Below are 72,089 nucleotides of genomic sequence, written 5' to 3' on the forward strand. Positions count from 1 at the left end.
ATGCAGGTTAGACCCTGGGTCCAGAAGATACCCTGGAGTAAGAAATGGCAACCCACTCCAGTATTTTTGCCTGGAAAATTTCATGGACAGAGGAGCTTGGCAGGGTATAGTCTATGGGGCCACAAAGAGTCCGACACAACTGAACACATGCATACACACACACACACACACACATACACACACGTAGGGCTTGCTTTTCATGTTCCAGGAAACATAAGATCATTGGCTCGTTTCACATTACACTTTACCCCTTTTAATTTGCTCCAAGTTTATTCAGATTATTGACTCACCTCAAGGTTTATTTTGGTAAACCTTTAAGTGTTAATCTTCACTTATAACATCCATGAGTAATTAAAATATAAGAGTTGATGAAAATATATCCAACTCTTTTTAACCTACTGGAGCTTCCTGGGTAATGGTAAGAATAGGTGGAAGAGACATTTCAGATTTTATTTTTAACCATAAAGTTATAATATTAACATTTATCTTCATTACATAGGTTTGCCAATCAGAATGCCTCATCAATATGAAATAAAGATATTACCTTACTGGGCTAATATTTTATATGCAAAGCATTCAAATTTCTTTGTTTTACATAGGATGTATCAACACGAGATTCAACTTAATTCCGTTTTTGAAATGTGTAATATAGCTCTGGATGACTCTATTACTACCTTCCTACATCCTTAACATTCTATGTCATGCCAGGTAAACCAGTTATTTGATCCATCTCTATTACACATTGAAACCCTAGAGGAAATTTAGCTTGTCCAGGGCCGCCATATTAGTGACAAAGACCAACATTTGAACACTGGTCTCCTGAATCCCAATTTAATTTTTTTTTACTTCTGAGTTCTTATGTGCTATGTTACTTCAGTTGTGTTTTACTCTATGCAACCCTATGGACTGCAACTTGCCAGGCTCCTCTGTCCATGGAATTCTCCAGGCAAGAATACTGGAGTGGGCTGCCATCCCCTCCTCCAAGAGATCATCCTGACCCAAGTGTCGAACCCACGTCTCTTATATCTACCTGCATTGGCAGATGCATTCTTTTCCATTTAGGCCACCTGGGAAGTATGTGTGTGTGCATGTGTGTATGCTTGTGTGCATGTGTGTATGCTCAGTCGTGTCCAACTCTTTGTGACCCCACAGACTGTAGCCCACCAGGCTCCCCTTTCCATGGGATTTTTCAGGCAAGAATACTAGAGTGGGTTTCCACTTCCTTCTCCAGGGGCTTCCAAGTATACCTCTTCAAAAAAATTTCATCTTCATCACCAGGGTCACCTGGAGACCAGTGCAAAGTGAAAGTGCAGCATAGTCATAAATTCTGACTCAAAATAAATGGCCAGCTTGGTCGCATAAATAGTAGATAACAGAACCTATGTTGACAAAACTTGAACATTTCAGTCTCAGTTTTTAAGTGACTCAGACTTTAATGATGAAAGAAAGCAACTGACAGAGCCAACATTTCCTTACATAATAATAATTTAAATTGTAGCATTTATTTTTTCATTCAATAAAAAACTTTGCATGCCATCACTGTGCTAAGCACTGGGGATATATAAGTAAATCAAATAGACAAAAAAATCATTGTCTTCATGGACCTTATATTCTAGTAGTTGGAGATTAAAAATAAATAAGTTATAAAGAAGTTAATAAGTGCTATGGGAAAAAAAAAATAATGAAACAGGGTGACAGGGAGGGTCAGAATAGAGGAGAAGGTAGATGAGATCTTTAGGTTCAATTGAAGACATGATCTCCTGACAGTCTGCCTGTGAATGTTGTTAAAGAGAGAAACTGATAACTGAAAAGAGAAAATGTTTGTTTCTTCTTCAAAGCTCGAGATCATCCTTGGAGAAGCTCAGAAACCAGGCCAAAACTCATTGTGTACAGTGCACATATATCCTTTTACTCTTCCTGCTTTACTTCCAGGTATTGAGTCTGAGAAAGGCTTGAGGTGGAAAATAGATGTCACAAAAGATAAAGAGAAAGAGATCATCAGCTTCAGTTATGCTTCGATATTGCCTCAATGATTGGGCCCCATATCTTTTCTAGTGTTTACTTCTGTGGTTCTTTTAGGTTCTTTTAGGTTCTTCTAGGTTCTTCTGTGGTCCTTTTCCCACTCATTTTCTTCCCTAAGGATATGTACACAATGAAACTTCAAACTTCAATAAAGATATGTACACAATGAAAAATTATAAGTTTGAGCATAATCTCCATAAGACTTAGAATAAGCCATTTACAGGTTTATGTTTTCATAGATATTACCTAGTTATTACTCCTTAATTAACTAGGAGTTAATCCTTGGAAATTTTGACAACACTTTTTTTGGTCCATTAATGCTGAATTTATATGTATTTGACTATTTTCATTGACTTAATAAGTACGTTTTAAAAATAAAGTAGGGGGAGGAGCTAAGATGGTGTAGGAGTAGGACAGGGAGAACACTTTCTCCCCCACAAATTCATCAAAAGAACATTTAAACGCCGAATAAATTCCACAAAACAACTTCTGAAAGCCAGCAGAGGACATCAGGCACCCAGAAAAGCAACCCAAGTCTTCGAAAGGAGGTAGGGAAAAATATAAAAGACAAAAAAAGGGACAAAAGAGGGAGGGACGGAGTTCCGTCCTGGGAAGGGAGTCTTAAAAAGAGAGAAGTTTCCAAACACCAGGAAACCTTCTCACTGCCGAATCTGTGCTGAGCCTTGGAAGCACAGAGGGCAACATAACAGGGAGGAAAAATAAATAATTAAAACCTGCACATTGCGAGCCCTACGGTAACTCCCCCAGTGGAGAAGCAGCACAGACGCCTGCATACGCCATTAGCAAGCGGGGGCTGGGCAGGGAGGCGCGGCACAGGCTGCATTGCAAGAATCTGGCCTGAATACCCCGAGCACCATCTGAGCGAAATAATTTGGGCTAGCAAACCAGACTGTGGGATATCTACCACGCGAAAAGCCAGCCCTAACCTATGACACCGCCAGGCCCGCGCACGGAATAAAGGACTGAACAGAGATAGCCGGAGGCAGACCATCCCCCTCCGGTGATAGGCAGCCAGAGCCGGAAGAGGACAATCGCAGCCCCAGAGAGACATTATCTATAAAACTGTAAGCAGGCTTCTTTGCTAACTAAAACTTCTTGGGGGTCTGGATGGTCAACATCTGCCTAAGAAAGTGTGCCGGTGCACAACTAGATAACCGAGCGGCAGGGAGGCGATAAGTCGCAGCAATCGCACGCACAAAACACCTCATCACCTGAGCTGCTCCGATCTGGGAAGGGCACAAAACGCAGGCGCAACTGAGAGTCTGCGCCTCTGAGGACTACCCGAGTGCCTGAACCTGAGTGGCTTGGACCTGGGAAGTACAGGCAGCCCAGGGCGGGCCGCAGATGATTCGCAGCGGAGCAACCTAGAGCCTGAGCAGCGTGGGCAGAGAGGCTACACGCGCCGTGAACTGGGGGCAGACCCAGTGTGGCTGAGGCACTGCGAGCACACGCCAGTGTTATTTGTTTGCAGCATCCCTCCCTACCTCCCCTCAGTGCAACTGAACAAGTGAGCCTATAAAAAAAAAAAAAATAATAAGTCCTCTATTATTCCTTTAATTTCCACTTTTATAACCGATTACTTTGCAAAAAAAAAAAAAAAAAAGACCCTATTTTTTTTAAAGCAAACTTCGCATATATATATTTTTAATAATATTTGACTTTTTTTTCTTTTTCCTTCTTTTCTTTAACATTGTATTTTTGAAATTCCAAACTCTACTCTAGATTTTTAATTTTAGCTTTTTAGTATTTGTTATCAATTTTGTAGCTATAGTTTTTTTTGTTTTTGTTTTTGTTTTTATATAATTTCTGTGACCCTTTTTTCTTTTTTCTTTTCCGTTTTCTCTGTTTCTTTCTCTTCTTCTTTTAAATAACATTGTATATCTGAAATTCCAAACTCTATTCTAGATTTTTAATTTATGGTTTTTGGTATTTGTTATCAATTTTGTACCTGTATTTTTTTATATATATAATTTATGCGACCTTGTTTGTTTTTGTTTGTTTTTTTCCCTCTCTCTCTTTCTTTTTCTTCTTCTTTTTTTAACATTGTATTTTTGAAATTCCAAACTCTACTCTAGATTTTTAACTTTTGCTTTTTGGTATTAGTTATCAATTTTGTACCTATATTTTCTTTATAATTTTTGCGACCTTGTTTGTTTTTGTTTGTTCGTTTTTTCTCTCTTTCTTTTCCTTCTTCTTTTCTTTAACATCGTATTTTTGAAATTCCAAACTCTACTCTAGATTTTAAATTCTTGCTTTTATGTATTTGTTACCAATTTAGTACCTTTAAGAACCCAATCTTCAGTACCCATTTTTCACTAGGGAGCGAGATTACTGGCTTAACTGCTCTCTCTCCCTTTGGACTCTCCTTTTTCTCCACTAGGTCGCCTGTGTCTCCTCCCTAACCCCTCTCTACTCTACCCAACTCTGTGAATTTCTGTGTGTTCCAGACGGTGGAGAACACTTAGGGAACTGATTACTGGCTGGATCTGTCTCCTTCCTTTTCATTCCCCCCATTTATCCTACTGTCCACCTCTGCCAACTTATTCCTTCTTCTCTTCTCTGTATAACTCTGTGAACAACTCTGAGTGGTCCAGTTGTGGAGTGCACATAAGGAAGAGATTACTGAATAGCCCACTGTCTCCTCTGTTGACTCCACCTCATCTCATTCGGGTCACCTCTAACTCCCTCCTCACTCTTCTCTTCTCCATATAATGCTGTAAACCTCTCTGGGTGAAACAAGTTTCAGGGCAAGACATACCAAGCAAATTCCCCAGCAGCAAGGAAAACAGCCCTGAGCTCCAAGATACAGGCAGCCCAAAGTCACCCCAAAACCATAGACATCCCATAACTCATTACTGGGCATTTCATTGCACACCAGAGAGAAGAAATACAGCTCCACTCACCAGAACACGACACAAGTTTCCCTAACCAAGAAACCTTGACAAGCCACCTGTACAAACCCACACAGAGCGAGGAAACGCCACAATAAAGAGAGCTCCACAAACTGCCAGAATACAGAAAGGACACCCCAAACTCAGCAATTTAAACAAGATGAAGAGACATAGGAATACCCAGCAGATAAAGGAACAGGATAAAAGCCCACCAAAACAAACAAAAGAGGAAGAGATAGGGAATCTACCGGATAAAGAATTCTGAATAATGATAGAGAAATTGATCCAAAATCTTGAAATCAAAATGGAATCACAGATAAATAGCTTGGAGACAAAGATTGAGAAGATGCAAGAAAGGTTTAACAAGGACCTAGAAGAAATAAAAGAGAGTCAATATAAAATGAATAATGCAATAAATGAAATTAAAAACACTCTGGAGGCAACAAATAGTAGAATAACAGAGACAGAAGATAGGATTAGTGAATTAGAAGATAGAATGGTAGAAATAAATGAATCAGAGAGGAAAAAAGGAAAACGAATTAAAAGAAATGAGGACAATCTCAGAGACCTCCAGGACAATATTAAACACTACAACATTCGAATCATAGGGGTCCCAGAAGAAGAAGACAAAAAGAAAGACCATGAGAAAATACTTGAGGAGATAATAGTTGAAAACTTCCCTAAAATGGGGAAGGAAATAATCACCCAAGTCCAAGAAACCCAGAGAGTCCCAAACAGGATAAACCCAAGGCGAAACACCCCAAGACACATATTAATCAAATTAACAAAGATCAAACACAAAGAAAAAATATTAAAAGCAGCAAGGGAAAAACAACAAATAACACACAAGGGAATTCCCATTAGGATAACAGCTGATCTTTCAATAGAAACTCTTCAAGCCAGGAGGGAATGGCAAGACATACTTAAAGTGATGAAAGAAAATAACCTACAGCCCAGATTATTGTATCCAGCAAGGATGTCATTCAAATATGAAGGAGAAATCAAAAGCTTCTCAGACAAGCAAAAGCTGAGAGAATTCAGCACCACCAAACCAGCTCTCCAACAAATACTAAAGGATATTCTCTAGACAGGAAACACAAAAACAGTGTATAAGCTCGAACCCAAAACAATAAAGTAAATGGGAATGGGATCATACTTATCAGTAATTACCTTAAATGTAAATCGGTTGAATGCCCCAACCAAAAGACAAAGACTGGCTGAATGGATACAAAAACAAGACCGCTATATATGTTGTCTACAAGAGACCCAACTCAAAACAGGGGACACATACAGACTGAAAGTGAAGGGCTGGAAAAAGATTTTCCATGCAAATAGGGACCAAAAGAAAGCAGGGGTAGCAATACTTATATCAGATAAAATAGACTTTAAAACAAAGGCTGTGAAAAGAGACAAAGAAGGTCACTACATAATGATCAAAGGATCAATCCAAGAAGAAGATATAACAATTATAAATATATATGCACCCAACACGGGACCGCCGCAATATGTAAGACAAATGCTAACAAGTATGAAAGGAGAAATTAACAATAACACAATAATAGTGGGAGACTTTAATACCCCACTCACACCTATGGATAGATCAACTAAACAGAAAATTAACAAGGAAACATAAACATTAAATGATACAATAGACCAGTTAGAACTAATTGATATCTATAGGACATTTCATCCCAAAACAATGAATTTCACCTTTTTCTCAAGCGCACATGGAACCTTCTCCAGGATAGATCACATCCTGAGCCATAAATCTAGCCTTGGTAAATTCAAAAAAATATAAATCATTCCAAGCATCTTTTCTGACCACAATGCAATAAGATTAGATCTCAATTACAGGAGAAAAACTATTAAAAATTCCAACATATGGAGGATGAACAACACCCTGCTGAATAACCAACAAATCACAGAAGAAATCAAAAAAGAAATCAAAATTTGCATAGAAACTAATGAAAATGAAAACACAACAACTCAAAACCTGTGGGACACTTTAAAAGCAGTCCTAAGGGGAAAGTTCATAGCGATACAGGCATACCTCAAGAAACAAGAAAAAAGTCAGATAAATAACCTAACCCTACATCTAAAGCAACTAGAAAAGGAAGAAATGAAGAACCCCAGGGTTAGTAGAAGGAAAGAAATCTTAAAAATTAGGGCAGAAATAAATGCAAAAGAAACAAAAGAGACCATAGCAAAAATCAACAAAGCCAAAAGCTGGTTCTTTGAAAGGAAAAATAAAATTGACAAACCATTAGCCATACTCATCAAGAAACAAAGGGAGAAAAATCAAATCAATAAAATTAGAAATGAAAATGGAGAGATCACAACAGACAACACAGAAATACAAAGGATCATAAGAGACTACTATCAACAATTATATGCCAATAAAATGGACAACGTGGAAGAAATGGACAAATTCTTAGAAAAGTACAACTTTCCAAAACCGACCAGGAAGAAATAGAAAATCTTAACAGACTCATCATAAGCACGGAAATTGAAACTGTAATCAAAAATCTTCCAGCAAACAAAAGCCCGGGTCCAGACGGCTTGAAAGCTGAATTCTACCAAAAATTTAGAGAAGAGCTAACACCTATCCTGCTCAAACTCTTCCAGAAAATTGCAGAGGAGGGTAAACTTCCAAACTCATTCTATGAGGCCACCATTACCCTAATACCAAAACCTGACAAAGATCCCACAAAAAAAGAAAACTACAGGCCAATATCACTGATGAACATAGATGCAAAAATCCTTAACAAAATCCTAGCAATCAGAATCCAACAACACATTAAAAAGATCATACACCATGACCAAGTGGGCTTTATCCCAGAGATGCAAGGATTCTTCAATATCTGCAAATCAATCAATGTTATACACCACATTAACAAATTGAAAAACAAAAACCGTATGATTATCTCAATAGATGCAGAGAAAGCCTTTAACAAAATTCAACATCCATTTATGATAAGAACTCTCCAGAAAGCAGGAATAGAAGGAACATACCTCAACATAATAAAAGCTTTATATGACAAACCCACAGCAAACATTATCCTCAATGGTGAAAACTTGAAAGCATTTTCTCTAAAGTCAGGAACAAGACAAGGGTGCCCACTTTCACCATTACTATGCAACATAGTTTTGGAAGTTTTGGCCACAGCAATAAGAGCAGAAAAAGAAATAAAAGGAATCCAAATTGGAAAAGAAGAAGTAAAACTCTCAGTGTTTGCAGATGACATGATCCTTTACATAGAAAACCCTAAAGACTCCACCAGAAAATTACTAGAACTAATCAATGACTATAGTAAAGTTGCAGGATATAAAATCAACACACAGAAATCCCTTGCATTTCTATACACTAATAATGAGAAAACTGAAAGAGAAATTAAGGAAACAATTCCATTCACCATTGCAACAGAAAGAATAAAATACTTAGAAATATATCTACCTAAAGAAACTAAAGACCTATATATAGAAAACTATAAAACACTGGTGAAAGAAATCAAAGAGGACACTAATAGATGGAGAAATATACCATGTTCATTGACTGGAAGAATCAATATAGTGAAAATGAGTATACTACCCAAAGCAATTTATAGATTCAATGCAATCCCTATCAAGCTACCAATGGTATTCTTCACAGAGCTAGAACAAATAATTTCACAATTTGTATGGAAATACAAAAAACCTCAAATAGCCAACGCTATCTTGAGAAAGAAGAATGGAACTGGAGGAATCAACCTACCTGACTTCAGGCTCTACTACAAAGCCACAGTTATCAAGACAGTATGGTACGCGCACAAAGACAGAAATATTGATCAATGGAACAAAATAGAAAGCCCAGAGATAAATCCATGCACATATGGACACCTTATCTTTGACAAAGGAGGCAAGAATATACAATGGATTAAAGACAATCTCTTTAGCAAGTGGTGCTGGGAAAACTGGTCAACCACTTGTAAAAGAATGAAACTAGAACACTTTCTAACACCATACACAAAAATAAACTCAAAATTGATTAAAGATCTAAACGTAAGACCAGAAACTATAAAACTCCTAAAGGAGAACATAGGCAAAACTCTCCGACATACATCACAGCAGGATCTGCTATGACCCACCTCTCAGAATATTGGAAATAAAAGCAAAAATAAACAAATGGGACCTAATTAACCTTAAAAGCTTCTGCACAACAAAGGAAACTATTAGCAAGGTGAAAAGGCAGCCTTCAGAATGGGAGAATATAATAGCAAATGAAGCAATGAACAAACAACTAATCTCAAAAATATACAAGCAACTCCTACAGCTCAACTCCAGAAAAATAAATGACCCAATCAAAAAATGGGCCAAAGAACTAAATAGACATTTCTCCAATGAAGACATACAGATGGCTAACAGACACATGAAAAGATGCTCAACATCACTCATTATCAGAGAAATGCAAATCAAAACCACTATGAGGTACCATTTCACGCCAGTCAGAATGGCTGCAATCCATAAGTCTACAAGCAATAAATGCTGGAGAGGGTGTGGAGAAAAGGGAACTCTCTTACACTGTTGGTGGGAATGCAAACTAGTACAGCTACTATGGAGAACAAGTGTGGAGATTCCTTAAAAAACTGGAAATAGAACTGCCTTATGATCCAGCAATCCCACTGCTGGGCATACACACTGAGGAAACCAGAAGGGAAAGAGACACATGTACCCCAATGTTCATCACAGCACTGTTTATAATAGCCAGGACATGGAAGCAACCTAGACGCCCATCAGCAGATGAATGGATAAGAAAGCAGTGGTACATATACACAATGGAGTATTACTCAGCCATTAAAAAGAATACATTTGAATCAGTTCTAATGAGATGGATGAAACTGGATCCTATTATACAGAGTGAAGTAAGCCAGAAAGAAAAACACCAATACAGTATACTAATGCATATATATGGAATTTAGAAAGATGGTAACAATAACCCTGTGTACGTGATAGCAAAAGAGATACCGATATATAGATCAGTCTTATGGACTCTGTGGGAGAGGGAGAGGGTGGGGAGATTTGGGAGAATGGCATTGAAACATGTATAATATCATGTATGAAACGAGTCGCCAGTCCCGGTTCGATGCACGGTACTGGATGCTTGGGGCTGGTGCACTGGGATGACCCAGAGGGATGGTAGGGGAGGGAGGAGGGAGGAGGGTTCAGGATGGGGAATGCGGGTATACCTGTGGCGGATTCATTTCGATATTTGGCAAAACTAATACAATATTGTAAAGTTTAAAAATAAAATAAAATTTTAAAAAAATAAAAATAAAGTAGTCCTTTATCAAGACTATTTTTTTTGTTGTTGAAAAGATTTTTATTTTCCCATTGAATTGCTTTGACATCTGGGTCAGAAATCAAATGACTATATAAATGTGGGTCTGTTCGTAGGTTCTTTATCACAGCAAGTATTGCATTAATAATAGTACCAAAACACTCTGATTTTTTTAAACAGGCACAATATTTGAGGAGTATTACTCAGCCATTAAAAAGAATACATTTGAATCAGTTCTAATGAGGTGGATGAAACTGGAGCCTATCAAGACTATTTTTAATTGATTTTTACCTCAACAGTTTTCCTAAAGTAATGCTTATTTTTTTATTGACACCAATAATCCAAAAACATAAATGTTCCACATATAATTCCTATTTTCTTTTGCCACACTTTACATATATTTCTATTACTATATTTTTAGCTTTTCAATATGGGCATACTTTGTAGGAATTTTTAAATGCAAAAGATTATATTCATAAATCAAATTACCCATAATCTCACTATTAGCATTTTGATGTGTTTACTTCCTTTCTTTTCACAATAAATGTATTGGTTTTATGTAGTAGATAGCAAACTATATGTACAGCTTTATGTTCTTGGTTTTTTCATATGAATGGTAATGCTACAATGATGAATAAAACAAACAAGATTCCTGTGGAATAAAATTCATAGTCGAATTTTAATCTTGTGATTTACTGAAACCACTCCCTAATTTGTACACTTAGAGTGTTTTCAAATTTTAATATTTTATGTAAAACTATAATGAATGTCTTTGTGTGACAATAATGTTACTTAGGATGCATCTCTAGGAGTGAAATTGGTGGACCTGAGGGTAGGAACATTTTTAAAGGCTCTTTATACATAGTTGGTATTCTTTTTATTCCTTTATATGATTATGGTCCATTTCTTACTTAGAAATTGAGTGGCTTTGCAATACTTTCCTTCAGAAGGCAATACCTTTTGACAGATTTGTGGAATTTGGCTAACAGAAGGATTCTGGGATATACTGCATACCATTGCTCAAGTAGAAACTAATTTGATGCCTTGAATCATACTTCCTTCCATTTTCTAAAATAAAATGGGCCAGTTTTATATAAGAAACATAAATTTTTAAAAATAAAGAAAAAATTGGAGATACGTTAAGATGGCTGAGGAATAGGATGGGAAGAACATTTTCTCCCCAAAAAATTCAACAAAAGAGCATTTAAGTGCTAAGCAACTTCCCCAAAACCACTTCTGAACACTGGCGGAGGACACCAGGCACCCAGAAAGGCAGCCCATTCTCTTCAAAAGGAGGTAGGGCAAAATATAAAACACAAAAATACAGACAAGAGTTAGGGATGGAGACCCATCCTGAGGAAGGAGTCGTGAAGGAGGAGCAGTTGTTTCCAAACAGCAGGAAAACCTCTCACTGGTGGGTCTGTGGGGAGTTTTGGAATCTCAAAGGGCAACATAACCCGGAGGAAAAAAAAAACAACAAAACAAACAAACAAACAAAAAAACCCACAGATTACACGTCTAACTGTAACTCACAGCGGAGATGTAGCCCAGATGCTCACATCTGCTACCAGTGGCAGGAGCTGTACAGGGAGGCATGGGTTGCATGCTTAGGGTAAGGACTGGGCCTGAATGCCCTGAGGACAATCTGAAGGAGCTAACCTGAGATAGCAACCCAAACTGTGGGATAGCCAAAGAGAGAAAACAAAGAGAGAGAGAACTTTCCCATGAAAAGCTCTAACCTAAGGCACAGCCTGGCCCACTTACAGAACAAAGGATTAAGCGAATACCAAAGGAGAGCTAGCCGGCTGCAGACCAGCCCCTCTCCCTGCTGGAGGTAGAGAGGCAGATGTGTGACAGCCAGAGCCAGAAGGCAAGGGGCAATCTCAGCCCCAGAGACTGCATCCTCCACCAAAAAGTAAGTAGGCTCCCAGTTGCTAACCAAGTCTTCCTGGGATCCTGGATGTTTAACATCTACCAGGAGGGTTGCAGCCATAGATCAGCTCCCCAGAGGAGACACATGGCACACCTGAGATGGTGCTCTTGCAGCACACCCAGGAAACCGAGTGGCTGGGACCAGGGAGGTAATTAAGATACACAGCCCACCTGGGAGTGTGCTTGCGAAGCACCTGGTCACCTGAGCTCCTCAGGCCTGGGGAGGGCAGAAAACGCACGCCCAACCGAGTGCCTTTGTGAAGTACCCAAGAACCTGAACCTGAGTAGCTTAGACCTTGAAAAGAAGTATAAGCTGGAACAAGGAACTCTCTAAAACTGAACTGACCCCACACTACACTCAAAATCTCCTGAAAAATTCCTAGATATATTTTTAGTATTATCATTTTATTTTTTTTCTTTTTAAGTTCTTATTATTCCTTTAATTTTCATTTTTATAACCCGCTATTACCTTGCAATTAAAATTTTTGTGATTCATTTTGTTTTGTATTTTTAATGTATTTTTGAGAGTTTAACCTCTACTCTAGATTTTTAATCTTTGCTTTTTGATAGTTGTTATCAATTTTGTACCTTTAAGAATAAAATCCTCAGTACCCATTTTCACTCAGGAATGTGATTACTGTCTTGATTGCTCTCTCCCCTTTTGACTCTTCCTTTTCTCCCAAAGGTCACCTCTATATCCTCCCTCGCCCTTCTCTTATCTACTTAACTCTGTGAATCTCTTTGGGTGTTCCAGTCTGAAGAGAGCACACAGGGAATTGATTACTGGCTAGATGGCTTTCTGACCTTTTGTCTCTCCCTCTTCAACACCTAGTCACCTCTATCTCCCTTCTCACTCTTCTTTTCTCCATGTAAGTCTGTGAACCTCTCTGGGTGTTCCTCACTGTGGAGAATCTTTTACCCATTAACCTAGATGTTCTATCACCTGTGCTGTATGGATGGAGAATTCTTGAGGCTACTGTAAGAATAACACTGAAAGCCACAAGCAGGAGGCTTAAATCCAAAACTTGAGAACACCAGAAAACTCCTGACTCCAGGGAACATTAATTGACAAGATCTCATCCAAAAGCCTCCATACCTACACTGAAACCAAGTTCCACCCAGGAGGGAACAAGTTCCAGAGCAAGACATACCACACTAATTCTCCAACAACACAGGAACACAGCCATGAGCATTAAAACACAGGCTTCCCAAAGTCACACCAAATCCATAGAAACCCTAAAACTCACTAATGGACACTTCATTGCACTCCAGAGAAAAGAGGTCCAGCTCCACCCACCAGAACACTGAAGCAAGCTTCCCTAAGCAGGAAACCTTGACAAGCCATTAGTCCAACCCCACCCACAGGGAGGAACCTACACCAAAAAGAGGAACCACAAACTGCCATAATACAGAAAGGCCACCACATACACAACAATCTAAACAAGATGAAAAGGCAGAGAAATATTTAGGTGGTAAAAGAACATGATAAATGCTCACCAAACCAAACCAAAGAGGAGGAGATAGGGAGTCTACCTGAAAAAAAGTGCAGAATAATGATAGTAAAGATGATTCAAAATCTTGAAAACAAAATGGACTTACAGATAAATAGACTAGAGACAAGGATTGAGAAGATGCAAGAAATGTTTAACAAGCATAGAAAAAATAATAAAGAGTCATCAATAATGAATAATGCAATAACCAAGATCAAAAACACTCTGGAGGGAAGCAACAGTAGAATAACTGAGGCAGAATACAGCATAAGTGAGGTGGAAGATGGAATGGCAGAAATGAATGAAGCAGAGAGGAAAAAAGAATTTAAAGAAATAAGAACAGCCTCAGATACCTCTGGGACAGTGTTAAATGCCCCAACATTCAAGTCATAGGAGTCCCAGAAGAAGAATACAAAAAGAAAGACCGTGAAAAAATACCTGAGGAGATAATCATTGAAAACTTCCTTAAAATGGGGAAAGAAATAGCCACCCAAGTCCAAGAAACCCAGAGATTTCCAAACAGGATAAACCCAAGGTGAAACATCCCAGACACATATTAATCAAATTAACGAAGGTCAAACACAAAGAGCAAATATAAAAAGCAAAAAGGGAAATTAAACAAATAACACACAAGGGAATCCCCATGAGGATAACAGCTGATCAATCAGTTGAAACTCTTCAGGCCAAAGGGGACTGGCAGGACATAAAGTGATGAAAGAGAAAAACCTACAAAACAGATTACTGTACCCAGCAAGGATATCATTCAAATATGAAGTAGAAATCAAAAGCTTTATAGGCAAGCAAAAACTGAGAGAATTCAACACCACAAAACCAGCTCTTCAACAAATACTAAAGGATCTTCTCTAGACAGGAAACACAGAAAATGTGTATAAACTCGAACCCAAAACAACAAAGTAAATGGCAATGGGACCATACTTATCAATAATTACCTTAAATGTAAGTGGGTTGAATGCCCCAACCATAAGACAAAGACTGGATGAATGGATACAAAAACAAAACCCCTATATATGCTGTCTACAAGAGACCCACTTCAAAACAAGGTAGACATACAGACTGAAAGTGAAGAGCTGGAAAGAGACATTTCACACAAATGGGTACTAAAGTAAAGCAGGAGTAGTGATACTCATATCAAATAAAATAGACTTTGAAATAAAGGCCATGAAAAGAGACAAAGACGGACCCTACATATGACCAAAGGATCAATCCAAGAAGATATAACAATTATAAATATATATGCATCCAACATAGGAGTACTGCCATATGTAAGGCAAATGCTAACAAGTATGAAAGGGGAAATTAACAGTAACATAATAATAGTGGGAGACTTTAATACCCCACTCACACCTATGGATAGATCAACTAAACAGAAAATTAGCTAGGAAACACAAACTTTAAATGATACAATGGACCAGTTAGACCTAACTGATACCTATAGGACATTTCATCCCCAAAAAATGAATTTCAACTTTTTCTCAAGTGCACACGGAACATTCTCCAGGATAGAGCATATCCTGGGCCATAACTCTAGTGCAACTTTTCTTATCACAATGTGATTAAGATTAGGTGTCAACTATTAAAAACTATTAAAAATGCAAGCATACAGAGGCTAAACAACACACTTTTGAATAACCAATAAATCACAGAAGAAATAAAAAAAGAGTTAAAAATATGCATAGAAACAAATGAAAATGAAAACACAACAACCCAAAACCTGTGGGATTCAGTAAGAGCAGTGCTAAGGGGAAGATTCATAGCAATACAAGCTTACCTCAAGAAAACAAGAGAAAAATCAAATAAATAATGTAACTTTACACATAAAGCAACTAGAAAAAGAAGAAATGAAGAAACTCAGGGTTAGTTGAAGGAAAGAAATCAAAAAAATTAGGGCAGAAATAAATGAAAAAGAAATAAAGGAGACTGTAGCAAAACTCAACAAAATTAAAGCTGGTTCTTTGAGAAGATAAATAAAATTCATCCATAGAAAAGGATGAATTTCTAAGAAAATGAACTCAGAAAAGCATAACTTTCCAAAACTGAACCAGGAAGAAATAGAAAAACTTAACAGACCTATCACAAGCACAAAAATGGAAACTGTAATCAGAAATCTTCCAAGAAACAAAATCCCAGGAACAGATGGCTTCACAGCAGAATTCTACCAAAAATTTAGAGAAGAGCTAACATCTATCCTGCTCAAACTCTTCCAGAAAGTTGCATAGAAAGGTAAACTGTCAAACTCATTCTATGAGACCATCACCCTAATACCAAAACCAGACAAAGATGTCAAAAAATAAAAAAACTACACGCCAATATCACTGATGAAGAAAGATGCAAAAATCTTCACCAAAATTCGAACAACCACAATCCAACAAGATATTTTAAAGATCATTCATCATAACCAAGTGAGCTTTATCCCAGGGATGCAAGGATTCTAAAATATTTACAAATCAATAAATGTGATATGCCATATTAACAAATAATTGAAAGATAAAAACCATATACCTGTGGCGGATTCATTTTGATATTTGGCAAAACTAAAACAATTATGTAAAGTTTAAAAATAAAATAAAATAAAAATTAAAAAAAAAACATATGATTATCTCAATAGATGCTGAGAAAGCCTTTGAAAAAATTCGACATCTATTTATGATAAAAAAAAAAAAAAACTTCCAGAAATCAGGCATAGAAGGAACATACCTCAACATAATAAAAGCCATATATGATAAACCCACAGCAAGCATTATCCTCAATGATGAAAAATTGAAAGCATTTCCCCTAAAGGTAGGAACAAGAAAAGGGTGCCCACTCTCACCACTACTATTCAGCATAGTTTTGGACGTTTTAGCAACAGCAATCAGAGAAGAAAAAGAAATAAAAGGAATGCAGATTGAAAAAAGGAGAAAAAACTCTCACTGTTTGCAGATGACATGATCCTCTACATAGAAAACCCTAAAGACTCCACAAGAAAATTACTAGAGCTAATCAATGAATATAGTAAAGTGGCAGGGCATAAAATTAACACAGAGAAATCCTTGCATTCCTATACACTAACAATGAGAAAACAGAAAGAGAAATTAAGGAAACAATTACATTCACCATTGCAACGAAAAGAATAAAATACTTAGGAATAAATTTACCTAAAGAAACAAAAGGCCTGTATATAGAAAACTGTAAAACACTAATGAAAGGAATCAAAGATGGCATAAATAAATGGAGAAATATACCATGTTCATGGATCGGAGGAATCAATATAATGAAAATGAGTATACTACCCAAAGAAACGGAGAAGGCAATGGAACCCCACTCCAGTACTCTTGCCTGGAAAATCCCATGGATGGAGGAGCCTGATAGGCTGCAGTCCATGGGGTCGCTAGGAGTCGAACACAACTGAGCGACTTCACTTTCACTTTTCACTTTCATGCATTGGAGAAGGCAATGGCAACCCACTCCAGTGTTCTTGCCTGGAGAATCCCAGGGACGGCGGGGCCTGGTGGGCTGCCATCTCTGGGGTCACACAGAGTCAGACACGACTGAAGCGACTTAGCAGCAGCAGCAACCCAAAGTAATCTATATATTCAATGCAAACCTTATCAAGCCACCAATGGTATTTTTCACAGAACTAGAACAAATAATTTCACAATTTGTATGGAAATACAAAGAACCTCGAATAGCCAAAGCAATCTTGAGAAAGAAGAATGAAACTGGAGGAATCAACCTGACTGACTTCAGACTATACTGCAAGGCTACAGTCATCAAGACAGTATGGTACTGGCATAAAGACAGAAATATAGATCAATGAAACAAAATAGAAAGCCCAGAGATAAATCCATGCACTTATGAACACCTTATCTTTGACAAAGTAGGCACAAATACACACTAAGAGAAGACGATCTCTTCAACAAGTGGTTCAAGGAAAAATGGTCAAGCATCTGTAAAAGAATGAAACTAGAACACTTTCTAACACCATACACAAAAATAAACTCAAAATGGATTAAAGATCTAAAGGTAAGACCAGAAACTATAAAACTCCTAGAGGAGAACATAGGCAAAACATTCTCTGACATTAATCACAGCAGGATCCTCTATGACCCTCCTACCAGAGTAATGAAAATAAAAGCAAAAATAAACAAAAGGGACCTAATTAAATTTAAAACTTTTGTATAATGAAGGAAACTCTAAGCAGGGTGAAAAGACAGCCTTCAGAATGAAAGAAAATAGTAGCCAATGAAGCAAATGACAAAGAATTAATCTCAAAAATATACAAGTAACTCCTGTAGCTCAATACGAGAAAAATAAACAACCCAAGAAAAAATTGGGCCAAAGATCTAAACAGACATTTCTCCAAAAAAAGACATATAGATGTCTAACAAACACATGAAAAGATGCTCAACATCACTCATTTTCAGATAAATGCAAATCAGAAACACAATGAGGTACCATCTCATGCCAGTCAGAATGGCTGCCATCAAAAAGTCTACAAGCAATACATTTTATAGAGGGTGTGGAGAAAAGGGAACCCTCTTACACTGTTGGTGGGAGCGCAAACTAGTACAGCCACTATGGAGAACAGTGTGGAGATTTTTAAAAACCTGGAAATAGAACTGCCATACGACCCAGCAATCCCACTGCTGGGCATACACACTGAGGAAATCAAAATTGAAAGAGACATGTGCATCCCAATGTTCACTGCAACACAGTTTAAAATAGCTAGGACAAGGAAGCAACCTAGATGTCGATCAGCAGATGAATGGATAAGAAAGCTGAGGTATATATACACAATGGAATATTACTCAGTTATTAAAAAGAATGCATTTGAATCAGTTCTAATGAGGTGAATGAAACTGGAGTCTATTATACAGAGTGAAGTAAGCCAGAAAGAAAAACACCACTACAGTATATTAACGCATGTATATGGAATTTAGAAAGATGGTGATGATGACCCTATATTCAAGACAGCAAAAGAGACACAGATGTAAAGAACAGAATGTTGGACTCTGTTGGAAAAGGTGAGGGTGGGATGATTTGAAAGAATAGCATTGAAACATGTATATTACCATATGTGAACTAGATCACCAGTCCAGGTTTGATGCATGAGACAGGGTGCTCAGGACTGGTGCATTGGGATAACCCTGAGGGATGGGATGGGGAGGGAGGTTGGAGGGGGTTTCGGGACGGGCGATACATGTACTCTCATGGCTGATTCATGTCAATGTTTGGCAAAAACCACTATAGTATTATAAAATAATTAGCCTCCAATTAAAATAAGTAAATTAATTAAAAAATAATGACAAATTCAATGACAAATTAGTTAAAAAAAAAAAAAAAACTAATGAGAATAGCTAATGAATTACTCTTCCTCCCAGGGTCAAAACAATGCTCACTTATGTTCATCTAGGACAGATAAGAGACAATTATACCTGTACACATCATTACCTACTGCACAAGTTTTCATTTCGTATGATGAAAAGTTCACATTTGTAAATTTCCTACCAAGTACAATTTGATAAGTTGTTCTAACGTAACTCTGTACACAACCAACAGTTATGTTCAGATTTGGAGATGGAAAAAAAAACATTTTTCATACTCTTTGGTACTATTTTAATAGGCATTTTACCTTTGCTTAATTTATATATCTAAGAATAAACTATATTTAAGTTTTTTTTTTTTTTGAGGAACGTATCTTCAAGCATATATATAGTTTTGTAGGAAAAGGAGCCTGAATGTGAAGAAAATGTACACACTACAGTTGCTCTTTAGAGAGGAATATTCTTGTATTTTCCTTTTGGCCCATATATCTCTCATGCACACATACACAGGTGCATGTGTACACAGTTACACAGATTTGTGTGGACATATACATGTCCAAAACTCATGTTAAACTGATATCAAGCAATTAGATGTGTCTTAAGCAATTAGATTCATTTCTAGTTTAAGTAATCACCGTACTATACTCCATAATGGCTCTATCAGTTTACATTCTCACCAAATATGTAGGAAGGTTCCCTTTTCTGCATATCCTCTCCAGCATTTATTGTTTGTAGATTTTTTTGATGATGGCCATTCTGACTGGTGGACTTCCCTGGTAGCTCAGACAGTAAAGCGTCTGCCTACAATGCGGGAGACCTGGGTTCAATCCCTGGGTCGGGAAGATCCCCTGGAGAAGGAAATGGCAATCCACTCCAGTATTCTTGCCTGGAAAATCCCATGGACTGAAGAGCCTGGTAAGCTACGGTCCATGGAGTCACAAAGAGTCGGACACGACTGAGCAACTTCACTTTCATTTCACTTTCATTCTGACTGGTGTGAGGTGATACCTCACTGTAATTTTGATTTGCATTTCTCTAATAATTAATGAGATTTAGCATCTTTTCATGTGTTTATTGGTCATCTGTCTTCTTTGCAGAAATTTCTGCCCAGATCTTTTGCCCATTTTTTGATTGAGCTGGGTTTTTTTCTTTCTGATTTTGAGCTGCTTATATATTATGGAGATTAATCACTTGTCAGTTGTTCCATTTGCAATTATTTTCTCCTATTCTGAGGATTGTCTTTTAATCTTGTTTATCATTTCCTTTGCCTTTCAAAAACCTTTCAGTTTAATTAGATTCCATTTGTTTGTTTTATTTTCATTTCCGTTACTCTATGAGATGGGTCAAAGAATAAATCTGCCATATAACCCAGCAGTCCCACTTACAGGGACTATACCCTGAGAAAGCCACAACTCTAAAAGACACAAGTACCCCAATATTCATTGCATCACCATTTACAGTAGCCAGGACATGAAAACAACCTAGATATCCATCTACAGATGAATGGATAAAGCAGAAGTGGTACATATATACAATGGAGTATTATTAAACCATAAAAAATAATGAATTTGAGTCAGTTCCAGTGAGGTGGATGAACCTAGAGCCTGTTATACAGAGCGAAGTAAGTCAGAAAGAGAAAAACAAATATTGTATATTAACACATATGTATGAAATCTCAGAAAATGTTATTGATGAATTTATTTGCAGGGAAGGAATGGAGACATAGATTTAGAGACTGCATCTGTGGATACAGTCAGGCAAGGAGAGAGTGGAATGAATGGAGAAAGTAACATTGACATATATACACTACCATATGTAAAACAGATAACTGGTAAGAAGTTGCTGTGTAACACATAGAGCCCAGACTGGAGCTCCGTGATGACTTAGAGAGGTGGGATAGGGAGAAGGTTGGGAGGTTCAAGACGGGGGTGATATATGTATAATTATGGCTGATTTGTGTTGTTGTAGGGCAGAAATCAACACAGCATTGTAAAGCAATTTTACTCTAATTTAAAAAAATAATAAAAATAGATTCAATCAATGAAAACCTGATTCTCTCAGTTCAAACTGTGAAATATTGTGTGTGAACACATCTAAAGTTATTGAATAGATTTCAGAAGCACTTATGCACTGCAAAATGTAATTACTGTGTCTTATCCCTTTAAGTTCCTGCTGTTTACAGTCTCTTTATGATGTCATCACTCAGCGTTACCAGTTTGAACTTACAGTGTTAAAGTCCTGGCAACCTATAGGCAGGGGAAATGTCTCTTCCAAGATTGTAAGTCCTCTTTTCAATAATTTTTAGTGTTTTTAACGGTTAGTATGCTCAATTTAGCTTCATATTTATATTTTAATATAATGTTCCTCTAATAGTAGCTACTTATAGATTAAAATTTGTATTTTACTAGCATCATGCTCTACCCAACTGAGCTACCTGGCCATGAATGAAAGTTGTATTTTAAACAGAGGTACAAAATTTCCATAACATCTTAAGTGTTTTACTTTGAAATTTAACTAGTTCAGGCTCTTTCACAAAATAGCTGCATGGCCTTGAATATTTTAATCACTCTGAATGTGTGTATATGTGTACTTATAACCACATCTTATTTTAGGGAGAAGGGAAGTAATTACTGTGTGTGAAGGCACTTCAAAATGAAAAGCATAATGAAACATAGTAAGACTTTATTATGGTACTCTGGTATACTTAATTTTCTATGTAAAGAACATTAGGCCATCCTGTTTTTCTGATAAAAAGGAAGACTTTATATTATTGCCAATTAAGACATTATAGTTAGTTGATTTTTCAAGGTATCATTAAGTGGATGATAAAATTTTATTCATAGGAATTAAACAAAAGTATTTCTTCAGGATTTAGTGGCTACATCATTCAGTGTTAGTCTCTATTTTAAAAGCCAATCTCCTTTAAAAGAGTATTACTGACAGTAATACAAAAAATTATGATGATGTAAGTGATATTGACTTAGAGCTAACAGCTAATATCCATATATATTAAGTTGAACCATATAAAACTATCAATATTCAGCCATTTTAACTCACAAAAATGGAAAATTCTTATGACACAACCTATTTTTAAAAGCATGTAAAAACCAGTAAGAAAGCTATAGTTAAGATGGAAGAGGTAATTTGCAGAAAAAAAGTCAAAGATCAGTAAAAATATGAAAAACTGCACAACTTCAACAGTGAAAATAAAGTTTAGAAAACCTTTGTCTCAGAAATTAAAATTCTAAAGAATTATAGAGATCTATTCCCTTTTAAAATGATATATTTCTATAATGTTTGGATTTTTTTTTCCAAAAAGTATGTATTATTTTTAGAATCAGAAAATGCAACATAGTTTGAAAAAAAAAACAAAGGAAAGAATTATTTTATCTAGAAATTAATGATTTAGTTCCCTAGTGCTTTTAAAATGTATTTCTAGTTTGATGTTGCCTATGTCTATTCTTGCCTCTTACATCACAAAGGGCTCAGATTATGTCACTACTGGACATTATTATCTCTTTTAAACACAGTGTTATAAGTAAATCCTTCTCTAGTGAGAAGTATTTTCTCCCATATCCCTTCATAAAACAGAACTCAGAGGTACTGTAGATTTGTTTCCTCAATGGCATTTCCAAATCTTTTCTCTTCTCTATTCCTTAAAAAGAGCTTGCTTGGAATCTCGTGCCATCAGATTATGTCACCTGATAGCTTTCTCTACTATATCCATTTGCTGATTCCATTGTTGCTCCACTTCATTTTGCCATGATTTTCTTATGCGGCCTACTACCATGCTGTACAGTACTATCAACTGTACTCTTGTCAATTCCTTGTGATTTTTCTGTTGTTGTTCAGCCTCTCAGTCATCACCAACTGTTTGTTACACCATGGACTGCAGCACACCAGGCTTCCCTTTCCTTCAACATATCCCAGAGCTTGCTCAAACTCATGTCCATTGAGTCGGTGATGTCATACAATGATTTCTACCTCTGTTGTCCCCTTCTACTTCTGCCTTCAGTCTTTCCCAGCATCAGGATCTTTTCCAATGAGTCAGTTCTTCAAATAAGGTGGCCAAAGTATTAGTGTTTTGGCTTCAGTATCAGTCCTTCCAATGAATATTCAGGATTGATTTCCTTTAGAATTAAGTGATTTGATGTCCTTGCAGTCTAAGGGACTCTCAAGAGTCTTCTACAACACCACAGTTCATAGGCATAAATTCTTCCATGCTCAGCCTTCTTTATGGTCCAACTCTCACATATGTACATTACTACTGGAAACACCATAGCTTTGACTAGATGGATTTTTGTCCACAAAGTAATGCCCCTGCTTTTTAATTTGCTGTCTAGGGTTTCAATGATTTTTTTCTCCAAGGAGCAAGTGTCTTTTAATTTCATGGCTACAGTCACCATCTGCAGTTATTTTGGAGCCCAAGAAAATAAAGTCCGGCACTGTTTCCATTGCTTCTCCATTTATTTGTCATGAAGTGATGAAACTGGATGCCATTATCTTCATTTTTTTGAATGTTGAGTTTTAAGCCAGCTTTTGCACTCTCCATTTTCACTTTCATTAAGAGACCCTTTAGTTCCTCTTCACTTTCTGCCATAAGGGTGGCGACATCTGCATATCTGAGGTTACTGAAATTTCTCCCAGCAATCTTGATTCCAGCTTGTGCTTCATTTAACCTGACATTTCACTTGATGTACTTTGCATATAAATTAAATGAACAGGGTGACAATATACAGTTTTGACGTGCTCCTTTCCCAATTTGGAACTAGTCCATGGTTTCATTTCCTGTTCTGTTGCCTCTTGACCTGCATACAGGTTTCTCAGGAGGCAGGTAAGGTGGTCTGGTATTCCTATCTGCTTAGGAATTTTCCACAGTTTGTTGTGATTCACACAGCCACAGGCTTTAGCATAGTCAATGAATCAGAAATAGATGTCTTTCTGGAACTCTCTTGCTTTTTCTATGATCCAACAGATGTTGGCAATTTGATCTCTGGTTCCTCTGCCTTTTCTAAATCCAACTTAAACATCTGGAAGTTCTTGGCTTACATACTGTTGGAGCCTAGCTTGGTGAATTTTGGGCATTACTTTGCTAGTGTGTGAAAGAGTGATTGTGGGGTAGCTTGAACATTCTTTGTCATTGCCTTTGTTTGGGACTGGAGTAAAAACTGACCTTTTCCAGTCTTGTGGCCACTGCGGAGTTTTCCATATTTGCTGGCATATTGAGTGCAGAACTTTCACAGCATTGTCTTTGAGGATTTCAAATAGATCAGCTGGCATTTCACCAACTCCACTAGCTTTGTTCGTAGTGATGCTTCTTAAGGCCCACTTGACTGTGGACTCCAGGATATCTGGCTCTAAGTGAGTGATCACACCATCATGGCCATCTAGGTCATGAAGATCTTTTTTCGTATAGTTCTTCTGTCTATTCTTGCTGCCTCTTCTTGATATCTTCTCCTTCTGTTAGGTCCATACAGTTTCTGTCCTTTATTGTTCCTATCTTTGTATTAAATGTTTCCTTATTATCTCTAGTTTTCTTGAAGACATCTCTAGTCTTTCCACTCTTGTTTTCCTCTATTTCTTTCCATTGTTCACTTAAAAAGGCTTTTTACAACCCCCCATGTATATGTGTCCTTTTCTACTTTGCCTTTTGCTTCTTTTCTTTTCTCAGCTATTTGTAAGGGCACCCTAAGGCAACCATTTTGCCTTTTTGCATTTCTTTCTTGGTGATGGTTTTGATCACTGCCTCCTGTACAATGTCACAAACTTTCATCTGTAGTTTTTCAAGCTCTCTGTCTATCAGATCTAATCTCTTGAATCTATATGTTACTTCCATTGTTTAATCGTAAGGGACTTGTTTTAGGTCATACCTGAGTGACCTATTGTTTTTGCCTACTTTCTTCAAATGAAGTCTAAATTTGACACTAAGGAGTTCATGATCTGAGCCACAGTCAGCTCCCAATTTTCTTTCAGACTGTATAAAACTTCTCCATCTTAAGCTGCAAAGAACAATCAGTCTGATTTTGGTATTGACCATCTGTTGATGTTCATGTGTAAAGTCGTCTGTTGTGTTATTGGAAGAGGATGTTTGCTATGATCAGTGTGTTCTCTTGGCAAAACTCTGTTAGCCTTTGCCCTGCTTCATTTTGTACTCCAAGGCCAAGCTTGCTCATTACTCCAGGTATCTCTTGACTTCCTACTTTTGCATTCCAGTCAGCTATGATGAAAACGACATCTCTTTTTTTGGTATTAGTTCTAGAAGGTCTTGTAGGTCTTCATAGAACCATTCAATTTGAGCTTCTTTGGCATTAGTGGTCAGGGCACAGATTTGGATTACTATGATATTGAATGGTTTGTCTTAGAAACAGAGATCATTCTGTCGTTTTTGAGATTGCACCCAAGTCCATTCTAAAGGAGATCAGTCCTGGGTGTTCTTTGGAAGGAATGATGTTAAAGCTGAAACTCCAGTACTTTGGCCACCTCATGAGAAGAGTTGACTCATTGGAAAAGACTCTGATGCTGGGAGGGGTTGGGGACAGGAGGAAAAGGGGACAACAAAGGATGAGGTGGCTGGATGGCATCACCGACTCGATGGACGTGAGTTTGAGTGAACACCAGGAGTTGGTATTGGACAGGGAGGCCTAGCGTGCTGAAATTCATGGGGTCACAAAGAGTCGGACACAACTGAGTGAACTAAACTGAACTGATTACAATTTTTACTCTCTTATTAACTATGAGGTCTACTCCATTTCTTCTAAGGGATTCTTGCCCACAGTAGTAGATGTAAAGGTCATCTGAATTAAATTCATGCATCCCAGCCCACTTTAGTTCACTGATTCCTAAAATGTCAATGTTCACTTTTGCCATCTCCTGTTTGACCACTTCCAATTTACTTTGACTCATGGACTTAACATTCCAGGTTTCTATGCATTATTGTTCTTACAGCATTGGACTTTACTTTAACTACCAGACACATCCAGAACTCGGCATTGTTTCCACTTTGGCTCAACTTATTCATTCCTTCTGGAGATATTTCTCCACTCTTCTCCAGTAGCATATTGGGCACATACTGATCTGAGGAGTTCATCTTTCAGTTTCGTATCCCTTTGCTTTTCCATACTGTCCATGGGGTTCTCAAGGCAAGAATGTTGAAGTGGCTTGTCATTCCTTTCTTCAGTGAACCATTTTTATCAGAATCTCCATCATGACTCATCTGTCTTGGGTATCCCTACACGCCATGGCTCATAGTTTCACTGTGTCACATAAGGCTGTGATGTATGTGATCAGTTTGTTTAGTTTTCTGTAATTGTCCTATTCATTCTGTTTGCCTTATGATGGATAAGGATAAGAAGCTTGTGGAAGCTTCCTGATGCTAGGTACTGAAAGTGAAAGTGAAGTCGCTCAGTCGTGTCTGACTCTGCAACCACATGGACTGTAGCCTATCAGGCTCCTCCATCCATGGGATTTTCCAGGCAAGAGTTCTGGAATGGATTGCCATTTCCTTCTCCAGGGGATCTGCCTGACCCAGAAATTGAACCCAGGTCCCTCGCATTGCAGGCAGATGCTTTACTGTCTGAGCCACCAGGGAAGCCCTGCTTGGTACTGGCTGTGGGCAAACTGGGTTTTGCTCTGATAGGTGGGGCCTTGCTTAGTAGAATTGTAATCCAATTTTCTGCTGATGTGGTGCTGTGTCCCCTCCCTGTACTTTGGCCTGAGGCAAAACTATGGTAAGAGTAATGGCAGTAATGGTGACCTCTTTCAAAAGACTTATGCCAGCACCATGTGGATCCCAGGACTGTTGAAGTCAGTGCCCCTTACCCTGCAGCATGCCACTGTTGAGCCATGCCTTCACCAGAGACTCCTGGACACTCACAGGCAACTCTGGCTCCGTCTATTGCGGGGTCACTGCTCCTTTCTCCTGGGTCCTGGTGTGCACAAGATTTTGTTTATGCCATCCAAAAGTTTGATTCCCCAGTCCTGTGGGTGTTCTGTAGTCAAATCCCACTGGCGTTCAAATTCCCTGGGGGTTCACAGTCCCTTTGCCAGATCCCCAGGTTGGGAAATCTGTTGTGGGCCATAGAACTTTTGTAACACTACAAGAACTTCTTTGGTATTACTTTTCTCCAGTTTGTTAGTCCTCTGCTCTGTGGCTTTATGATGGGGCTAATGTCAATCTCCTCCAAAAGGTCTGATGCCACATATCGTGCCTCCCAGGCCTTCTGCAGTCAGAGATCCTGTCACTGAGGCAGGCCACTTACTGACCTGTGCCTCTGCAGGAAACGCTCAGACACTCAAAGGCAGGTATGGCTCAGTCTCCTGTGCGGTCCCTAGGTCCTGTGAACACAAGACTTTGTTTGCACCCTTCAAGCATCTCTGGCCTGTGTAAGGTTTGAATCTAAATGAAATTTTGCCCCTCCTGCCATCTTGTTGGGACTTCTTCTTTGCCCTTGGATGTGGGGTATCATATTTTGGTTGGATCCAACTTTTTCCTGTGGATGGTTGTTCAGCAGCTAATTTCAATTTTGGAGTTCTCACAGGAAAAGGTGAGTGCACATCCTTCTTCTCCGCCATCTTTAATGTCCAATTATCTTGCCTTTCATCTAATTTCAATGGCTCACTTCCATACATAGCCCTCCAAAACCTCACTTTATAGCATTTCACTCTGCAACCACTGCCTCAGGTAACTTTAATAACCCCACTCCAACAATGTTTCCACCCCTCCAAAACTTACCATTGATTTACAATCATTGAACTCATCAATCCCTTCTCCATGGCTTTACTAATATTCTTACCCATTATAAATTCTTACCTATCTTAGATTCTTACACTCTCATGGTGAATCAGCACAAGTGTTTCCCTTCATAAAGCCTCAATTCCATCTCCCCACTCTCCTTTTGACATTTCTGCTAACAAAAACCCTAATTTTAGTTAAATCCGATTCTCCTATTACTCCACAGTGGTTGGTGGCACTTTTGCAACTGAACATGACTAAGGAAAGACATGTAACCATGATGATTGGCTTCAATTCATATTTATGATGACAAACTGCAAGTGTACTGTTAATGGTACCTGGCAATAATATTAAACTTCTATCATCTATTTATAGCTCTCCTATTCTTGAAGATGAGTGTTCCTCACTTTTTCCTCTCTTCTCAAATCTATAATAGCTACACTCTATCCTACTCTCAGCTAGGGGAAAATTTCATCATCATCACTACTGAATATATACTAATCTACAGGCATATTACAACCCTATTTTCTGCCTTCTCTTTTATTATAGATGCCCTTTTCCTGCTCATGCCTGAGTATAATTTGAAGTGTGACAATTTCTTAAGGCAGTCAAAACAAATTACCATAAACTGAGTGGCTTAATTGTCTCATACTTCAGGAAGCTTTAAGTCCAAAGTTAAGGTGTCAGCAGATTTGGCTCCTTGAGGCTCTGAGGGAGGCCTATGCCTCTACCCTAGGTTACAGCAGTTGCTGGCAATCATTGGTATTCTTTGGTTTATAGATGCATCACTTCAATCTCTGCCTCCAACATCACAAAATTCACTCTCCCTGTGTGTGTGCCAAGTTTCCCCTTTTCATAATGACACCAGTCATTGTAGTCGGCCCCACTTTAATCCAGAATTATCTCATCTTAACTTGATTACATCTGTAAAAGACACTATTCCCAAATAAGGTCAAATTCACAAGTACCAACTGGTAAGACTTGTGTTTATCTTTATAAGGGACACAAATAAACTCACAACACTGGGTGCTGGATTTTCTCCACCAAAAGTATAGCTCCTATACTGGTAAGACTTGTGTTTATTTTTATAAGGGGCACAAATCAACTCACAACACTGGGTGCTGGATTTTCTCCACCAAAAGTATAGCTCCTATTCTGTTCTTCTCTATTCTCATTGTCTTTCCTTTTATTACAGAATTTTGCTGATACAGTTAACATGTAATATTGTTTAAGTTTAAGGTGTACAATGTGATGATTTTTTATGCATGCATATTGCAAAATAATTACCACAGTAGGATTACTTAACACTTCCATTACATCACAAAAATACTATTTCTTTTTGTGGTGAGAACATTTATGGTCTACTCTCATACCAAATTTCAAGTATATAATATAGTGTTGTTAACTATAGTCAACACAATAAATACCAGAAATTATCCATATTTTAACTGAACGTTTGTACACTTTGAATGATACCTCTGAATTTTCCCCCACCTCTCAGTTTGTTCTTTAAGTATGGCTTCTTTAGAATCCATTTATAAGTGAGATTGTACTGTATATGTCTTTCACTAACTTACTTCACTTATCATAATGCCTCAAGGTCCTTCCATGTTGTCATAAATGCCAGAACTCCCTTCTTTATCATGGCTAAATTAGATAAATGATTGATAGATGATAGATAAGTCTCATATCTCTTCAAGTGTGATTTCTTTTCCTTTAGATATATGTCCAGTAGTAGAGTTGCTATAAAAATATGGTAGTTTTGTTTTTAATTTTTGAAGAACCTCCCTCTTGTTGCCCACAGTGGCTATACCAATTGACATCTGTACCAAAGTGCCCAAATTTCCTTTTATCCACAGCTTCACCAATACTTGTCTCTACTATTTTTGATAAGAGCCATTCTAACATATATGAGATGATATCACACTCTAGTTTTGATATTAGTTACCCTGATTATTATGTTGGGCATCTTTTCATATACTTGTTGGCCATTTTTATAAATACTCTGGCAAAGTATCTCCAGTTTCTTTGCTCACTTTAAAAAAAAAATAGGGTTGTTTGGATTATTTCTGCTGATGAGCTGTATCAGTGTCTCATATATTTTGAATATTAACCCTTTATCAGATAGACAATTTGAAAACATGTTGTCTCATTCCATAGGCTGTTGTTGTTGTTTTTTGGTATTGTTTCTTTTGCTGTAAAAAAGCTTTTCAGCTTATTCATTTCTCTTTTTGTTAGCCTGTACTTTCTTGCTGTCATATCAAAAAAAAAAAAAAAATCAGTGACAAGAGAATATCAAAAAGCTTTTTTCCTGTTTTCTTCTAGGAGCTGAACAGTTTCAGCTTCATTGAAGAGCTATCTTTTCCCCATTTTTTTATCTTGGTATTTCTGGGTTGTCGATTCTGTTATAACAGTCTGTATAATTTTTTTATGCAAGTACATTCTAGTTTTTAAGAGTAGTTTACAATCAGGAACTGTGAGTCTTCAACATTTGTTCTTTCTCAAGAATGCTTTGGATATTCATAGTCTTTTGTGGTTTTGTACAAATTTTAGATTTGTGTTTTCAATTTTTGTGAAAAACGCCATTGACATTTTCATAAGGATTGCATTTAAACTATAAATGGCTTTTGGTTGGTAGTCTGGACATTTTAACAACATTATTCTTCTGATTCATGAACTTGAAATGCCTTTCCATTTATTTGTATCTTATATATTTTCTTTCATCAAAATCTTATAGCTTTTAGTGTGTAGCTATTTAACTTCTTTGGCTAAATATATTTATAAGGATTGTGTTACTTTAAACTTTTGTAAATCAGATAGTTTTCTTTAGTTTTCAGATATTTTGGTTTTAGTGTATTAAAGTGCAACTGATTTCTATATGTTTTGTATCCTGCAAATGTACTGAACTTGCTGATTAGTTCTAATAGTTTTTGGTAGAATCTTCAAGACTTTCTATATTCAAGACCACATATTTGCAAACAAAAATAATTTGACTTATTCCTAATTTGGATGCTGTGTATTTATTTTCTTGCCTAATTGCTCTGGCTAAGGTTTCCTCTACTATGTTGACTAAGAGTGGCAAGAGTGGTTGTACTTGTTCCTGATCACAGAGGAAAAGCTTTCAACATTTAAACATTTAGTGTAATGTAAAATGAGAGTTTGCCATTGATGGCCTTTATTACATTAAGGTACATTTCTTCTATAGCCAATTTGTTGAGAGTATTTTTTCTATATGGAAGAATGTTATATTTTGTCAATGCTTTTTCTGTGCCTATTGAAATTATTATGTGATTTTCAGTTTTCATTCTATTAATATAGAGTCACATTTACAGATTTGTAATCATACTGTATAATATTTGTAATATCATGGTGATTGGAAAAGATGTCTGATATTATTTCAATCTTCTTAAACTTTCTAAAACATGTTCTTTGACATATGATCTTTTGTGGAGACTGTTCTGTGTGCTCTTCAGAGGCATATGTATCCTGATGTTATTGGATGGACTGTTAGGCCCTTTTGGTATAAAATATATTCCAAATTTAATTGTTCCTTATTGATTTTTATATCTGTAGAATCTATCTATTGTTGCAAGTTGGTATTGAAGTCCCACACTATTATTGTATTAGTGCATATTTTTGCCTAAAGACCTGTTAGTATCTACTTAATATATTTAGGTATTCTAATCTTTGCTGAATATATATTTATCATTGTTATATCTTCTTATGAATTGATCTCTTTATAATCATAAAAGGACCTTCTTTTTCTCTGATTATGGTTTTTTACTTAATGTCTATTTTTTCTGATGAAAGCTCTCTTTTGATTTCCACTTGTATGGAATATATTTTTCCATCACTTCATTTTGAATCTATATGTGATCTTAAAACTGAAGTGACTCTCTTGTGAGTATCATATAGTTATGTCTTGTTTTTACATTCATTCAGCTACTCTATGTATTTTATTTGGAGAATTTAATCCATTTACTTTTAGAGTAATTACTAATAAATAAAAACTTACTAATGTCATGTTATTCTTTCTTATTGTTTTATAGTTCTCTTGTTTCTTTCTTCCTTCATCTCTTGCTGCCTTCCTTTTTAAATTGATTAATATCATAGTAAGTTGTTTTTATTCCCCTTTTCCTTTATCTTTTGTGTATCTACTAAAAGTTTTTGCCTTGCAGTTCCATCAGTTTAAAAAAACTCTTAATGTTATAGTTTATTTTTCACTGATAAATACTTAACTTCGATTAAGTTAACATATAATCATATTATAGTATTAAAGTATTCTGAATTTGACTATATACTCCTTTTCCAAGTGTGTTGAATATATTCATGTCTTTTCATGTTATCAGTTATTATCCTTTAATTTCACATTGAAGAACTTTCATTTCTTGTAAGAAACATCTAATGGTAATGAACTCTGTAATTTTTTTTTTGGTCTGAGTTCTTTTTTTCTCATTTATTTAGGAAGGAAAACTTTTGTTAGATAAAATGTTCTTTGTTGGCAGGGTGTTTTTTTTTTTTTTTTTCAACTGGAAGTTAATTACTTTATAATATTGTGGTGTGGTTTTTGCCATACAATGACGTGAATCAGCCATGGGTGTACATGTGTCCCCCCATCTTGAACTTCCTTCCACATCCCATCCCTCTGGGTTGTCCCAGTGCATCTGCTTTGAGTGCCCTGCTTCATGCATCAAACTTGCACTGGTCATCTATTTTACATATGGTAATATTCATGTTTCAATAATATTCTCTCAAATCATTCCACCCCTTCCTTCTCTGACATAGTCCAAGTCTGTTCTTTATGCCTGTGTCTCTTTTTCTGTTTTGCACACAGGGTTGTTATTACTGTCTTTCTAAATTCCATATATATGCATTAATATACTGTATTGATGTTTCTCTTCTCACTTACTCTGTGTAATAGGCTCCAGGTTCATCCACCTCATTAGAACTGACTCAAATGTGTTGTTTTTTATAGCTGAGTAATAGTCCTTTTTTCTCCTTCAGCCCTTTGAATATACCATCTCATTCTCTTCTGAATTGTAAGATTTCTTCAATAATTCATGAATTGTTTCTCTTAATGGTATCCTGTAGATCACATAGGATTTCTTCAGTCTTTTTCATTTGTGTTCTTTGTTCTATTCTGAATGAATAATTTCAAAAGTCCTGTTTTTCCATTCTTAGGCTTTTTCTTCTGTTTGATCTATTCAGCTTTGTGCTCTGCTGTGTATTGCATTTTTATTTAATTCACTATATTCTTCAGCTTGAGAATTTTTTTTAATGATTTCCACCACTTTATTAAACTGTTAAATTTGTTAGTGTATTGTTTCCCTAATTTCAGTGAATTGTCTTTCTGTGCTTTCTTGTAGCTTATTGAACTCTAAAACAGCTGTTTTGAATTCTTTATTAGATAAATCACAAATCACTATGTCTTTGTGATTGGTTGCTGGAAGATAATTATGATACTTTTGTGGTATCATGTTTCTTTGATTTTTCACGTTTCTTGAAGTCTTACATTACTGGCTTCACATTTGAAGAAGCAGTAACCTCCTCTATTCTTTGGGAGATAAATACCTTCCATCAGACCTGCTAGGGGTTCTGGGGTTTCCTCAGACCCTCTATGGCTGTTTCTTGATCCCTTTTGCAGCAGAATTCTTAAGCTTGTAACCATCTTTCGATCTTACAGTGTACCAGGGCCACTGCTGAAAGTCTCCATTTTACTTTCTTAGTGGCAGAACCAAAGCTCATATTTGTGGTTTCTTTTTGGCCCACAGATTCATGCCAGCTTTCTGTGCATGCTCACTAACTCTCTTTCAAAGCTCACACTCACCATTATTAAAAATATATACAAGGAACCAGCCACAGGGTGGGAGTATGTATGGATAAAGCACATGATATTCTGGGGATGCCTGAGGGCCAGTTGTGGATATTCCTGAGCAAGTCATCTCCAGCAGCTTGTGGGTAGGCTTCATGATGTAGTTTGCAACACTATCAGATCAGATCAGATCAGTCGCTCAGTCGTGTCCGACTCTTTGCAACCCCATGAATCGCAGCACACCAGGCCTCCCTGTCCATTACCAACTCCCGGAGTTCACTCAGACTCACATCCATCGAGTCAGTGATACCATCCAGTCATCTCATCTTCTGTCATCCCCTTCTCCTCCTGCCCCCAATCCCTCCCAGCATCAGAGTCTTTTTCAATGAGTCAACTCTTCGCATGAGGTGGCCAAAGTACTGGAGTTTCAGCTTTAGCATCATTCCTTCCAAAGAAATCCCAGGGCTATAGGATTTACTTTCCTTTAATGCCCTAGGAGGGTCATATCTGCTGCTCTCTCAGCTTCTTCTTGCTTCCATCCATGCTGCTCATGACTCAGTATTCTATATGTGGTGACAGAGAAATGATCCTTTTTGACAGCATCATACACTGCAAGGAAGCTGGATGCTCACTCACACAACCTTACTGTCTCTTATGGGAGAAATTATAGGCCAAGGAGATTTCTTTTAGCAGTATACTGTGCTACCTTAAGGGAGGGATGATGTCTATAAAGTCAAGTATTGCTCTGACCCTCTCCAAGCACCCAAATTTATATTTTTTGCTCTCATTATAACCTATAATCATTCTCCTGGAAATTTGGACTTCCACAAAGGCTGTCTTATCTGTGGGAGATTGTCTAAAACAATGTTCTCCAGGGACTCCTGGACGCTAGTTGAGGGGGGTTGAGGCTAGTTCTTGGGCCACAATGGAAACAAGGCCTATCATCAAACTGCTTTATTCTTCTCTAACCCCATTGTTTCCCTCTTTATAAGAACTCTGGTGACTATATCTAGTATCTTCTAGGGTAATCAAATAATTTCCTGTTCACAAGGTTTTAATTTAGTCACATGTGCAAAGTCCTTTTTTCCATATAAAACAACATTCACAGGTTTCAGGGATTTGGATATGAATACTTTGAGGAGTCATTTATCAACTTTTTACAATGCTCAATATTAATTAGCTGAATGAATAAATTAATGAAAATCACATAATACTTTCTTGTTCAAATTTGAAGGATTGACTCATTCAGTTACCAGGGGATACAACTGCAAGAATAGTAATGAATGAAAACAAGTGGAGCAAAAACAATAGGACAATAAGGAAGTCAGCTTTATAAAAGGTAGATTTGAAGTAAGATACACATAAACTGAAAAAGAATGGAGATTTTTTTTTAATGTAAAGTGATTAGCCTCCAGTTAAAACAAACAAATTTATATTAAAAGAACAGAAAATTTTGAAGGAAAATTTTCACTTCAGAAAAATTTAAATGAGTAAAAAATTGTAAAATTATATGAAATGATATAGTATCTTTGAAAGCATATTTTAAACAGCAACTATTTTAAACAGAAAGGATAATAAGCATATTAATTATTATTGTTATTACTATTGTCATGACTATACTATCTCTCTTAAGATATTGAAAGAACAAATGTCTTTTCTATACTTTTTTTTTTTTTTTTACATTTCCATTACTGTAAAAAGAAAGAGTATTAGAGTTAATGATAACTGGATAACAGAAGCCAAATCTGTCGTTCTATTCCATTATGGTTATATATTTTTGTGTCATGTTTAAGAAACATTTACTCCACTATCACTAAGATAGTCTCCTTTGTTACCTCCTGGAAACTTTACTCTTTTACCTTTCACTTTTGGGTCTACTTTGCATCTAGGATTGATTTGAGTGTGTAATGTGAGATCAGGTCAAGAATCACTTTTTTTTTTTTTTTCCCCTAGAAGATATCCAGTTGATTAGTACTGTTTATTGAAAATCTAATTTTTCTTCAATGTGTAACAACTTTGAGACAATTCATATGACCATATCTATATAGGTCTCTCTTTTTTTAACTCCTTAGTCTGTATTGTAGGCTACTTGTCTTCAGGCTGATACTTCTTGTTATTGCTCAGTTGCTCAGTGGTGTATGACTCTGTGATCCCATGGACTGCAGCATGCCAAGCTTCCCTATCCTTCACCATCTCCCAGAGCTTGCTCAAACTCATGTCCATTGAGTCAGTGATGCCATCCCACCATCTCATCCTCTATCATCCCCTTCTTCTTCTGACTTCTATTTTTCCCAGAATCAGGGTCTTCTCTAATGAGTTAGCTCTTTGCATCAAGTACCAAAAGTATTGGCGATTCAGCTTCAACATAAGTCCTTGCTTCCCTGATAGCTCAGTTGTTAAAGAATTCACCTGCAATTCAAGAGACCCTGGCTCAATTCCTGGGTTGGGAAGATCCCCTGAGAAGTGATAGACTACCCACTTCAGTATTTTGGGGCTTCCTTTGTGGCTCAGCTGGCAAAGAATCCTCCTGCAATGAGGGAGACCTGGGTTCAAATCCCTGGGTTGGGAAAATCCCCTGGAGCAGGGAAAGGTGACCCACTCCAGTATTCTGGCCTGGAGAATTCCATAGGCTGTATAGTCCATTGGGTTACAAAGAGTTGGACGTGAATAATCAGGGTTTGTTTTCTTTAGGATTGACTGGTTTGATCTCCTTGCAGCCCAGGGACTCTCAACCTGGTCTTCTCCAACACCAGAGTTCAAAAGCATCAGTTCTTTGGCGCTCAGTTCTCTTTATGGTCCAACTCTCACATCCATACATGACCACTGGAAAAACCATAGCTTTGACTATATGGACCTTTGTCTGCAAAGTAATGTCTCTTCTTTTTAATATGCTGTCTAAGTTTATCACAGTTTTTCTTCCAAGAGCAAGTATCTTTTAATTTCATGGCTACAGTCACTCTTCACAGTGATTCTGGAGCCCAAGAAAATAAAATCTCTCACTGTTTCCATTGTTTCCCCATATATTTGCCATGAAGTGATGGGGCCAGATAACATGATCTTCGTTTTTTGAACGTTGACTTTTAAGCCAGCATTTTAACTCTCCTCTTTCACCTTCATCAAGACACTCTTTAATTCATTTTTGCTTTCTGCCATAAGGGTGGTGTCATCTGCATACATGAGGTTATTGATATTTCTCCTGGCAATCTTGATTCCAACTTGTGCTTCATCCAGCCAGGCATTTCACACATTATACCCTGCATGTAGTTCAAATAAGAGGGGTGACAATACACAGCCTCATTGTACTCCTTTTCCAATTTTGAATCAGTGCATGTTCCATATCAGGTTCTAATTGTTGCTTCTTGACCTGCATACATCATCTTAATTGCTGTCACTTTTTAATAATTGATATATGGTAAAATATGTCAATATATAATATTGATATTTAATAATACATATCCTTCACATTGGTTATTTATCTTTCAAATTGTCTTGTATATTCTTGGTTCTTATTTCCATATAAAATTTTAAATTATCTAGTCAGTTATCACAAAAAGTCAGGGCAAATTTTATTGGGATTACATTGAATGATTTGGGAAGAATTGTTACATTTATAGCATTGAACCTTCTGAATATAGTATATAGCTCTATTTACTTATGTTTTCTTTAATTTATCTTAACATTGATTTGTATCCTTCAGTGTAGAGGCATTGCACATATATCTCTAAATTTATTTTGAGTATTTTGTACTTATGCTATATGTCATTAACATAAGTACAAAATGCTTAAAACCACATGCAGGTATGACCTAAATCAAATCCCTTATGATTATACACTGGAAGTAACAAATAGATTTAAGAAATTAGGTCTGATAGACAGAGTGCCTGATGAGCTATGGATAGAGATTCATGACATTTTACAGGAGGCAGTGATCAAGATCATCCCCAAGAAAAAGAAATGCAAAAAGGCAAAATGGTTGTCTGAGGAGGCCCTACAAATAGCTGTGAAAAGAAGAGAAGCTAAAGGCAAAGGAGAAAAGGAAAGATATCGATTTGAATTCAGAGTTCCAAAGAATAGTAAGGAGAGATAAGAAAGCCTTCCTCAATGATCAATGCAAAGAAATAGAAGAAAACAGAGAATTTCTGGGAGAGGCTAGAGATCGCTTCAAAAAAAATTAGAGCTACCAAGGGAATATTTCACTCAAACATGGTCACAATAAGGGACAAAAATGGCATGGACTTAACAGAAGCAGAAGATATTAAGAAGAGGTGGCAAGAATACACAGAAGAACTACACAAAAAAGATCTTCATGACCTAGATAACAACGATGGTGTGAACACTCACCTAGAGCCAGACATCCTGGAATGTATAGTGAAATGTGCTTTAGGAAGCACCCCTATGAACAAAACTAGTGGAGGTGATGGCATTCCAGTTGAGCTATTTCAAATCCTAAGAGATGATGTTGTTAAGGTGCTATACTCAATATGCCAGCAAATTTGGAAAAGTCAGCAGTGGTCAAAGGACTGGAAAAGTTTAGTTTTCATTTCAATCCCAAAAATGGGAAATGCCAAAGAATGTTCAAACTACCACACAATTGCACTCATTTCACGTGCTAGCAAATAATGTTCAAAATTCTCCATTCAGTCTTCAACAGTACGTGAACCAAAAATTTCCAGATGTTCAAGTGGAATTTAGATAAGGCATAGGAACCAGAGATCAAATTGTCAACATCTGTTTGATCATAGAAAAAGCAAGAGAGTTTCATAAAAACATCTACTTCTGCTTTATTAATTACACCAAAGCCTTTGAATGTATAGATCACAACGAACTGTGGAAAATTTTTCAAGAGGTGGGTATACCAGACCACTTTACATGCCTCCTGATAAATCTGTATGAAGGTCAAGAAGCAACAGCTAGAACTGGACATGGAACAATAGTCTGGTTCCAAATTGGGAAAGGACTATGTCAAGGCTGTATATTGTCACCCTGCTTATTTAATATATATGCAGAGTTCAGGTCAGTTCAGTCCCTCAGTTGTGTCCGACTCTTTGCACCCCATGGACTGCAGCACACCAGGCCTTCCTGTCCATCACCAACTCCTGGAGTTTACTCAAACTCATGTCCATTGAGTCAGTGATGCCATCCAACAATCTCATCCTCTGTCGTCCCTTTCTCCTCCTGCCTTCAGCCTTTTCCAGCATCAGAGTCTTTTCCAGTGAGTCAGTTCTTTGCATCAGGTAGCCAAAGTATTGGAGTTTCAGCTTCAGCATCAGTCCTTCCAATGAATATTCAGGACTGATTTCCTTTAGGATGGACTGGTTGGATCTCCTTGCAGTCCAAGGGACTCTCAAGAGTCTTCTCCAACACTGCAGTTCAATTCTTTGGTGCTCTGTCTTCTTTATAGTCCACCTCTCACATACATACATGACTACTGGAAAAACATAGCTTTGACTAGACAGGCCTTTGTTGGCAAAGTAATGTCTGTGCTTTTTAATATGCTGTTTAGGTTGATCATGAGTTTTCTTCAAAGAGCAAGCTTCTTTTAATTTCATAGCTACAGTCACCATCTGCAGTGATTTTGGAACCCCCAAAAAATAGTCTGTCACTGTTTTCACTGTTTCCTCATCTACTTGCCATGAAGTGATGGGACCAGATGCCATGATGCAGAGTGAAAAGTGAAAGTGAAGTCGCTCAGTCATGTCCGACTCTTTACGACTCCGTGGACTGTAGCCCGCCAGGATCCTCCATCCATGGGATTCTCCAGGCAAGAATACTGGAGTGGGTTGCCATTTCCTTCTCCAGGGGATCTTCCTGACCCAGGGATTGAACCCACGTCTCCTGCATTGCAGGCAGACGCTTTAACCTCCGAGCCACCAGGGAAGCCCATGATGCAGAGTACATCTTTCCTCAAGAGGCTCTTTGGTTCCTCTTTACTTTCTGCCACAAGGGTGGTGTCATCTATGTATTTGATTCCTCTTTACTTTCTGCCACAAGGGTGGTGTCATCTATGTATACTTTGATGACACCACCCTTGTGGCAGAAAGTAAAGAGGAACCAAAGAGCCTCTTGAGGAAAGTGGAAGAGGAGAGTGAAAAAGCTGGCTTAAAACTCAACATTCAAAAAACTAAGATCCTACATCCAGTCCCATCACTCCATGGCAAATAGATGGGGAAACAATAGAAAAAATGACAGACTTTATTTTTCTTTGACTCTAAAATTATTGCAAATGGTGACTGCAGCCATGAAATTAAAATACGCTTGCTCTTGGAAGAAAAGCTATGACCAACCTAGACAGCATATGAAAAAGCAAAGACATTATTTTGCAGACAAATTGCGTCTAGTCAAAGCTATGGTTTTTCCAGCAGTCATGTATGGATGTGAGAGTTGGACTATAAAGAAAGTTGAATGTCAAAGAATTGATGCTTTTGAACTGTGGTCTTGGAGAAGACTCTCGAGAGTCTTGGACTGCAAAGAGATCAAACCAGTTAGTCCTAAAGAAATCAGTCCTGATATTCATTGGAAAGACTGATGCTGAAGCTGTAGCTCCAATACTTTGGCCACCGGATGTGAAGAACTGATTCATTGGAAAAGACTCTGATGCTGGGAAAGGTTGAAGGTGGGATGAGAAGGGGACTAACAGAGAATGAGATGGTTGAATGGCATCACTGACTTGATGGACATGAGTTTGAACAAGTTCTGGGAGTTTGTGAGGGACAGGGAAGCCTGGTGTGCTACAGTCCATGGGTCTCAAAGAGTCAGACACATCTGAGTAACTGAACTGAACTGACAAATTGTATTATTAAAATATTTTCTAATTGGTTGTATACCTAAATATAATTGATTTTCACATTTAATCTTATATCTATTTTGCTAAATTATCTTATTAATTCTAATTGTGTGGATTTTCTACATAAACATGCTGCCTGTAAATACTAACAGTTTTATTTATTTTTCCCCCTATTCTTGACATTTTGTTTATATTTTTCTTTCCTTATTGCACTAGCTAGAACCTCCAGTGAAATATTACATTGAAGTTTTACTAGCAGATATCCTTTTGTTGTTTCTGAGCTTAAGGGGAATATTTCTAATGCTTCAGCACTGTGTATTTGTATTTTCTCTAGTCTTCTTAAATATCCTCTATCAGGTTAAGGAAGTTTCTTTCCAATTTTTATTTGCTAAAATTTTACCATGAATTTGTTAGACTGCATATTGAAATGTTCATATAATTTTCCCTTCTTTATTTTGATGTGTTAATGTGGTGAATTTCAAATGTTAAACTAACCTGAATTAAATCCTGCTTTATTGTGGTAGATTATCCTTTCTATGTATTGAATTAGATTGAATGTTTAAGGGTAGGGGTATTTATATTTATGAGAGATATAAGTCTGTGATTTTTTTCTATTAATGACCTCATCAGATTTTGGTATCAACGTTATGTTTTTTTTCATATAATAAATTCAAAAGTCATTCTTCTTTTTCTGTTCTTTGGAAGATTTTTTGAATAATTGTTACTTTCTCTTCCTTAGGTGTTTGGGAGAATTAATCAATGAAGACATCCACACCTGGAATTCTCTATGTCGGTAAGTTTTTAATGATCAAACAATGTCTTTAGTATACATATAGCAATCCATATTTTCTTTTTTTTTTATCTTTATTTTTATTTTTTATGCTGAATTTATTTTTTTAATTTTATTTTATTTTTAAACTTTACATAATTGTATTAGTTTTGCCAAATATCAAAATGAATCCACCACAGGTATACATGTGCTCCCCATCCTGAACCCTCCTCCCTTCTCCCTCCCCATACCATCCCTCTGGGTCATATTTTCTACTTAACCCTTGTTTCAGATTTAATATGTTTTCTTTTTAAAGGAATTTGCTTATTTCACCTAAATTTTCAATACATTAGCATAAAGCTTTTGCATCTTTTATTTCTTTCTGATGATAATTTTATTATTTTTTCCTCATATATGTTGGCTTTGTTTTGCTGTTCTGTTTTTAGCTTCTTAAACTAGATACTTAAGTCATTAACTTTTCAGCTATTCCTCTTTTCTAATTTACAAATTTAAAGTTATAAAGTTTTAAATAGGTTTTTACATCCAAAGTTTCAAATAGGTTTTTACACCCCACAAATATTTAAATACTGTATTTACCTTATGCTCTTCAAAATGTTTTAAAAATATTTTCTTGTTTCCATTGTAATTTATTCTTTGATCCATAGATTGTATTTTTAATTTCCAATTGTTTAGATTTTTTTTTTTTTTTTAGTTTCTGTTGTTGATTTCTAGCTTTAGTCAACTGTGAGTAGCAAACATATGCCATATGATTTAGTACTTTGATACTTGTTTAGACTTGCTTATTGCCTAGCCTATGGTCACTTTTGTTAAATGTTCCATGTGAACTTGAAGAAAATGTATAGTATTGTGCAGTTATTTGGTGTAATGTCTTTATATTATGCCAACTTTTGTCAGTCATGTTATTCAACTTTTTTGTATCTCTACTGTATATTCTTTTCTTCTTGTTCTATTAATTATTTAAATAAATATGCTGAAGTTCCCAACTATAATTGTCAGTTTCCACATTACTTTTCCTTTTATAAATTATAGTTTTATGGTTTTTAGAGCTATGTCAGTGGGTACATGCATATTTAGAATTATTACATCTTTCTGTTGGATTAACCCCTTTACCATTATAAAATATTCCTATTTACCTTTATGTATCTTAAAGGTAACTTTGACATTAGTTTAGCTCCACAAGCTTATTATCCATTAAGGTACACAGTGTATCCCTTTTCCATTAAAAAAAATCATGTTCTCTTATATTTTAGGTTTATTATAATCCACTGTGCAGATTCATGTTTTAAGTGGTGTACTTAGTCCATATAGTTTTCTGTGGTAAGAAAATTAAACATGAGAACTACTCACCAAATTTTTAAGTGTAAAATACAGTATTGTTAATTATAGGCCCAATGTTATGCAGAAAACCTCTATAACTTGTTGATTTTAGTCCATTTGATTTTTAAAATTGTATTTATTTTTGGCAGCAATGGGTCTTTCTTGGATTTCCCTGGTAGCTCAGGTGGTAAAGAACCCATCTACAATGCAAGAGACCCTTGTTCGATTCCTGGGTCAGGAAAATCCCCTGGAGAAGGGACAGGCTACCCACTCCAGTATTCTTGGGTTCCCCTGGTGGCTCAGAGGGTAAAGAATTTGCTGTATTGTTGCTGCGTGCGGGCGTTTTTCTAGCTGTGGTGAGCGGGAGCTACTCTTGTTGGGCATGAGCTTCTCACTGCAGTAGCTTCTCGTTACAGACCACAGGATCTAGATGCACAGGCTTCAGCAGTTGTGGCAAACAAACTCAGTAGTTGAGGCACTCAGGCTTAGTTGTTTTACAGCATGTGGAAACTTCAGAGGCCAGGGATCAAACCTGTGTCTCCTGCTTTGGCAGACAGATTCTTACTCACTGCACACCAGGGAAGTCCCCAGTCCATTTGCTTTTAATGTAATAGCTTTATGTTTGAATTTACACCTATCATTTTAGTTTTATTATTTATCCCATGTTTTTGTTTATTTATCCTTTATTGCTTTCCTTTATATTAATCAAACATTTTAATTACATTTCCTTCTCTATTATTTTATTTATACAATTTTAGTTATTATTTAGTGGTTATGTTTTAATTTATAGAAGTATATCACAGATTTGTCTTTACAACTCCTAATCAAGCTTCTTATAACACCTTAACTCCAATTATTTCACCAATCTTTATTACCACTATCAATTTTGAATTTAAATTTATAAATTTTATTTTAAGCTTACCAGATTATCATTATTATGTGTAAATACTTAATATTCATGTTCTGCACCCAAATATGTGCTGTCTTATGCTCTTTTTTTTATCTTAAGTATGTATTATCTTAGGTCATTTCCTTCTACCTGAAGAATTCTTACTTGTATTTTTGTACTTTCTGCTAGCCATACAACTCTCACAATTTTTTTTATTTTAATATAAAAACAATGTCTATTTCACACTCACTTTTGAAAAATATTTGTGCTATGATAAAAACCTTAAATTGTCAGGGCTTTTAGCTGTTTTGTTGTTTGTTTGTTTGTTTGTTTTTAGAACTAAATATGACTTCCATTCTCTTCTGACTTCCGTCACTAATTTTCCCCTTTATTTCAAAATATAGGTTCAGATCACTTATGTAACAAACTGTATGCACACAATCATTTATTGCACTAAAATGTACACTTTGGAATGAATAAAAACTCTCAGGATTTTAACTATATTACAGCCCTAATGATGTGAGACTGAGGCCAGTTGTATACAAGGCAGTGCATGCTAAGTCACTTCAGTAGTGTCCAACTCTTTGTGACCCTATGGGCCATAGCCTGCGAGGCTTCTCCAATCATGACATTCTCCAGGCAAAAACAGTGGCAGAAATCTTCCCAACCAAAAGATCAAACGCACATCTCTTTCGTGTCCTGAATTGGGAGACAGGTTCTTTACCACCTGGGAAGCCCATATACAAGATAGACATGTTGCGATATTTGACTGTTTTCCCATTTCTCATTGTTTCTTGATTGCCTTCTCTAGTGTGTTCCAAAATGAGATGCACATGCAAGATAATCAATTGAAATGTGTGAATAGCATATTACAGCTTCAATTTATGTATTTTATTTCATCTCTTAAAATTTTCTGTCTTCAGTTCAGTTCAGTTGAGTTCAGTCACTCAGTCGTGTCTGACTCTTTGCGACCACATGAATCACAGTGCGCCAGGCCTCCCTGTGCATCACCAACTACTGGAGTTCACTCAGACTCACCTCCATCGAGTCAGTGATGCCATCCAGCCATCTCATCCTCTGTCGTCCCCTTCTCCTCTTACCCCCAATCCCTCCCAGCATCAGAGTCTTTTCCAATGAGTCAGCTCTTCGCATGAGGTGGCCAAAGTACTGGAGTTTCAGCTTTAGCATCATTCCTTCCAAAGAAATCCCAGAGCTGATCTCCTTCAGAATGGACTGTTTGGATCTCCTTGCAGTCCAAGGGACGCTCGAGAGTCTTCTTCAACACCACAGTTCAAAAGCATCAATTCTTTGGCGCTCAGCCTTCTTCAGAGTCCAACTCTCACACCCATACATGACCACAGGAAAAACCATAGCCTTGACTAGGCAGACCTTTGTTGGCAAAGTAATGTCTCCGCTTTTGAATTTCCTATCTAGGTTGGTCATAACTTCCCTTCCAAAGAGTAAGCATCTTTTAATTTCATGGTTGCAGTCACCATCTGCAGTGATTTTGGAGCCCCAAAAAATAAAGTCTGACACTGTTTCCACTGTTTCCACTGTTTCCCATCTATTTCCCATGAAGTGATGGGACCGGATGCCATGATCTTCGTTTTCTGAATGTTGAGCTTTAAGCCACCTTTTTCACTCTCCTCTTTCACTTTCATCAAGAGGCTTTTTAGTTCCTCTTCACTTTCTGCCATAAGGGTGGTGTCATCTGCATATATGAGGTTATTGATATTTCTCCTGGAAATCTTGATTCCAGCTTGTGCTTCTTCCAGTCGTTTTTCTCATGATGTACTCTACATATAAGTTAAATAAGCAGGGTGACAATATACAGCCTTGACGTACTCCTTTTCCTATTTGGAACCAGTCTGTTGTTCCATGTCCAATTCTAACTGTTGCTTCTTGACCTGCATACAAATTTCCCAAGAGGCAGGTCAGGTGGTCTGGTATTCCAATCTCTTTCAGAATTTTCCACAGTTTATTGTGATCCACACATTCAAAGGCTTTGGCATAGTCAATAAAGCAGAAATAGATGTTTTTCTGGAGCTCTCTTCCTTTTCCCATGATCCAGCAGATGTTGGCAATTTGATTTCTGGTTCCTCTGCCTTTTCTAAAACCAGCTTGAACATCAGGAAGTTCATGGTTCATGTATTGCTGAAGCCTGGCTTGGAGAATTTTGAGCATTACTTTACTAGCATGTGAGATGAGTGCAATTGTGCCGTAGTTTGAGCATTCTTTGGCATTGCCTTTCTTTGGGATTGGAATGAAAACTGACCTTTTCCAGTCCTGTGGCCACTGCTGAGTTTTCCAAATGTGCTGGCATTTTGAGTGCAGCACTTTCACAGCATCATATTTCAGGATTTGAAATACTCAACTGGAATTCCATCACCTCCACTAGTTTTGTTCGTAGTGATGCTTTCTAAGGCCCACTTGACTTCACATTCCAGGATGTCTGGCTATGCATGATTTATAAACTATATTATTACAGTAGAATTTGAATTATCCACATATCACACACATTGAGTTGTGCTCAAAAGAAAGTTTGAAAAAGATTACTTTAGCCTGTAGCAAAGAAGTCAAAAACAATACAGGTGCAAAGTATTTTTCCCAGTATGTGAAGGCAGTGACCCAGCCAGCATTTCAAAGTTTCAAACAATTAAGTTTCCAGGATCCCAGGACATTTAACCTTTTAGCTCTGCTATAGAATAAATGTGGTTTCAATACAAATGAATAGACCATTGATCTATTTTTTTGAAAAAGCAAACATCACAAGCTTGGACTATTTCAAAAATCTATGAAGTTTTCTTTTTCAAGACCATGAATTCATACATAGAACTGAGTGTGATTCATAACTAGAACTGAGTGTCCAAATAACCTGTGAGAGTTTTTAAATAGACTTGATTGAGCCACACCTAGAGACTCTGGGTTGCAAAGAGTCGGACACAACTGAAGTGACTTAGCACACACAAGTACAATCTCAGAATTAGCAATGGTCACAATCTACTGTTCCTGCTAATTAATAAGGAAGTAATACTTAAATAAAATAAAATTTTAAAAAGATACAAATTTTAAAATTAAAAACAAATTATACCATGTGTGTCTTTGATAAACAACACAATCATTACAATATTACATGTGTAATTTCCAAATGGAAAATACCGTGGACCAATTTTCCCATGTGTAGGAGCAACTCAAAATACAGATCAACATTTATATGTTCCCCTCTCACAGATAATTAGTGGTTTAAATACTAAGAATATTAAAATGTGGTAGGTTGTCTTCAAAATATATGTAGTGAATTTAGAAGATATATGGTTCATACTGATTTAGATGTTTTCATTAGAAAATTGCAGGGGAACTAATTTTATTTATTGCTCTATATAATTAAATAAGATATTTTGCAGGTTATAGAATTTTTCAAATTAGTGGTTTTTTTTTTTTTACTAAGTTAAATTTGTCATTAGTAAGTTTATTTAGATATGCCCATAAGATTATATTTCCTTCTCTTTACCAAGTTTTTTTAAATTGATTTATTTATTTTAACTGAAGTGTTTTTATTTCAGTTTTGATCTATAGTCTATTTTTATTCAAGTTTTGATGAGAAATACAGTCATATACATCTATAACTTGATTTAGAGGACGGGAATTGTGGATTATAGTTAAACAGTCTTAGATAATGGAATTCAGAGAACACATCAGATTTCTGACAGCATTACTATTAAAGGTATCTTAGTAATAATAGTCGTTATTATTATTATTAGACATAGTACAAATTCAATTAAAATATTTTCTTTTTTAAACAGGCAAGAAATAACCATCAAAACATATGATAATTCCATACCAAGTAAGAATTAAAATTATATTTGAAAATAATTTTAGGGAAAATGACTGGTCTCTTCCATTCCATGTGATAAAGTGTAAAAAACCCTGAGTTTTTGTTAAAATCTAAGAGAAGCATGAATATTGGTATGTGTGTGTGTGTTTAAAGTATTTCTATAGTCAGAAAGAAAAAAGTTGACAGTTCATGTGTTGAACAGCTAAAACTTTAGGAAATTTCTTAATATATTGAGTTGAAATCCACCTGCACTGCTACAAATTTTATCCATTGAGTCTAGTTATTCCCTCAGGAAACAAAGAAGTCTCTGACATTATAATTAAGAGCATGGACTCTTGAGCCAAACTATCTGTGCTTGAATCTTAACTCTTATGCTAAATTTATGATTTGGGGGCAAGTAATTTAACCTCTCTAGGTGCTTTATTTTTCTACATCTGTACAATGGAGTCAATCATAAATAATATTAACTAATTCAAAGTGTTGCAGTGACTAAGACTTGATATATATAAAGTGCTTAAAACACAGTCCAGCATATAGTAAGTGCTATGTATGTGTTAGCAGTTGCAGCTATCTTATTACTACTATTACTACTACTCTTTTATGTAACAGCTCTTTAAATATTTGAGTATAATGATCACATCTCTTGTTAATCTCCAGAAGAACTATCTAAACGATCCCACTTTTCTTCCTTTGATAGCTTCCAGATGGCTTGATCCTCCTGATCACTCTATTCTGGGTGCCCTCAAATGTGTACATGCCCTTTCTCTTTTGTTTTTTTTTATTAATTTTTTAAATTTATTTATTTTAATTGAAGACTAAATACTTTACAATATTGTATTGGTTTTGCCATACATTGACTTTAATCCGCCATGGGTGTACATGTGTTCCCCATCCTGAACCCCCTCCCACCTCCCTCCCCATCCCATCCCTCTGGGTCATCCCAGTGCACCAGCCGCAAGCACCCTGTATCATGCATCGAACCTGGATTGGTGATTCATTACACATATAATAATACACATGTTTCAATGCCATAAGGGTGTCAGAACTGAATGAAGCATTTGGGTCTGTGGCCTTAGTTTTTATGGCTTGGGATGTCATTGAGGTTAGAGGAGGAGTAACCTAAGCACTTAATCAATTGAGACATTTAGCCGATGCTCTGTTAATAGCTACTATGCTATTGTGCTATTAATAGCTATTATGGGGACTGTAGAAGAAGTCATATGCTCTGCAATCTAAACAAAATGAAGGTAGTGGAGATGATGAAGATGTTTGGAAGGAAAAAGTTAATCTTTATATTCCATTCCTATTCTTTGTATTACTGTAACTATTATTTTCATTAATTTTTTAAATTGGAGGATAATTGCTATACAATGTTCTGTTAGTTTCTGCTGCGTGGCAACATGAATCAGATATAAATATACATATCAGATAAGTTCAGTTCAGTTCAGTAACTCAGTCATGTCAGACTCTTTGCAAACCCATGAATTGCAACACACCAGGCCGCCCTGTCCATCACCAACTCCCGGAGTTCACTCAAACTTATGTGCATTGAGTCACTGATGTCATCCAGCCATCTCATCTTCTGTTGTCCCTTTCTCCTCCTGCCCCCAATCCCTCCCAACATCAGAGTCTTTTCCAATGAGTCAACTCTTCGCATGAAATGGCCAAAGTATTGGAGTTTCAGCTTCAGGATCAGTCCCTCCAATGAACACAAAGGACTGATCTCCTTTAGGATGGACTGGTTGGATCTCCTTGCAGTCCAAGGGACTCTCAAGAGTCTTCTCCAACACCACAGTTCAAAAGCATCAATTCCTCGGCACTCAGCTTTCTTCACAGTCCAACTCTCACATCCATATATGACCAATAGAAAAACCATAGCTTTCACTAGATGGTCCTTTGCTGGCAAAGTAATGTCTCTGCTTTTGAATATGCTATCTAGGTTGGTCATAACTTTCCTTCCAAGGAGTAAGTGTCTTCTAATTTCTTGGCTGCAATCACCATCTGCAGTGATTTTGGAGCCCCCCCAAAAATAAAGTCTGAGACTGTTTCCACTGTTTCCCGATCTATTTCCCATGAAGTGATGGGGCAAGAGCCATGATCTTAGTTTTCTGAATGTTAAGCTTTAAGCCAACTTTTTCACTCTCCTCTTTCACTTTCATCAAGAGGCTTCTTAATTCCTCTTCACTTTCTGCCATAAGGGTGGTGTCATCTGGATATCTGAGGTTATTGATATTTCCCCTGGCAATCTTGATTCCAGCTTGTGCTTCTTCCAGCCCAGCGTTCCTCATAATGTTCTCTACATATAACTTAAATAATCAGGGTAACAATATACACCTTGACGTGCTCCTTTTTCTATTTGGAACCAGTCTGTTGTTCCCTGTCCAGTTCTAACTGTTGCTTCCTGATCTGCATATAGGTTTCTCAAGAGGCAGGTCAGGTGGTCTGGTATTCCCATCTCTTTCAGAATTTTCCACAATTTATTGTGATCCACACAGTCAAAGGCTTTAGCACAGTCAATAAAACAGAAATAGATGTTTTTTCTGGAACTCTCTTCCTTTTTCCATGATCCAGCAGATGTTGAAAATTTGATCTCTGGTTCCTCTGTCTTTCCTATAACCAGCTTGAACATCTGGAAGTTCAAGGTTCACACATTGCTGAAGCCTGGCTTGGAGAATTTTGAGCATTACTTTACTAGCGTGTGAGATGAGTGCAATTGTGCCATAGTTTGAGCATTCTTTGGCATTGCCTTTCTTTGGGATTGGAATGAAAACTGACCTTTTCCAGTCCTGTGGCCACTGCTGAGTTTTCCACATTTGCTGGCATTATAAGTGCAGCTCTTTCACAGCATCATCTTCCAGGATTTGAAATAGCTCAACTGGAATTCCATCACCTCCACTAGCTTTGTTCGTAGTGATGCTTTCTAAGGCCCACTTGACTTCACATTCCAGGATATCTGGCTCTAAGTGAGTGATCACACCATCATGATTATCTGTGTCGTGAAGATCTTTTTTGTACAGTTCATCTGTGTATTCTTGCCCCCTCTTCTTAATATCTTCTGCTTCTGTTAGGTCCGTACCATTTCTGTCCTTTATCGAGCCTATCTTTGCATGAAATGTTCCCCTGGTATCTCTAATTTTCTTGAAGGGATCTCTAGTCTTCCCCATTCTGTTGTTTTCCTCTATTTTTTTGCATTGACCGCTGAGGAAAGTTTTCTTATCTCTCCTTGCTATTCTTTGGAACTCTGCATTCTGATGCTTATATCTTTCTTTTCTCCTTTGCTTTTCACTTCCCTTATTTTCACAGCTATTTGTAAGGCCTCCTCAGACAGCCATTTTGCTTTTTTGCACTTATTTTCCATTGCGTTGGTTTTCATCCCTGTCTCCTGTACAATGTCATGAATGTCCATCCATAGTTGATCAGGTACTCTATCTATCAGATCTAGTCCCTGAAATCTATTTCTCATTTCCACTGTATAATCATAAGGGATTTGATTTAGGTCATATCTGAATGGTCTAGTGGTTTTCCCTACTTTTCTTCGATTTAAGTCTGAATTTGGCAATAAGGAGTTTATTATCAGAGCTTCTCCATCTTTGGCTGCAAAGAATATAATCAATCTGATTTCTGTCTTGGCCATCTGGTTATGTTCATGTGTAGAGTCTTATCTTGTGTTGTTGAAAGAAGGTATTTGCTATGACCTGTGCATTTTCTTGGCAAAACTCTATTAACCTTTGCCCTACTTCATTCCATATTCCAAGGCCAAATTTGCCTGTTACCCTAGGTATTTCTTGACTTTCTACTTTTGCATTCTAGTCCCCTATAATGAAAAGGATATCTTTTTGGGGTGTTAGTTCTAAAAAGTCTTGGAGGTCTTCATAGAACCATTCGACTTCAGCTTCTTCAGCATTACCGGTTGGGTCATAGACTTGGATTACTGTGATATTGAATGGTTTGCCTTGGAAATGAACAGAGATCATTCTGTCATTTTTGAGATTGCATCCAAGTACTGCATTTTGGACTCTTTTGTTGAACATGATGGCTACTGCATTTCTTCTAAGAGATTCCTGTTCACAGTAGTAGATATAATGGTCATCTGAGTTAAATTCATCCATTCCAGTCCTTTTTAGTTTGCTGATTCCTAGAATGTCGATATTCACTCTTGCCATCTCCTGTTTGATGACTTCCAATTTGCCGTGATTCATGGAGCTAACATTCCAGGTTCCTATGCAATATTGCTCTTTACAGCATCGAACCTTGCTTCTATCACCAGTCACATCTGCAACTGGGTATTGTTTTTGCTTTGGCTTCATCCCTTCATTCTTTCTGGAGTTATTTCTCCACTGATCTCCAGTAGCATATTGGGCATCTACCAAACTGGGGAGTTCCTCTTTCAGTATCCTATCATTTTGCCTTTTCAAACTGTTCATAGGGTTCTCAAGGCAAGAATACTGAAGTGGTTTGCCATTCCCTTCTTCAGTGGACCACATTCTGTCAGACCTCTCCACCATGACCCACCGGTCTTGGGTGGCCCCACACGGCATGGCTTAGTTTCATTGAGTTAGACAAGGCTGTGGTCTGTGTGATCAGATTGGCTAGTTTTCTGTGATTCTGATTTCAGTGTTTCTGCCCTCTTATGCCCTCTCACCACATCTACCATCTTATTTGGGTTTCTCTTATCTTGGACATGGGGTATCTCTTCACGGCTGCTCCAGCAAAGTGCAGCCGCTGCTCCTCACCTTGGACGTGGAGTAGCTCCTCTTGGCCCGGCATATATACTCTCCCTATTGAGCCTCCCCCAACTCCCCCATCCCACCCCTTCTGGCATCACAGAGCACCGAGCTGAGCTCCCTGTGTTATACAGCAGCTTCCCATTAGCTATCTATTTTACACATAGTAGTACATGTATTGGTTTAATCTAGAAAATAAAATTACAAATATCATTTTAAACTTAATTTGGTTCTAAATGGACTAATAATTTTTTGTTTTTTCTTAACTGGCATGCAAGTAAACTATAAACTCTAGGAGGGGGGAACTATATTTTGAGTTATAATTTAGTTTAAATTAAACTATATTTCTTGCTCAGCAATATTTCAGAACTGATCAAAGTCTGGCTGTTAGCTGCAAAATTGTTTCTTTTCCTCTCTCATTTCAGTCAGTGAATCAAGCAAAAAAATACGGAATCAACAATACTTAACTATAACATTTCCCAAATCATCCCAGCCAGGTGGAAATAAGAGATTAAGACCTTCAGAAATACAAGTCACAGTTCCTGTGAGTACCGACAAGATCATTTTTAACTAAATATAATATGTTACAATGCATACATACAAATAAAATACATAATTTGAATTTTGATATCTTTAGGATGGAGATATTTTAGGTGTATAATTCCCTGTATAGCAGATTGTCCCCAACTGTTTCTTATTGAACTTTTATTTATATGTGTTCCTCCATTTCAAAGGCATTTTAAAGCTCATTGGCTAGGTAAGCTGGAGAATGTAATACTGAAACTGGTGGGATCTCTGAGGCAATGTTTACCAGCTGCAAAAACATATAAAATTTGAGTCTTAGGAGCCAATCTTGAGGTTTCAGGGCCTTTACGTTTTCTTTAATCTAGCATTCAAATACTAGATACTTGGAGATTCCAGTTTTCTATTGCTTTTACAAAATGGAGTTATTCTTACAAGTAACCAAAATAAAAGTTAGCTTACAGAGGTCACCCATAGTTATAGCAAAATATGTTTTAAAAGCATCTCCCAAAGCAGATCAATAGTCAATGCATTTATTCAAGGGCCATTTATTTACATCTATTGAGATCCAAGTTTTGTGCTTCTCTTCATGGTCTTCCTTTCATTCCATATAATAATGGAAGAAATATAAGAACTAAATGTAAAATTAGTCTATATGGTCACTGTGACAACCAGCCTTGACAAATGTTTGGACAGAAATAAAAAAATAATAATTATAATATGCTGCTGGAGAAGGCAATGGCACCCCACTCAAGTACTTTTGCCTGGAAAATCCCATGGACAGAGGAGCCTGGTAGGCTGCAGTCCGTGGGGTCGCTAGAGTTGGACACGACTGAGCGACTTCACTTTCACTTTTCACTTTCATGCATTGGAGAAGGAAATGGCAACCCACTCCAGTGTTCTTGCCTGGAGAATCCCAGGGACGGGGAACTCTGGTGGGCTGCCGTCGATGGGGTCGCACAGAGTCGGACACGACTGAAGCGACTTAGCAGCAGCAGCAACTGCTACACTAATTAATGAGAATAAGACACTTGTTTTATTTTATGTATTTATTTTCAGCAGTGCTTCACAGCAGAGATATTAGGCTCTCAATTTGGTAAGAAAATCTTGAAAGTATAAGTAGAAATCAGGCTAACCCAGAAGCCTGCAGAATTGTAAACTATCGTAAGAATTATCATGACACACTTCAAGAGTATCAGCTTATTTTTTTTTTTTTTTTATCTATTTTGGGGCAGAAGGGTACATGAAATGTTTCAAAATATCTCTCTCATGTAGGAGTTCTAAAGGAATTTATTATCTATTGTGAGGCCAGGTCCTGAAGTGTCATGAATCATTGTGGACCCCTTCTTATCTTAGTAGGAATCGCTGAAGATATTCTGAGGTTCTTCTTAAATTCATTTTATTTCCAAAGTGGAGTTTTCTCACACACACATACAAACACACACAGAATGTTGAAACAGAAACAAGACACAATCTAAATATATGGTCATAGAAAAGCTAGACTATTTGTTTCAATATAAAAAAGATATAACTCATTTAAAAACTTATTATTCTAACCATTTTTTTCAGAGACATGATAAAAGAAATTTAGATGAACTTCAGAAGCCAGCTCATATATGGATAAGGCATTCTTTAAGGAAAAAATTTCAAAGTCCATCTATTAATTTAATCGTCAGGAGACAGGCCTCATTCAGACATCCTTATACTCATATAACCCATTCTAAAAAGGCAGAATCTAAAAAGTACAAAGATGACAAAAAAGAAACAGCTTTGAAGAAAATTTCCAAGAAAGATACAGGCCCACATGAAGTAGATGAGAAACCTAAAAGAAGAAATAAAGCAGATAAAACTCCATCAAAATCATCACATGGAAGTCAACTATCTAAGAAGTCAAAGTCCAAATCAGAAACAAACCCAGAATCCAAAGATTCTATATCAGTTTCAATAAAGCATCAAAAAAAAGAAAAGAGATATTCAAAAGATTCCAAGGAGATGGATTTTGAATCCACAAGTACGAAGAAGTACTCTAAGAGCTCAAAGAATAATTCTGATGCCATATCAGAGACTTGCTCAAAAAATAGTTCAAATGTGGGTTTAATGGTGCATTTAGGGGAATCGGATGCTGAATCCATGGAATTTGATATGTGGTTAAAGAATTATTCACAGAATAATTCAAAGAAGCCAACAAAGAAGGATGCAAAAAAAGATGCAAAGGGGAAGGGCTCTGATGCTGAATCTGTAGATTCAAAAGATGCAAAGAAAGATGCAAAGAAAGATAAGAAGGGTGCAACAAAAGACACCAAGAAAGGTGCAAAGAAGGATACAGAGTCTACTGATGCAGAATCTGGAGACTCAAAGGATGCAAAGAAAGGCAAGAAAGAGTCAAAGAAAGATAAGAAAAAGGATGCTAAGAAGGATGCTGCATCTGATGCAGAATCTGGAGACTCAAAGGATGCAAAGAAGGATTCGAAAAAGGGCAAGAAAGATTCAAAGAAAGATAATAAGAAAAAGGATGCTAAGAAAGATGCAGAGTCTACTGATGCAGAATCTGGAGACTCAAAGGATGCAAAGAAAGATTCAAAAAAGGGCAAGAAAGATTCAAAGAAAGATGATAAGAAAAAGGATGCCAAGAAAGATGCAGAGTCTACTGATGCAGAATCTGGAGACTCAAAGAATGCAAAGAAAGATTCGAAAAAGGGCAAGAAAGATGATAAGAAAAAGGATGCCAAGAAGGATGCTGTGTCTACTGATGCTGATTCTGAATCTGAAGGGGATGCAAAAAAGAGTAAAAAAGATTCAAAGAAAGATAAGAAAGATTTAAAGAAAGATGACCAAAAAAAGCCTGCAATGAAGTCCGAAGAGTCTACTGAAACTGAGTCTGATTGGGAGTCAAAGAAGGTTAAGCGAGATTCAAAGAAAGACACCAAGAAGACTGCAAAGAAGGCCACAGAGTCTAGTGGTGCTGAATCTGATGTGTCTTCCAAAAGATACCTAAAGAAGACTGAAATGTTCAAAAGTTCAGATGCTGAATCTGAAGAGTCTCTATTTAAACCTGGGTCTAAAAAGAGAGTTGATGAATCAGATGCCACATCTACAGATTCAAAGAAGGATGCAGTGGAACCAAAAAGAGGAATCAAAATGCCATCCCGGAGGACTACATTCAAAGAAAAAGGAAAAAAAATAGGTACAGGTAGAGTTCCTCCATCAAGAGAAAGACCACCACTACCTCCTTGTGAGCCTATACTGCCATCACCTAGAGTCAAACGTCTCTGTCGGTGCCAGATGCCTCCTCCACCTCCAAAGCCAAGATACGCTCCTTTGGTATGTTTGCTTCTGTTTTATTTTTAGAGAAAATTGGATTAAAAATGAAAAATATATTTTAAATTTTGAATTCATATTTTCTCTGCAGATTAGTTCTCTTTTACTGGAATATTGACAATTTTGAGACTCACAGATGAGAAAAGATAGAGTACTTCCACAGGACCCAAAAGAGTTGCAAAATAAATGTCAAAAAGTTAAGACTAGTATTTAGATTGGAGCAGAGAGAACTGGCTTGGGTTTTAAGAAACTTTTCATAATTATTTGTAAAAATGATCATATTACAAATGTGTTTAACTGTCCCACACTTATGAAAGAACAAAAAGGAAAATGGCTAAAATTTTTAAGGGGCATGTTTTAGTAGGATATAAATACATTTCCTAGGAAGTTGCTGAATATGGTAAAAACTCAACCAAATTCAGACACAGCAAGATAGAAACATAACATACTAGGATTCAGATATGCAAAAAGCATATTTAATTATTTAATTTTTAACCATATCTTTATGAGTTGTCACTAGTACTGATAATTGGGGGGCGGGGGGGAGTATTTTCAAGGTTGATCCAATCTCTTTGGATCTGTAATTTTAAAGTTTTCTATTGTTCTCCTACAGAGGATCTCCCTTTAAATCCCCCTTCCTTTAAAACATGGCTGTAAAGGGATGCTTAGTTAAACATCTCACTTTGGATGGAAGGTCTGCTCTTCCCATTCTTGTCCTCCCTTGTTGGGTCTCTGATCTTTGGTTGAGATGTGATTCATTTGCATGGTTTCTGGGCATCAGTCTGTGTTTCCTTTGCTTTCCCACAGTGTTAATCGACTATTCTCAGCATGGTAGGTTTCATGTTCTCTGTCCTGCTAAATTCAGAACATCTGTAAATATGGCTGGGATTGGACCTTATATTTAATTAATTTTCCCCCACCCTTTCTTCCTCACCCTCTCTGCCCCCCCATTCTTGTTCTTATCTTTTAAAGGGCTTCCATTTCCTCTTCTGAATGGTGGGAATCTCACTTTACATTGTATTCCAAGTTTTTTCTATCCTTGGTTTATTTATAATAAAACTTTATGTATTGATTCCCATTTGCTCTTCATATATTTTACATTTGTGGGAGAGATTAATTAATCCATATTATCTCTTTCAAAAAAGGCTGATTTTAAGTCCATTTTTCTCCTGGCAGACTCAAAATGTCAGCTTTGTGACAAAGCTGGTTAACGACCCCATTGTTTAAAGGCTCATTCTAAGTCAACGGGCAGATAACCAGTAAAGCAACAAAATTTTTAAGGAATAAAAATATATTGGTGGATAATTTTAAGGCAATTGAGAAAAAGAGACCCTTGAAAAGCTGAACTCTCTTCCAAAAGTAGTTTTTATGAAAAATATGTACACTTATATGTGGAATTTAAAACCAAAACAAATGAACAAACAACAAAAACTGACTTATAAAGCGAACAAATTGGTGGTCACCATAGTGGAGACAGATGTGAAGATAAGTGAAATAGGTGAGGAAGATTAAGAGATATAAAATTCTAGTTATAAAATAAATGTCATAGTGATTACTGTATAGTGTAAGGAATATAATCAATAATATCATAATAACTTTGGTGATAAATGGTAACTAGACTTGTGATTGTTTCATAATGTATAAAAATATCAAATCACTATGTAGAATACCTGAAACTGATATAATATTGTAAGTAAATTTCAATAAAAATTCTAAATAAAAATTGTTAAATTAAAAAATATGTAAAATATAAGAAATATAACAAAATCCTTGAGTCTGAGGATTAATTTTAATTGTAAAAAAAAAAAAAAAAAAAACTTTCAGGATATGTTCTGGCCTTGCATATATTCATATCATCACTGTAATAAGCTTAAATTTGTATAGCTACCATCTAATCAGGCTCTTCCATCCCTACCACTTTGCTAAAAGTGCTCTTTTCAAGATTACAAAATATGTTCTTGTAGTCACACATACTGAGCTCTCTTCTCTCCTCATGTTACTCTATAGTCCAGCAGCATTTAAACCAACCTCTTCTTTCACAAAACACTTAGTTAACTTGACTCTATCCTATCCATACTCACAGAAAACTAGTCAATCTGATCACACTAGGAACACAGCCTTATCTAACTCAATGAAACTAAGCCATGCCCGTGGGGCAACCCAAGATGGGCGGGTCATGGTGGAGAGATCTGACAGAATGGTCCACTGGAGAAGGGAATGGCAAACCACTTCAGTATTCTTGCCTTGAGAATCCCATTAACAGTGTGAAAAGGCAAAATGATAGGATACTGAAGGAGAAACTCCCCAGGTCAGTGGGTGCCCAATATGCTACTGGAGATCAGTGGAGAAATGGCTCCAGAAAGGATGAAGGGATGGAGCCAAGACAAAAAGAATACCCAGCTGTGGATGTGACTGGTGATAGAAGCAAGGTCCAATGCTGTAAATAGCAATACTGCATAGGAACCTGGAATGTCAGGTCCATGAATCAAGGCAAATTGGAAGTGGTCAAACAAGAAATGGCAAGAGTGAATGTCAACATTCTAGGAATCAGCGAACTGAAATGGACTGGAATGGGTGAATTTAAATCAGATGACCATTATATCTACTACTGTGGGCAGGAATCCCTCAGAAGAAATGAAGTGGCCATCATGGTCAACAAAATAATCCAAAATGCAGTACTTGGATGCAATCTCAAAAACAAAAGAAGGCTCTCTGTTCATTTCCAAGGCAAACCATTCAATATCACAGTAATCCAAGTCTATGCCCCAATGAGTAATGCTGAAGAAGCTGAAATTGAACAGTTCTATGAAGACCTACAAGTCCTTTTAGAACTAACACCCAAAAAAGATGTCCTTTTCATTATAGGGGACTGGAATGCAAAAGTAGGAAGTCAAGAAACACCTGGAGTAACAGGCAAATTTGGCCTTGGAATATGGAATGAATCAGGGCAAAGACTAATACAGTTTTGCCAAGAAAATGCACTGGTCATAACAAACACCCTCTTCCAACAACACAAGAGAAGACTCTATACATGGACATCACCAGATGGTCAACACTGAAATCAGATTGATTATATTCTTTGTAGCCAAAATGGAGAAGCTCTATACAGTCAGCAAAAAAAAAGACCAGGAGCTGACTGTGGCTCAGACCATGAACTCCTTATTGCCAAATTCAGACTTAAATAGAAGAAAGTAGGGAAAACCACTAGACCATTCAGGTATGACCTAAATCAAATCCCTTATGATTATACAGTGGAAGTGAGAAATAGATTTAAGGGCCTAGATCTGATAGATAGAGTGCCTGATGAACTATGGAATGAGGTTCGTGACACTGTACAGGAGACAGGGATCAAGACCATCCTCATGGAAAAGAAAAGCGAAAAAGCAAAATGGCTGTCTGAGGAGGCCTTACAAATAGCTGTGAAAAGAAGAGAAGCAAAAAACAAAGGAGAAAAAGAAAGATATAAGCATCTGAATGCGGAGTTCCAAAGAATAGCAAGAAGAGATAAGAAAGCCTTCCTCAGCGATCAATGCAAAGAAATAGAGGAAAACAACAGAATGGGAAAGACTAGAGATCACTTCAAGAAAATCAGAGATACCAAAGGAACATTTCATGCAAACATGGGCTCGATAAAGGACAGAAATGGTATGGACCTAAAAGAAGCAGAAGATATTAAGAAGAGATGGCAAGAATACACAGAAGAACTGTACAAAAAAGATCTTCACAACCCAGATAATCACGATGGTGTGATCACTGACCTAGAGCCAGACATTCTGGAATGTGAAGTCAAATGGGCCTTAGAAAGCATCACTACGAACAAAGCTATAGGAGGTGATGGAATTCCAGTTGAGCTATTCCAAATCCTGAAAGATGATGCTGTGAAACTGCTGCACTCAATATGCCAGCAAATGTAGAAAACTCAGCAGTGGCCACAGGACTGGAAAAGCTCAGTTTTCATTCCAATCCCAAAGAATGCTCAAACTACGGCACAACTGCACTCATCTCACATGCTAGTAAAGTAATGCTCAAAATTCTCCAAGCCAGGCTTCAGCAATATGTGAACCATGAACTTCCTGATGTTCAAGCTGGTTTTAGGAAAGGCAGAGGAATCAGAGATCAAATTGCCAACATCTGCTGGATCATGGAAAAAACAAGAGAGTTCCAGAAAAGCATCTATTTCTGCTTTATTGACTATGCCAAGGCTTTTGACTGTGTGGATCACAATAAACTGTGGACAATTCTGAAAGAGATGGGAATACCAGAGTACCTGATCTGCTTCTTGAGAAGTTTGTATGCAGGTCAGGAAGCAACAGTTAGAACTGGACATGGAACAACAGACTGGTTCCAAATAGGAAAAGGCGTTCGTCAAGGCTGTATATTGTCACCCTGCTTATTTAACTTCTATGCAGAGTACATCATGAGAAACTCTGGGCTGGATGAAGCACCAGCTGAAATCAAGATTGCCAGGAGAAATATCAATAACCTCAGATATGCAGATGACACCACCCTTATGGCAGAAAGTGAAGAGGAACTACAAAGCCTCTTGATGAAAGTGAAAGTGGAGAGTGAAAAAGGTGGCTTAAAGCTCAACATTCAGAAAACGAAGATCATGGCATCCGGTCCCATCACTTCATGGGAAATAGATGGGAAAACAGTGGAAACAGTGTCAGACTTTATTTTTCTGGGCTCCAAAATCACTACAGATGATGACTGCAGCCATGAAATTAAAAGACGCTTACTCCTTGAAAGGAAAGTTATGACCAACCTAGACAGCATATTCAAAAGCAGATGCATTACTTTGCCAACAAACGTTTGTCTAGTCAAGGCTATGGTTTTTCCTTTGGTCATGTATGGATGTGAGAGTTGGACTGTGAAGAAGGCTGAGCGCTGAAGAATTGATGCTTTTGAACTGTGGTGTTGGAGAAGACTCTTGAGAGTCCCTTGGACTGCAAGGAGATCCAACCAGTCCATTCTGAAGGAGATCAGCCTTGGGATTTCTTTGGAAGGAATGATGCTAAAGCTGAAACTCCAGTACTTTGGCCACCTCATGCGAAAAGTTGACTCATTTGAAAAGACTCTGATTCTGCGAGGGATTGGGGGAAAGAAGAGAAGGGGACGACAGAGGACAAGATGGCTGAATGGCTCGATGGACGTGAGTCTGAGTGAACTCTGGGAGTTGGTGATGGACAGGTAGGCCTGGTGTGCTGCAATTCATGATGTCGCAAACCGTCGGACACGACTGACCTGATCTGATCTGATATGATCCTATCCTGTTCTTTCTACTTACTGGTAGCTTTCCACCACCTTTATTATATCTTACACTTCCTCACCTTTAATGTTAGAATGATCTAAGACTTGATCCTGGACCTTCTCTCTAAAATTCTCCTTTGATAAGTTCATCCAATTTAATAGTTTTAAATGTCTTTTATGTACTAATTACTCCTAAAGTAACATAACCAACTTTAGTCTTTCCAATGAGTTCCAAATTCTAAACACCTCCTTGGAAGTTTCCGTGTAGATTCTAGTGGACATCTCAAATTTAGTATATATGAATAACATTCTTAACCAATTTCAAAACCTAATCCTTCCCAGTATTCTCCATCTTAGTAGTAAATGGCACTGCCATCCACCCATTTAATCTTTTAAAATCTGGATATCATCTATGATTCTGCTCTTTTCCTTATCCCCCATATGTGATCAATCACTAAAACTTGTCTACCTTACCTCCAAAATATATCCTGAATCAGTCCACTTCTTCCATCTCAATTACTACTACCTAAATGGTCCCAATATTCATCATAATCTTTGCTGAAGTACTGCAAGAGTCTTGCTGCCTCTACTGTCCACTGCTTAAAACACTAACGGTTTCCTTTTACATTCATAATAAACTCAGGCTTCTTACCCTGGCTTTCAATGCTTAAATTATCCATCCTCATCTATTTTCTACCTTCATCTTGAACCAGTTTGCCATTTTATTTTTTGACCTACCCAAACTACTATTATTTTTGCTTCTCATATATATTAAGATTGCTCTCTTGCCAAGTTTTTGCATATACTGTTCCCTCTGCTTGGAATTCTTCTCCCCAGTTTTTGCATGACTAGTCCTTCTCATCATTTGGTTTTTCAACTTAAATATTATTTTTTTGGAGAAGCCGTCCCTGATTTACTATATCTTATGTTATCCCCTCCCACAACTGTCCAGTTACTCTTCTAACCCAGAATCTTACTTTATTTTTCTTCATAGAATATTGCTGCTGTTGTTGCTGTTTTTTAGTTGCTACATCATGTCTGACTTTTTGCAACCCTATGGGCTATAGTCTGCCAAATTCCTCTGTCCATGGGATTTCCCAGGCAAGAATACTGGTGTGAGTTGTCATTTCCTTCTCCAGGAAATCTTCCTGACCCAAGGACTAAACTTCTGTCTCCTGCTTGGCTGGCAGATTCTTTACCACTGAGCCACCTGGGAAGCTCCCTGAGAATACAAACAGTCAAAATACCACACAAACTTTCCATCTTTATGTTCTCTCCTCATCTACTTTATTCTTGAGAACTGGAATTGCAGGTGTGTGGAAAAGTATTTGATAAATTTCAGCATTTACTTAAGATGAAAACACCAATTTAAAAAGGAATAGAGAATTTCCTTATCTTGATAATAGCTATCTAACAAAGACTGAAAGGAAACAGTAAATTCTCAAGATACATTTTCTTGAAGATCAAGAATAAGATTATAGTTCATTAGAAGCATCTTAATTATTTTTCTTTCACAATCCTTCTTGGATCCTTTTGACTCAGTATACATCTAAAATCTGACCACTTGTGAACCATATTGTACCAGCCAGGTCCTCATCACTATTATCTCTCTCCTTTACTACTGCAGTAGCCTCCTAAGATATCTCTTGCTTCTAATCTTTCCTCTTCATATCCTCAACATGGATTCAATTTATTGAACATCATTTAATTGATAAAGTGTATTAAAATGTATACTTAGAATTAACAAAGTTAAATTAAACCTAATGAAACAAAACTTGAGAACAACAACAAACTCTAGTACTTAATTTCACTCAGAATGAATGTCAAAATGCTTACAATTGCCAATAAGATCCTAGATAATCTGACTTGCTGTTCTCTCTGATCTCACCTTTTCATCAGTCTGATGAAACCATACTGGCATCCTTCCATACATCCCAGGAATAGGACTTTGCATAGATCCACACTTCAACCTAGAATCTTATTTCTTCAGATTTCCATGTGGTTAATTCTCTCTTCAAATATTTGCTCAAATATCAATTTTTCAATGAGGTTAATTTAATCATACAATTTTAAATTGTAACAATCCCCACTACTGCATACTAGTCCTCAAGTCATCTATTTCTTTTCCTATGAAATTTGCTACCTTGCACTATGTAATTTACTTATTTATTATGTTTATTTTGTGTATTTTTTGGTAAAAGGTAAGCTCTGTGAATACAAAAACTCTTTACTTATATGTCCAAGAGAGTGGCTGGCATTCAATATTAATTTAATAAATCAATTTATTTGTCATTTATTAGAAATTAGCAAGAAATGAATGAAATAATTGCTGGGCATTTTTAAAACTCCAGATGGTACTAGATAGTATGAAATTTTAGTCTGCCAGTTTATGAATTAACTTACACTCATTCACTCATTCAATCAGGGTGAAAAAGTGATATAGGAACTGGATTATGAAAGATAAGAAAGATTTTTGAAAGGCAAAGGCAATGGTAGAAGTTTCTAATCAAGAATACCCAGCTAGTTAATACCAAAACCAGTGTATGAAATTGCATCATGAAATGGAATATGAGTATGACATTGAAAATATTAACTGAAGGAAGAAACAAAGTTTCCAGACCAGGAGGCAGAAAAAATGGTTGATGGGAGTGACACAGAGTTGGAAACAGGCATAGTAAGCATAATGCAAGGCTATGGGGCTTAAATCGGCAATAGAAAATTGTGATACCTCTACTACAATTTCAAGTTTTTTTGTTTTTTTTTTAAGAAATGCTAAACTATAAATAAATGGAAGATGAACAAAGTACTGATTTGTTCCATGATGAATCTTTGATTTAAAAAAAAAATTCTATAGTTTCAAGATATTTATTTTTACCTGTTATATAACTGTGTTGATACACTGCTGCTTTGCTCTGCTCTAAGTGTGCAACTAATCTACCCTTTCCACTCACTCACCATTAGTTTTGATGTCTTCTCGCTGACGTCTGATTGTCAAGAATAAGCTCTAATTCCATGATCTGCCTTCCTTAGCAAATTTCCATTTTCTGAACACTGTCAAAACTCTTTTATGTATGGAAAAAATTCTGCTACTACTCTCTGAATAGTGAATAAATGAATAAATACACCATTATCCCTGAAGCCTCAAAAGTTCCAAGTAAGATATATATATATATATATATATATATATATATATATATATACATATATATATACACACACACATATATATACACACACACACACACACACACACACACACCCCATTAATTCACTGCTGATGGCAAAAGAGGAACAAGACAAACTGGTTAAATTTATTCTAGACCTATATGGGACTATGTAGGAAGAGTCACAAATGGGATGGTACTATTTGATTCAGTAATCCCATTAGTAAAAACGTACTGTAATTAAAACAAGTCAGCAGAAGGAAAAAAAAAAAAAAAAACCTCTGGGCATAGAGATGATAATTGCAATACTGTCTATAGGACAAAAAATTTGGAATTAAACTAAATGTAGAAAATTAAAAAAATTGGCATACTAAAATATAAAACATAGTATTTATTCATTGGAATACTAGTTGTGAGACCTTGAGTTTAGAGGGGAAAGTTTATACTATAATGTTAAGGAAGAATATAAAGGAAAATACTATAGGTTTGCAACTAGATGAAATTTGCAACTACTGTACAAACACTAGACAATAATGTGCAAATGTGGAAACACTTGTATTAATGTGGTGGAATTTAGAGAGACTATCAGTATTTAAAATGTATTTTTGTGTTTTTATATTATCAGCTTTTGAAGCCCTAGTCCATTAAAGTAGTTGTGTTCATAATGTAACATTCCTTAGGACTTGGTTCCTACACAAATGCTGGTGGTTGGACTAGTATTCAGTACTTCACATCTTGAAGTGAACATTAGGATCATGCAGAGAAATTATTAAACATGCTATTTCTGACCCCATCTCAGGCTTTTAATGCTAACTCTAGGGTGGGATTCAAGGATCTACATTTTTAATAAGAAAACATAAAAATTATATCCAACTTTGCCTCCACTTGTCTGTTTTATTGTGGTCTTTAACACACCAGGAACTCTCTATAATTACTAGCTTCTTTTTAATGCTACCATTTATTTTAATTTTTTTCTACTTTATTCCTCAGCCTGAAGCAAAATGGATTCATAAGCTGCTTTAAAGAACAACTGAGCACTTCATTTCACAGAATGGCCTTACCACAGTTAACAATAGCTACTCTCAAATGAGCATTTCTACTTCTGTGGAACTGTAATAAATAAAAACAAGTCTTCTGTGAGCACAAGGAGTTGATTTTTTTACATGTAATTTATAAAGGTGATGTATAGAGGTGTATGATTTATTTACTAAAAGCCTGATCTACTCAAGACAAAGGTTTGCAGCATTTTACATCACTTCACTTTAGAAGCTACTTCTGTGTTCAGGTTGTAACAGCAATGTTCTTTGGGATTCTCTTACATGTTCTGTTAAATTTCTGTTTTACTTTATATTTAGAAAAAAAAAATAAAGAAAATGGAAAGAACCAGATCTTTCACACCATTAAAATAAACAGAGATATATGTAGATTATAATCCCCACCACCCACATACATAAAAAATATTCCAAATGCTATCATTTATCTTTAGAAATTATCTCTTTAGTTTATTATTTTTTAATGATAAACTGCAAGTGACCATAGGAGGATAAAATATGCTTATCAATCATTATACAAATTCCTATGAATATGCTTTTCATATTCCTTCTGGATGTGGAAGGAAAGATACATGCATGCATCCATGCATGCATATAGACATACAATTACACTGCATATCTTGTAGTTGCTCTTTCTTCCTGACTTTGCTCTTTCAAACCCGACTTTAGACCATCTTTAGAAATGCATTTTGAGAGGCGGTCCTAAGATGGCAGAGGAATAGGATGGGGAGACCACTTTCTCCCCAACAAATTCATCAAAAGAACATTTGAACGCTGAGCAAATTTCACAAAACAACTTCTGAATGCCAGTAGAGGACATCAGGCACCCAGAAAAATCATCCCATTGTCTTCAAAAGGAGATAGGAAAATATAGAAAAGATAAAAAGAGAGACAAAGAGGTAGGGACGGAGGTCCATCCCGGGAAGGGAGTCTTAAAAAAGAGAGAAGTTTCCAAACACCAGGAAACACTCTCACTGGCGAGTCTGGCAAGCCTTGAAGCCTCAGAGGGCAACATAACCGGGAGGAAAAATAAATAATTAAAACCCACAGATTACATGCCCAGTGCCCAATGGTAACTCCCAAGGGAGAAGCAGTGCAGACACCTGCATCCTTCACTAGCAAGCGGGGGCTGGGCAGGGAGGCGTGGGCTGCATTGCTTAGAGTAAGGACCTGGCCCTGAATGCCCTGAGGGCAATCTGAGGGAACTAACTTGGGATAGCAAACCAGACTGTGGGATAGCAAACTAGACTGTGGGATAGCTACCCCGCAAAAAGGCAAAAAGCCCTAACCTAAAACACCACCAGGCCCACTCACAGAACAAAGGACTGACTAGAGCTAGCCGGCTGCAGGCCAGCCCATCCCCCGCCGGAGACAGGCAGGCAAGGACACCCAGAGCCGGAAGGGGGCAATTACAGTGCCAGAGAGGCACCATCTACCAAACTGCAAGCAGGCTTTCTTGCTAACCAAGACTTCTTGGGATACTGGACGGTCGACATCTGCCTGAGAAGGTGCACTGGTTGTAAACCCAGAAAACTGAGTGGCAGGGACGGGGGAGGTGATAAGTCACACCGACCATGCTCACCAAACACCTGGTCACCTGAGCTGCTCGGACAGGGGAAGGGCACAAAATGCAGGCCTAACCAAGTCTGTGCCTTTGTGGAGTACCCGAGTACCTGAACCCAAGTGGCTTAGACCTGGGAAGTGCATGCAACCCAGGGTTGGCGTCAGACAGTTCCCACCACAGCAACCTAGAACCTAACAAGTATAGACTGGGAAAGTACACATGCCATGATGGGGGCAAACCCAGTGTGGCCAAGACACTGCAATCACTCCCCACAGACACCAGTGTTGTTTGTTTGCAGCATTCCTCCCTCCCCACAGCAAGACTGAACAAATGAGCCTAAAAAATTGTCCACCCAAACACAAAGAACAAATATTAAGAGCAGGAAGGGAAAAACAACAAATAACACACAAGGGGATTCCCATAAGGATAACAGCTGATCTTTCAATACAAACTCTTCAGGCCAGGAGGGAATGGCAAGACATACTTAAAGTGATGAAAGAAAATAACCTACAGCCCAGACTACTGTACCCAGCAAGGATCTATTTCAAATACGAAGGAGAAATTAAAAGCTTTACAGACAAGCAAAAGCTGAGAGAATTCAGTACCACAAAATCAGCTCTCAGCATTTGTTAATGCTAAAGGATATTCAATAGACAGAAAACACAAAAAGGGTGTATAAACTCGAACCCAAAACAATAAAGTAAATGGCAACGGGATCATACTTACCAATAATTACCTTAAACGTAAATGGGTTGAATGCCCCAACCAAAAGACAAAGTCTGGCTGAATGGATACAAAAACAAGACCCCTATATATGTTGTCTACAAGGGACCCACCTCAAAACAGGGGACGGATACAGACTGAAAGTGAAGGGCTGGAAAAAGATATTCCATACAAATAGAGACCAAAAGAAAGCAGGAGTAGCAATACTCATATCAGATAAAATGGACTTAACATAAAGACTTTGAAAAGAGACAAAGAAGGACACTGAAAAATGATCAAAGAATCAATCCAAGAAGAAGATATAATAATTATAAATATATATGCACCCAACAGAGGAGCACCGCAATATGTAAGACAAATGCTAACAAGTATGAAAGGGGAGATTAACAATAACACAATAATAGTGGGAGACTTTAATACCCCACTCACAACTATGGATAAATCAACTAAATAGAAAATTAACAAGAAAACACAAACTTTAAACGATACAATAGACCAGTTAGACCTAATTGATATCTATAGGACATTTCATCCCAAAACAATGAATTTCACCTTTTTCTCAAGCGAACACAGAATCTTCTCCAGGATAGACCACATCCTGGGCCATAAATCTAGCCTTGGTAAATTCAAAAAAACTGAAATTTTTCCAAGCATCTTTTCTGACCATATGCTTAAGTAAGATTAGATTTCAATTACAGGAGAAAAACTATTAAAAATTCCAACATATGGAGGATGAACAACACGCTGCTGAATAACCAACAAATCACAGAAGAAATCAAAAATGAAATCAAAGTATGCATAGAAATGAATGAAAATGAAAACACAACAACCCAAAACCTGTGGGACACTGTAAAAGCAGTGCTAAGGGGAAAGTTCATAGCAATACAGACATACCTCAAGAAACAAGAAAAAAGTCAAATAAATAACCTAATTCTACACCTAAAGCAAATAGAAAAGAAAGAAATGAAGAACCCTAGGGTTAGTAGAAGGAAAGAAATCTTAAAAATTAGGGCAGAAATAAATGCAAAAGAAACAAAAGAGACCATAGCAAAAATCAACAAAGCCAAAAGCTGTTTCTTTGAAAGGATAAATAAAATTGACAAATCATTAACCACACTCATCAAGAAACAACAGGGAGAAAAATCAAATCCATAAAATTAGAAATGAAAATGGAGAGATCACAACAGACAACACAAAAATACAAAGGATCATAAGAGACCACTATCAGCAATTATATGCCAATAAAATAGATAATGTGGAAGAAATGGACAAATTCTTAGAAAAGTACAATTTTCCAAAACTGAACCAGGAAGAAATAGAAAATCTTAACAGACCCATCACAATCACAGAAATTGAAACTGTAATCAGAAATCTTCCAGCAAACAAAAGCCCAGGTCCAGACAGCTTCACAGCTGAATTCTACCAAGAATTTAGAGAAGAGCTAACACCTATCCTGCTCAAATTGCAGAGGAATTCCAAACTCATTCTATGAGGGCACCATCATCCTAATACCAAAATCTGACAAAGATGCCACAATAAAAGAAACCTATAGGCCAATATAACTGATGAACATAGATGCAAAAATCCTTAACAAAATTCTAGCAATCAGAATCCAACAACACATTAAAAAGATCATACACCATGACCAAGTGGGCTTTATCCCAGGGATGCAAGAATTCTTCAATATCCGCAAATCAATCAATGTAATACACCACATTTAAAAATTGAAAAATAAAAGCCTTATGATTAATTCAATAGATGCAGAGAAAGCCTTTGACAAAATTCAACATCCATTTATGATAAAAACTCTCCAGAAAGCAGGAATAGAAGGAACATACCTCAACATAATAAAAGCTATATACGACAAACCCACAGCAAACATTATCCTCAATGGTGAAAAATTGAAAGCATTTCCCCTAAAGTCAGGAACAAGACAAGGGTGCCCACTTTCACCACTACTATTCAACATACTTTTGGAAGTTTTGGCCACAGCAATCACAGAAGAAAAAGAAATAAAAGGAATCCAAATTGGAAAAGAAGTAAAACTCTCTCTGTTTGCAGATGACATGATCCTCTACATAGAAAACCCTAAAGACTCTACCAGAAAATTGCTAGAGCTAATCAATGAATACAGTAAAGTTACAGGATATAAAATCAACACACAGAAATCCCTTGCATTCCTGTACACTAATAATGAGAAAATAGAAAGAGAAACTAAGGTAACAATTCCATTCACCATTGCAATAAAAAGAATAAAATACTTAGGAATATATCTACCTAAAGAAACTAAAGACCTATATATAGAAAACTATAAAATACTGGTGAAAGAAATCAAAGAGAATACTAATAGATGGAGAAATATACCATGTTCATGGATTGGAAGAATCAATATAGTGAAAATGAGTATACTACCCAAAGCAATCTATAGATTCAATGCAATCCTGGTCAAGCTACCAATGGTATTTTTCACAGAGCTAGAACAAATAATTTCACGATTTGTATGGAAATACAAAAACCTCAAATAGCCAAAGCAATCTTGGGAAAGAAGAATGGAACCGGAGGAATCAACATGCCTGCCTTCAGGCTCTACTACAAAGCCACGGTCATCAAGACAGTATGGTACTGGCACAAAGACAGAAATATAGATCAATGGAACAAAACAGAAAGCCCAGAGACAAATCCACACACCTATGGACACCTTATCTTTGACAAAGGAGGCAAGAATATACAATGGAGAAAAGACAATCTCTTTAACAAGTGGTGCTGGGAAAACTGGTCAACCACTAGTAAAAGAATGAAACTACAACACTTTCTAACATCATACACAAAAGTAAACTTGAAATGGATTAAAGGTCTAAAGGTAGGACCAGAAAATATGAACATGTGTACACCCGTGGCAGATTCATGTTGATGTATGGCAAAACCAATACAATATTGTAAAGTTAAAAAAAAAAAAAAAAAAGAACTCCTAGAGGAGAACATAGGAAAAACACTCTCCGACATACATCACAGCAGGATTCTTTATGACTCACCTCCCAGAATGTTGGAAATAAAAGCAAAAATAAACAAATAGGACCTAATTAAAATTAAAAGCTTCTGCACAACAAAGGATACTATAAGCAAGGTGAAAAGACAGCCTTCAGAATAGCAGAAAATAATAGCAAATTAAGCAACTGACAAAGAATTAATCTCAAAAATATACAAGCAACCCCTGCAGCTCAATTCCAGAAACATAAACGACCAAATCAAAAAGTGGGCCAAAGAACTAAATAGACATTTCTCCAAAGAAGACATACAGATGGCTAACAAACACATGAAAAGATGCTCAACATCACTCATTATCAGAGAAATGTTAATTAAAACCACAATGAGGTACCATTTCATGCCAGTCAGAATGGCTTCTATCCAAAAGGCTGCTGCTGCTGCTGCTGCTGCTAAGTTGCCTCAGTCGTGTCCAACTCTGTGCAACCCCATAGATGGCAGCCCACCAGCCTCCCATGTCCCGGGGATTCTCCAGGCAAGAACACTGGAGTGGGTTGCCGTTTCCTTTTCCAATGCATGAAAATGAAAAGTGAAAGTGAAATCTCTCAGCTGTGTTTGACTCTTAGCGACCCCATGGACTGTAGCCCACCAGGCTTCCCCTTCCATGGGATTTTCCAGGCAAGAGTACTGGAGTGGGGTATCCAAAAGTCTACAAGCAATAAATGCTGGAGAGGGTGTGGAGAAAGAAAAGGGAACCATTTTCACTGTTGGTGGGAATGCAAACTAATACAGACACTCTGGAGAACAATGTGGAGATTCCTTAAAAACCTGGAAATAGAATTGCCGTATAACCCAGCATCCCACTGCTGGGCATACACACCAAGGAAGTCAGAATTGAAAGGGACATGTGCACTCCAATGTTCATCGCAGCACTGTTTATAGTAGCCAGGCCATGGAAGCAACCTAGATGTCCATCAGCAGGTGAATGGATAAGAAAGCTGTGATACATATACACAATGGAGTATTACTCAATGATTAAAGAGAATACATTTGAATCAGTTCTAATGAGGTGGATCAAACTGGAGCCTATTATACAGGGTGAAGTAAGCCAGAAAGAAAAACACCAATACAGTATACTAACACATATATACTGACCGCCGCACTAAGCACGGCCGAGACGAGCTACCCCACACCTGAGGTCAGGGGCAGAAGCCGGGAGGATCCCATGCCCGAAGGGTGGCAGCGAAGAGGAGTTACCCCATGTCTGAGGTCAGGGGCAGGAGCTGAGAGTGCCAGGCTGTGACAGGGCAGGAATGGCCCAGAGGAGCTACCCTGTATCCAAGGTCGGGGGAGCGGCCGAGAGGAGCTACCCCAAGGCTGAGGTCAGGGGCAGCGACGAGAGGAGTTATTCCGAGTCTGAGGTTAGGGGCGGCAGCCAGGAGGAGCTACCCCACGCCCTGACGCCTGAGGCCAGGGGCAGCAGCCAGGAGGACCAACCACATATCCAAGGATCCGTGGCTGTGCGGGCACGGGAGGGCCTAGAAGAGCTATCCCACGTTGAAGGTGAGGAAGGGAGGCAGTGAGGAGATACCCCTTGTCCAAGGTAAGGAGTAGGGGCTGAGCTTTGCTGGAGTAGCC

The 72,089-nt window shown here is 37.1% G+C and overlaps 1 protein-coding gene and 1 long non-coding RNA gene across 2 annotated transcripts; both read left to right on the forward strand.

Moving 5' to 3' along the window:
- The first annotated feature begins 21,218 nt into the window (after positions 1-21,218).
- On the forward strand, positions 21,219-43,960 carry LOC147340715 (uncharacterized). Its single transcript, XR_015158369.1, has 2 exons — positions 21,219-21,272; positions 41,061-43,960. It is a non-coding gene; the product is annotated as an uncharacterized LOC147340715 (long non-coding RNA).
- A 3,313-nt stretch (positions 43,961-47,273) lies between these two features.
- Positions 47,274-55,775, forward strand: CYLC1 (cylicin 1). Its single transcript, XM_086387134.1, has 3 exons — positions 47,274-47,283; positions 52,302-52,420; positions 53,968-55,775. The coding sequence occupies exons 1-3, from the start codon at positions 47,274-47,276 to the stop codon at positions 55,744-55,746; spliced, it is 1,908 nt and encodes a 635-aa protein (XP_086243260.1). The 3' UTR covers positions 55,747-55,775.
- The last annotated feature ends 16,314 nt before the right edge of the window (positions 55,776-72,089 follow it).

Source organism: Bos grunniens, chromosome X (genome assembly GCF_055505025.1).
Source record: "Bos grunniens cultivar Pamir isolate PY7600 chromosome X, Bosgru_T2T1.0, whole genome shotgun sequence".
In the NCBI taxonomy this organism is placed as follows: domain Eukaryota; kingdom Metazoa; phylum Chordata; class Mammalia; order Artiodactyla; family Bovidae; genus Bos; species Bos grunniens.

Coding starts and splice junctions, on each gene's coding strand:
- CYLC1 (XM_086387134.1), top strand. Junction 52,421..53,967: donor AAATACAAGTCACAGTTCCT/GTGAGTACCGAC, acceptor CATTTTTTTCAG/AGACATGATAAAAGAAATTT.